This window comes from Pipra filicauda, unplaced genomic scaffold, assembly GCF_003945595.2.
Source record: "Pipra filicauda isolate LSUMZ 115617 unplaced genomic scaffold, ASM394559v2 scaffold58_size5111680_pilon, whole genome shotgun sequence".
In the NCBI taxonomy this organism is placed as follows: Eukaryota; Metazoa; Chordata; class Aves; order Passeriformes; family Pipridae; genus Pipra; species Pipra filicauda.
Genome location: NW_024104742.1, coordinates 1,853,319 through 1,920,268, shown reverse-complemented (window position 1 = coordinate 1,920,268; position 66,950 = coordinate 1,853,319). Strand labels below are relative to the sequence as shown.

General features: G+C 40.5%; 3 protein-coding genes and 1 long non-coding RNA gene across 4 annotated transcripts; 2 read left to right on the top strand and 2 right to left on the bottom strand.

Annotated features, from left to right (window-relative positions):
- Positions 1-19,220: 19,220 nt before the first annotated feature.
- LONRF3 (LON peptidase N-terminal domain and ring finger 3) lies at positions 19,221-34,911 on the bottom strand. The gene is given in 13 exon segments (XM_027716408.2): positions 19,221-20,695; positions 21,407-21,556; positions 22,340-22,502; positions 23,530-23,688; positions 24,329-24,450; positions 24,866-24,980; positions 27,493-27,583; positions 28,225-28,468; positions 29,832-29,987; positions 32,142-32,264; positions 32,838-32,956; positions 34,196-34,844; positions 34,846-34,911. Coding segments are annotated over 13 exon segments (2,301 nt in total). The 5' UTR covers positions 34,897-34,911; the 3' UTR covers positions 19,221-20,536.
- Positions 34,912-35,113: 202 nt separating this feature from the next.
- LOC113985581 lies at positions 35,114-48,800 on the top strand. The gene is made up of 3 exons (XR_005565950.1): positions 35,114-35,395; positions 45,010-45,082; positions 47,990-48,800. It is a non-coding gene; the product is annotated as an uncharacterized LOC113985581 (long non-coding RNA).
- Positions 41,059-56,810, bottom strand: LOC113985580 (COMM domain-containing protein 5-like). Its single transcript, XM_027716443.2, has 7 exons — positions 56,648-56,810; positions 54,920-55,080; positions 53,775-53,803; positions 49,959-50,009; positions 45,848-45,943; positions 44,068-44,143; positions 41,059-41,577 (listed from the first exon to the last, which is right to left on the bottom strand). Exons 1-7 carry the CDS (start codon positions 56,793-56,795, stop codon positions 41,476-41,478), a joined length of 663 nt encoding a protein of 220 aa, XP_027572244.2. The 5' UTR covers positions 56,796-56,810; the 3' UTR covers positions 41,059-41,475.
- An 89-nt stretch (positions 56,811-56,899) lies between these two features.
- FAM199X (family with sequence similarity 199, X-linked) lies at positions 56,900-65,533 on the top strand. Its single transcript, XM_027716442.2, has 6 exons — positions 56,900-57,175; positions 59,938-60,157; positions 61,786-61,935; positions 62,254-62,415; positions 63,445-63,705; positions 64,615-65,533. Exons 1-6 carry the CDS (start codon positions 56,988-56,990, stop codon positions 64,783-64,785), a joined length of 1,152 nt encoding a protein of 383 aa, XP_027572243.1. The 5' UTR covers positions 56,900-56,987; the 3' UTR covers positions 64,786-65,533.
- The last annotated feature ends 1,417 nt before the right edge of the window (positions 65,534-66,950 follow it).

The window sequence follows — 66,950 nt, the reverse complement described above, 5'->3', positions numbered from 1 at the left end:
CACTCATGGTTGTAGGAAGCCCTGAAAATACTTTTTCAAATGTGTTCAAACAAGCTGCTCTAAAATATTTTGGAGGTGCTTTACAAAAGAAGGAAAACACAAGAGAATTATGAGATGTTACATTTGAAATTCACTTGCATTCTGGATTTCTGAAGTTAATGTTTTCAAGTTTCTCTCTTCAACTGAGGGAACAAAAAGCACGTAGAGAAAACATCAGAACTGAGTCTCTGGAGTATCAGGGATTTATTGATGCATTTATGAAAGTTGGTAACTCCATTAGCAGGGTCTCGATTTCCTGTTTTCCAAGTGTAGTTTTCAGGTGTTCGATCAGTAAAAATAACTAACATAACAAGTGCCCTTTGGGTGGTTATTTATAGACACAATCACTGTCTTAGAAAATGAGCTGTGTTGAAGTGGGGAGTTCTTTGCAGAACGTCACTGTGAGGTTTTGTGCCTCGGGATCTGTAGCGGAGGATGTAGAAATGTGTCCCTGGAATTCCCTGTGCACAGTCCAGCGACTGGGGCTTGGCTTTGGTGCTGCTGTGTGACAGCAGAGGGTGCTGGAGCCTTCCCCGAGCGGCGCAGAGGCTGCTCAGTGTTGGAGAAGGCGGATTTCAGCGAGGCTGTAGCACTAAACACTGACCCTTCTCATGTTAAAGTTTGGATAGAGGGGGCCCCCCCTGACATATTACGTTATGTCTTTTTAAGGGCTGCAGTCTAAAATAGTGAATGTAATTTGTTTTGAAGCATTACAGCAGAAATTCTAAGCTTAGGAAAGCTGTGACTCCTGAGTTCGTGCCACCTGCTCTGCTAAGTGCTTTTGAGATCAATACAGGAAGGATATTAGCCTGTGGAGATACTCTATCCTTTAGAACTGCTCCTGGAAGATGATACATCTGAAGGATACAGGTAATGAGAGATGTGATTAGCAGCCTACTGAAGAAAGCAAACATTTTTCTTTGTCTTTTCCTCCAGGGTGTGTTAACCTACCTACAATCTTGTTCGAGATTTAATCAGGTTATAAGATTTGACAAACTTGTCTCATCAGCCATCACCAGAATATTAATAATGATGTCGAAGCTCTTGTATTTGGGGAATACTTGTTTAGGATTCTGACCTTGACTTCTTGCTTGCTGTAGTTGTTGAATTCTGCCTGTTCTATGTTGTCAGGAAGTATTGAACCCAAAGTATCAATATTTGTCACAGGCTACAGCCTCGGTTAGTTGTTGATGCAGAGGTTCACTGAAACCTCTGTTTTTCATTGAAAATGAATTTTATGTCTTTTGTGGAAGTATGCAGGTGAAATAAACTGTAAATTCTGGACTTGGAACACAAACCCATTCCTCTGCCCAGAACAAAATGCCTGTTCAGGTATTTCCAGCTGGATGGTAGAAGGGGCATGGCTGGGTTGCAGTGAATGACAGTTCAAGCTGAGAAACAACAGGCTTAGAGTGGGAAGCTGCAATTCCAATTATTCTTCCATAGTGGGATGGATCTAAGCCCAAGGAAAGGTAATGAACGGGGCCTTTAAGTAGGGGTTCTTCATGCATCTCTTCTCACTGCACATGAGGCAACAGAATGTGATATGTTCTTGTGAAGAGTGGAAATACATCAGAGGTGCCCACTGCCATACACAGCTTTTTTTTTTTTTTCTTCTTTCATTTGATGAAGCCCATATACTTCCACTACATTTGGCCCAGGAGGTAACACTTCTTTACCAGACCTTGTTCCTTGCTCTGAACCACATTAAGCAGGTGAGCACCATGACTGCACTGCAAATCAAAACTGGTTTTGACCTGCTGGTCAAGTCCACAGCAGCACAACAGTTTAAATGGAATTTCTGTGTAATCCATGTGTTAAAAATGCAGCTTCTCAGGAGTGAGCTAAGCCAAAGTTTAGCAGCTTCCTCTGTCTTGAGGGGCAGATTATTGACTGGAAAATGTGAGATGCTATTTTTATTCTTATTGTGCTAGGAGTGATTTAAAAAGAAGCTATTTTAATAGCTGTTTATTTTTTAGAGGCAGTTCAAAGAAGAAAAATCTAAAGGCAGATTATCTAAACAGGATTATTAACTGTCAATTCTTAGACTAGTCTAAACCAAGTTAGTCGCTAAACAAGAAACAGGTATGGAAATGGCTGAAGTGTGGAGTATTTTATTTATATAATTTTGTATATTGTAGAAATGAAAAGGCAGCAGGAAGGGATTGATTGACATAAATAACCTACATGGAAAAGGTTGTTTGGTATCTGAAACTCTTGTTCCAGCCTTTCTTCTCTCTGCCTCACAATATTTCACTTCTCTCTCTAAGCATTCGTACTTTTCATTTGTGGGATCAAAACCGATTTTTACTTAACCTGTTTTGTAGTCAGCCATATTTTACAGAATTTGGATGAAAAGCTGACAAGCCCATGATCACATACCTGTCAATACTGGCAACAGTGTCTTGTTCAAAGTTCATCCTAACCTCCATGGTTAAGCTTCAATTTCCCTATTATACCATTCAGACCTCAAATTAGTTTTGATTTGCAGGTATTTTTCCAGCACAGAAGGGTGAGGTTGGCTGCTTTAAAATTAGAACCTCTACGCAGTGCTTAGGAATATGTTTCTGTGGCATTGAGGTAACTTTTTCCAAGTTACACAATAAGTTCACTGTAGCAACGGCAGCAATGTATGGGAAAGGGTTGAAGTCCTGGGACTGTGTTGTGTTTCCATAGAGTTTGAATTCCATGCAGCAGCCTTCCCTAATGGTGTCATTGGCACTGCTGAGAGCTGACAAAGCAGGAGGAGATGTTGCTGGCTGGCTCTGTGTGTCGTTCAGGCTGTGCTAAATGCCAGCATCACTGCTGACGTGGGCAGAGGGGTGAAGTGACAGTCATGGAGAAGAGGTGGAAGGGTGACGTGCACCCCCAAGGTGCAGCATTTTACCGGTTGTGCCTGTGGGATGAAATAACTTCACTGGACTTTGTGAGCTGTGGAGGTATGTTTTATTCATACAGGAGTAAATAAAGTGACATTTCTGTCACAGCTAGATGTACAAATTAGGATATATCTACATTAAACTGGAGCTGTGTTTTAAACACAAGAGGCATTTACTCAGTTTGGATCCTGAGTCATACATATTTCAAAGAGGAGGAATAAATATCTGTTTCAGTAGAACATTTAATTTGTAAAAGTAGTTCTACCCAAAGATGAGTGACCTGATCTGTAGTTGCATGAAAAGAAATCAGAACAGTGTCTCATTTTATGTTTTAATTTCCGTTTTGACAGAACAATTTATTACATAAGCATCCTTAGTGTTATGATCCCTTTTAAAAAATAATTGTCTCCTTACTTTGCACTGTTTATAAAATAAGAGCTTTAGCTGTTAGAAGTACTACATATGGTGGTAGAATAATTGTGGGGAATAGGCACATTGCATGTAAAATCCTAGGAGAATCAACATCACTTCATATTTGCTATTTTTTTAATAGTTTCAGAGTATGACTTGCTACTAAAGCACAAATTCTGCAAAGTCCTCTAGCATGGATCAGTATGGGGTGGGGCTTGGACTGACCCTGTGGGGCCTGTAGAAAGTTAGACTGCAGGTCTAGTCCTACTCTTGAGTGGACACACTGGAAATCGGATTTGGCTCCTTCTAAGAGATGTTTAAGCAAAGTGAAACAAAAACTTTAAGAAAAGTATGTTATTTTTTTAAATAATCAACCATGTCATGCAAATTCAAACAATATAACTTGGGGGTTGAAATGGCATGGATTGATGTGACAAAGTGTAATGTTGCAATCTCATGTCCAACTACCCTTGAATGGGGGGAAAGTCGGGTCTTACCCCTTACTCCTGGGAATCCAGGTCTGGTAACCAGGTCCGTGTGACTCTGGGGCTGTGATTGGTCTGGCACCTCTAAGAGGTGTGTTTGGCTCAGACTTGCTGAGTGTGAAGGTCTTCACTTATTCCTAGGTAACGCACCCCAAAATGGTGTTATCTGAAGGATCTGATGACATCAGTCAGAAGTTCCAAGCAAATGCATCTTCTCTAAAGCCAAGTTTGATAAGTCACTTCTGAGAGTCCTTTAAATCCAAATGAGGAGTAGCTGCTCCACGCAGTGTGTTTGCATCCATGCCAGCAGGCATCCTGCTCCACAGTACATTTGGCTTTATGTTGGGACAGAGGCTCCCTCCTGCTATTCAGAGAAAGAAATGTTTGTGCAGCTTGAGTTTAGGGGCTCTGGAGAGTGAGCTGAAGCCAGTCATTGTCCAGATGGGACCTCTGGTGTGTTCCATGGAATGTTTAATTAATCTAATTCAGTGGGTTTCCTACAGCACAGGTGTCCTTATGACTGCAAGACACTAATTTAGCCCAATGTAGCAAAGGTCTCATTTGCAATTTCACCAAAGTCACTGGAATTGGCAGGAATTGGGTGGGAATGTAATTTGTTTATGCTAGTTTGTATCTTACTTCATCCTTTTTCTTGTGGATTTCTCCTCTGAAGGCAGTAACTCAAAAGTCAGAGCATATAGAGACACTGCCATGACTAATTCTTTTTTAGAGCACTCCATTCCTTTAGAAAGACAGTTTGAATCTCTGTAAAGCTAATGGCATAACACAGGGGGCTGGGATGGAGGGATGAGATACCTGGACCTCTCTATGGGGACTTCAGGTGTGCCAGAGCCTGTTCCCCTTCCTGCTTCACCTTCTCTGCCCTGGCCAGGAATCTGAAACCTGGCTTGGGTGCAATGGGGTGAACCAGGAGGCTGGTGTGTCCAGCCCCAGCCCTGCACTGGGGCTGCTCTGAGTACCGGAGTCCCACGGCCTGAGCCAGCCTCGAGCTCCTCCTGCAGCATCGCGGCAGTGCCTGTGCCGACCGGGAGCCACCCGTGCCCTTCCCAGCCAGGATCAGTGTCTCGGCTTCCTGCAGAAACTCTGCAGGCGGCTGCGTCTTGCAGGCTCAGAGCCTTGACATTTATTTACTCTCCCCTAGTGTTTCCCTTGCTGTGCTGACGTAACCAAGGCCATTGCATAATAACCCAGTCTTCAAAATTACTTTCTCAGAGCTTTTACCATGTGAAAGAAGTTGAGCCAGCAATGCTGGCGGTGTCCGGAGCCAGAGCTGCTGGAACATCTGATTCCTTTGCCTCAAAGAGGCAGCTTGTCAGTCTTCTCCCTCTGTTTAATTATGGGAATTTCAGAAGTGTGTGCACACGCTTTTGTACTGACTGAACAGATAAAACCAACTATTTTCCAGACAGAACTCATACTTTTACTAGACTTTTGCGTTTGTTTTTATTAACAGTATGGGTCTGTAACCACAGTACTGCAGTAAAGATTTTTTATTTCAGGGAGTGACTTAGACAACAACAGACTTCATGCAATTTTCCAAAGAAATGTAAAATAATAGGAAGGATTTCAGTGCTAAGTGGCACTTTAGGCTTTCTTTCAGATCTTAGGAACATCTCTGTCAGAAAAGAACAAATCTGCTACAGCCAATGGAATTAGTTTGTTCTAAATAAGATTATAATTCGGCCATTCTGTTTCTGCATTGCTCAAAAATAAATTTCAGTAAACAGCTTAAAGTCAAATCTCCTCCTAGCTATGCCAGAACTATGCTGAAGTGGGAGGAAATTTCCCCAAATTCACACTGTCTGATACTAGTCCACAGTGAAAAAATTGTTGAATAAATATCTGTGTTTCCTAGGTAGCCCTTTCAGAACTTGACTTGCAATTAAAAGCTGTCTCTTACTAAAAATACTATTTTATTGGCTTGCTTGACTCCCTTGATGTCACTGCAGACATTTCTTCCCTGAACTTTCCCCAAGTGGGAGATTTCACAGGCCAACCACAACTGAATTGGTGAGGTGGCACCAGGCTGGGTACCACCATGTCACCTGTCCTGCAGCTTTACTGATGTGATGTGGTGCCTCTGGTGTAGTGGCTTTTTGGTCAGAACTGACCAACATCCACCTGACTCCGAGGGAAAGGAGAGCAAGCTCACATCCCCCTGCAAAACAGAGTGTTGGCATTTCCATGGGCATCCACAGCCCCCTCTTCAGTTATGTTTGCATTGATGGTGGACCCCAAGTTGAAAGGGACATTTTGAGTTAGATAGAAAGTTCTCCAGAGTTCAGTAAGAACTGAGGTTGTGGTTCTGTGTGTTGTGGAACTCTAATTCAGATGCGCTGCTCTGATCCAAATCTGGATCTGAATTCCCCCAAAGCTTGGGGATATTTGAAGGACTGGTTTTGCTTTTAAACCCATGCAATCTTCTCATTCTTATAAGCAGTATTCATTTTGGACTCACTCTGTTAATATACAGCCTAATAGGAGCAGCTATCAACACATAATCATAAATATTTCTACTAATAGCCCAAGCCTGACATTCTGACTTAATTAATCTGATTATGTTTAATCATAAATTGTAGTAATGCTTTGGACATATTTTTTAACTGGTGAGGCTGCTAATCAGTTTTGCAAAATTGGCATTCACCAGGCTAGGGATTTACCTTGCTTGAAGGCAATATTAATCCCTGGCTAAAAAGATGACTGTCTTTACTCTCTTTGTATTTCTAGAATCATCAAACTGACCTTTTTTTTTTTTTTTTGGTAGCGCAGTGAAGTATATTATTATTCATTTGAAAGAAATCAGTTTATGGGGAATGGTTCATCTACTATATGAAAAATAGTTTAGAGATATGTCTTGATTTATTTTGGCTTTGATCAGTTAACAGCTGAGTGCTTAAAGCACACAAATAATAGCTAAACCGATGGACTTGTGACCTTTTATTGCCACAGAAGCAGCAAAGTGCCTGTGTTTCTAAAGCTGACAGACCAACTTTGTCTAGCTGGGAAGGGCTGAAAATAGGAAGTTGGTTTCCATTTTGGTTTCCCAGAGGAGCGTGTGTTATGGCTCCAAGGAAGGCAGGGAGTAGACATAGAGCTTTTGCCTTGTTTTTTACATGACATCCCACTTTGCTCTTACCTGTTACTTTGTCTAAAGATGTTTCCTGGAATGTAAAATTTCTGCAAGTTTGCCTTTGAGCACTGGTTTTCTGTAGAAGTTTGTGCAGCATCTTTCATGCTCTGGTGAGACAAGGCTTTGTGAGACATGCAGGACTTGTGGATGGTTAGCTTTGACCAGTGTGAAATGATGGTTCAGTGCTTTTGCTGAACTATCACTGATGCAAACTGCCTCCACAGAATAAACCTGATTCTTAAAACTTCTCTTAAAGGATTGAAGAAAAAAGTTGGTCTCTAGCAATGAAATGCCGTTTTTATTTTAGGCATCTCAGTGTACGAGTGAGGAAGTAATCTGATTAGCACATTTGCTAGAGAAATGAACCAATGGGAAGGTGAAAATATTAATAAAAGATAGTTGATTTATACTCAAACTGGCCTTTAAATTTGCAATATATGCTGTAAGAACATGCTTATATAACCTCTATTTCTATTCATAAAGGTTTATGTGGGTCTATATTGAATTATGCATTTAAAATTAATCCACTGAGGCAGCCCACTGAGATGCCACTTCTCATTTAGTAACTGCATTAAGGACTTTGTGCTTCATTTAGAAACTGTGAGAAGCTTGCTTTGTGATGTGGAGAGGCACTGACCTGCCAGATTCAGACTGGCTATTATAGGGGGTTTAAAACAATCATCTCTCCGTCTCTCTCTTTCTGATTTACCAGTAAAACTCCATTCTTGACTCGTGTGACCTGACTCATGCAACTTGGCTGAACCTGACAGACCCAAAAGATTTGTGTCAGATTCTTAGAAAAGATTATTGAAGATTTTCTTCAGAAGTTGGGAACAGCCAATTCTGCCTTTCCAAGGCCATGGGGACCCCGAATGAACAGACACACACATTGGGGTTTTATACCAGCAGCTGTAATTCAAATTTATTAAGTGTCTTGTTTGTGTAGCTTTCCAGTTGCTCAGACATTGCAAAAGGGTCAAGAGCTCTCCTAGATGTTTATGTGGATTTTTTTCCAAGAATCTTAGACTCTTAGTTCTTCCGATTGGCATTCTCCAAAGTGCAATTTTGCTTCTAAAATGGCTGCAGAATGGTATTGTGAGGCTCTGTGTCTGAATTAAACTTTTTAACCTTAAAAATAAAAGCATACCATTTCTGCATATCCACACTGTGGCATAAAATGCAAATTGACAAATCTAAGTGGCCTATCTCATTGATCACAAAAAATGACTTGTGGGAATGATTGCCTTTATTGACTCTGGGCAAACCTGTTGTCTTCCTATCTTGTTTTTGCTTGTTATTGTTTTTATTATTAAGATAATACTTTGTGGCCTTAGTTTAAACAAATTATGAAATAGCTAGCAAGACTTGGTTTGTATTTCTCATTCTCTGAACTGGGCTCATACTGCCAAAGTATTCAAGCGTCTCCTGAATATTTAAGAAGTTAATTCTGTGACTACTGAAACGGAAGGACTTTGCTCTCATACAGAGTTGTGCACCTTCTCTTCCATATTTTCCACCATATTGGTGCCCGATTCCTTGTGTTATCTACTCCACGTTAAAGATTGTCCAGAGCCACCTGGAAGCTCACCACCTTCTCTGTGTGTGCACCTGCATGTTGGGTGACTGGCTGGCAGTCTCAAATTTGAAAGGAGGTGGTAGAAATGGCAAATAAATTGGTTAAAAATCAGCCACCTGGTTCAAAACTTCTCAGAGGGGATGGACAGGCAGGATCATACTGTAAGTGAAGATTCTGTAGAAAACCAGGCTAGAAGGATAAACAGTTGTAAGAAGAACATTCCCTCGCTTTTCATTCTGTCTCCCTTTACAGTCAGCAAACAGAACAACTTGTTTGGTTTGCTGCTTTATTTTTGTGTGAGAGAATTAATATGTGTGATTTACTAGAGGGAAGCTAAGTTGAAGAAAAGGATTTTTATGTAAGTACAGAAAGTGCTTATTCCCCCGATCATTTTTATCTGCTATGGGATTAAATTCCATAGTCTAGATTCAGCTGCTATAAAAATCTTATCTCTTGCATGTATGACTGTGCTCTACTAGATGAGAGTTTCAGTGCTGCAGGGTGACGTGCAGCCAAGCCCAGAGAGGACTTCGACTATCAGGGTAAACACTTTAAATAAGATGCAGTAGGTAAGGTAAATAACATTTATATATAATGACTTTATTTTAAAATAGTCTAGCCTTTGCCAGATCTGTGACAAAATTAAGACTGATATCCTCAAAGTTATTTAGGTGTCTCATTAATGCAATTGAGAACTGAGTATTTGGGGATCTGAAGTTAAGTTAGAAAACAATGAACATCTTGAGGAAAGTATTTAAGATTACAATAGATCTTTCTTCAAGTCTCACCATTTTCAGAATCTCTTGCAGGTTTATTTGTGTTTAGATTAATGGTAAATAAGATCATAAAATTAAATGTTCATTTTAATTTGTGAAAAGCAACTGGTTGCATAACTGTCGAGTTATGAAACCTATATTTTTGTCCTCTGCATCCTGAACATCTGTGGCCTATATTTAATTGTAGTTTTTATCTTCAATTTGAAGAAACAATGTTTAGCCTGAAGACAAAAGTGATCTGTGTAGTGAAATCAGCTAAATAACGTGGCTGAGTTTCACTTACTAAGAGAAAATGCATTTTTATACATGTTCTAACTTAGAAATTGTATTCATTTGATAGTTTAAGTACAGTTAGAATACTCTGCTGTTCTGAGCCATGTGAACAGTGGAGTATTAAGATATAGAGGGATTGTAACTCAAGAGGAACAGGTACATAAGAATAGAAATGTGGGGCCATATTGCAGCATCAATTTTTAAGCAGAAATCTGTACTGATTCCAGTAGGAAGTAATTCTGATGAAATATTAATGAAATTATGTGATATGGCCCATGGGCAGGAAATAACGAAATGTGTGAAGTAAAGCAAGCTGGTACATGTAGGGAGAATAACATGAAATGCAGAACCAAAGGGAATGAGTAACCTCAGAAGCAAAACTCCTGAAAAATCTGGAGCATGATGTAGAAATAAGGTTTTACGTAGACTGGGAATGTGAAAATGTCATCACCTTTCAGTCCAGATTGGCAGCTGCAATCTGTATTTTGCAGTTGGTCCGTATAACGGACCAGATGAGATTTCTGTTTCAGTCAACCTCCTTTTTTTTTGACTTGTAATTCAAATCCAAATGCTAATCTGCATTTGTGACTCAGAAATCTCTAAGTGACATCCTTACTAAAGAAAAAAAAAGATGTAACCTTCATGTAGAAATAGAAAGGTGAGGTTTGAAGGATGTTTCTTAATCTTTTAAAATAAGGTAGTCAAGAGCTTCTGAGATGTTTGCATTCAGTCTGCTTCTACATTATTGTTGCTGTTAAATTCAAGGTCTCCATAGGCTTCTTAGCCCGTGTCTGAGTTGCAAATCAAGATATCTGCAAGTGTACACAGCTGAAAACAGAACAAGGTACGAAGTTCTAATTTTAAAACAAATTCTGTTGTTTGATGTAAACCTTAGGGTTCCCAGGTACAATCTCAATGAGATATCTTGAAGTAAAACTACAGTTTGCTCCAAACACAATATGATTTATTTCCACAAAGGTAAGGAATTCTAAACCTCCAGTTTCTCCCTGCACATCTCATGAAGGAGATTGTTGGTTGGTCTGTCTGGCTTGGGATGTGCTGGTCAATGAGGCCTCATTCATGGCATTAAAGAGCCTCAGCAATGAGGTGTCCCAGTTAAGTGAATTGAAGGTGGAAATATTTCCATCTGTTACTAAAAAGTAAATCAACTTGTATTCTGCTGGAGACATACCAAGTATTTTGAAAGTTTTCTAACACACTGCCATTCATTTCCCCACATTGGATTGTGTAGATTAAAAAGCACACAAAAAAAGGAACCCTCAAAACATACTCCAGTAACACATGCATATTTATGCAGCCAGCAGTTCCCTTGTTTAAAGAGAATGCTCTAAGAATTAAATCTCACAATTTTCTGAAATAGCAAGGACATTTAAAGTGCATCTGTGGATTAGTCTGAGTAAGATTGTTCTGTGAATTGCTTGAAAAGAAAATAGACTCTTCCTAGGTATTGCAACAAATTGTTCCCAGCACTTCAGCTTAATACAATAAATGAAAATTCAGAGGAAGCAACACAATATTGGATGAACCTGCTTCAGAACATTGGCTCAGGCCACAAAGCAAGTAATTAACAAGCTGAATGAAGCATTTAAACCCACGCCTTATCATTTATGTAACTAACCTTTGAGTTTTGGACGCACTGGTATGCTGCAGAGAAGCCTACACAGTGTTTCTTTTATGTGTGTGTATTGAGCAAATGGGAAATGCATACCCTGCCATTTGTTTTTCACATTTTCAGCACTTATCAGAGTTCTCTGGCTGAGTGATCTTATATTGCAAAAATGTACGCCTCTTGGTCCTTTTTTCTGTAGTGCAGTATAAATCTAGATGAGCCTCAGCCTTGTTATGTGTGTGTGGGGGGGTGTATTCTACTTTTAAGGGTGCTTTTGAGCTTGTTTAAAGCACCATTAGTAGCACTATAAAAGAATTAATTGAATGCCACTTTTCACCAAAGAAGTGAGCAACAAAAAGAGTGACAGGAATTCTGCAAACTCCTTGTTTATGGAAGCAGCGTTCACAAACAGCTTTGAAAATAAACCAAGAATGCTGTGAACCAATGAGATCTGAAAAGATGTACTTTCCATCTTTGTCACACATCTGTTTTTCCCATCCTGAGAAATACTGGGCACGTTAGGAATGCTGAGACTGCTGGTGACAACATTAGTTTCCTATAGAGCCCCTGAGATAGAAGCAGAGTGTAACGTCACCTCTGCACTTGGGGAATGAGTCATTTTGCTTATTAGTGCTCTCACTTTCGTCTCTCCCTCCTGTTCTTTTCCCCATCACTTTAAAACCAGACTTATTTGGAACTCTTGTAAGACAAACACCATTTCTCCTTGGTGAGAGGAAAATAAAATAGCATACTTAACATGGTTACATAACACACTGCTACGCATGCCTAAAATGAGGTCATTTTGATTAATATATTTATCTGGTGTGCAGCTGTAACAGGAGATGTAATTGTGATTAAAAGAACACCATTTTATTTAGTCTCTTTGCCATAGCCTTCAGTTTTTGTAACTAATATCCCCAAAACTGATGGGAGTTAGTTGTTAGTTATGTCATACTTTGTGCCCTCGGGCTATGTCCAAGCCCTCCAAACCTTGGAAAATCATTATAGTGATTCCTTTCTCTCTTCTTTCCTCTGTCAGAAGTTAGGTAAGAATTCTGCAATAATTATGGTTATTATAAGTAATCCAGCAACATATGAATAGAAGGAGGAAAGAGAACAGAGGCAAACTGGAATTCCTTAAAGTTTAAGATGTTGCTGGATGATGGGGAAAGTAAAAAGATGAGATGAGTGATAAAGCCAGTTGCAGTGAGCCAGGAGAAAAAGCGGAGCAGCACGCTGCAAATGTCTCTAGTATCATCTGTGGGAATGAGAGAACCGGTAGGATCTGCTTTTGGAATACGAGCAGATGTATTTTTCTTTTGGGATGTTGAACTGCCATTCTTCAAAGTTCTGACGCATCCGGTTCTATTTCGGTTTGATGACTCCCAACTAGACACGTTAGGCGGCTGCTGCTCAGAAGCCAGCATTTAAAAACACTGTGTTTTTCTGTTCGACTCTTTCTGGCAAAAAGCTCGTTATTCAAGTGCTTGCTCTAACCTTTAGTTACCCTGGTTGCATAACTGGAAAGCAGCATCCCACCATGCACTTCTGTGACCCAGTTGTGCCTTTCCAGTAGTGACTTTATGAGTTATGAAAGGTGTGTCTGCCACATTGCTACAGAAACATTTACTCTACTGACCCTGATTTCCTAAATATTATATAGTCATCGTTCACTAGGAAGTAAAAAACAATGTAAAAGCACGTGAAAAAAAACCAACCCTACTTCTGTAATGTTGAAAATCCTCGTGTATACTCTTTAGCCTTGATAGTGTTTGGGATTCTCATTGATAAAAAAAAATACTTGTAGAACCCATTTTAAAATCATTAATGCTTCAGTAATCTTTCAAAATGAATTTTAGATGGTACATTCAGTACTAATAGTCACAGTACAAATCATTGACTCATACAAGGAAGAACCTGAATAACAATTGCTTTGTTGAACTGATTTGCAGTCTAAATTGTGATGTGCAGCATTCACATTTTCTGGAGTGTCTGCAGACTTGCTAAAATCCTTCCACATTATTGTGTCATCTGTTACCCTGTATTCTACTCATGATAAACAACCATGTGGATGAGAATGAATTTCTAATATGTCAAATAGAGAAAACTATCACTAGCACTACTTTTACAAAGTCTTTCTGTAGCTCATAGAAAACACAAAAAAGACATGTGCTTGGTTTTCTTTTCCATCACATAATACAGCATAAGTCAGTTATATAAAGTCACTTACATAAATAGCTTAATTCTCCTTTCACTTATATGGAATTATAAATCAAGAGCAGATCTACTGAAACAAAAGATGTTACACTGGCATAAAACTGGTATTGACAGCATGTGCAGACTTTCATTATATGGATTTGTCCAGCCAGTGATTTTTGGGCTTTAACAACTTGAAAGCCATCCTATCCTAAGATGTAAACTATTCAGTACGTGGCTGGCCTTCATAGCAAAGCCTGCTCTTTACATCAGTGCTGCGTTTTTCAGGTAGTCTCTGTATATTAATTTTTGGTATCAATATACAATTTATCTGGGTAATTAAAAACATAACATTACAGGTAAAGGCAGCCCAATGACTTTGCTGTTCACTGGTAGGCATGACTTAACCAGCTCTTCTACTGTGTATGTTTTAGAGAACTTAGTATTAGTGACTGCTGATGAAAACCTGTTTGAAAATCAGAAAGACTTCTAAAAAAACCAGTCCCAGCCCTGCAATAGTTTAGTAATGCAGTTTCTAGTCTTCCTTCATCTATATGTGTGGCCAAGAGGCTGATTGATGGCATTCCTTACCTTGGGTTTGGTTGTGAGTAGTATGGAGCAAAGACCAGGCAAGCCATAACTCCTACAGCAGAGCTGAAGAACTGTTGAAACTGAGAAGTCAGCACACCTTTTGAAGCTAAAAACTGTTGCCACACCTTTCACCCAGTCATACAGAGAACCACAGCATGCTAAGAGATGTTCCGGGATTTTTGTGGCATCTCATTCACAGAATAAAAAACATATTACAGCTGACTGACATTTTAAAAGCTGTGGCAGGTCACAGCCAGGAGTTATCCTGTGGCACACCCTTCCCTCAGCCTCACACCCACAGTGAAGTCAGCACAGGGTCTTGTGTCAGGGAACTGGGAGGCAAAGGCTGACTGGAAGTGGAAGTTCTTCTTGAAGTGCTTCATATGATAGAGATCATCCAAAATTGCTAATGATAATTTTAATATGAAGCATTATGTAAGTGTAGATGACTTTAGCATATTTCAAATATCATTTGAATCAATCTGTGTAGGTACACTTATAAAACAAGAACACAGTGAGCAAATAATTGGGAAATATTTTGCTATCCTATATTTGGTTTAAATTCTGTTTTATACTGCATCTAAACCCCACATTTTTATAACTGATCTTAAAGGTTTCAAAACTAAAGTTATGACTTAAAAACAATAGTTTAAATCAACATTTTCCCTAGCAAAGCTTCAGTTTTAACTATTTACTATTTCCCAGTGAAAAAGCACTTTAACCAAAGCACTTCCTCTACTCAGAAGCAAATGTATTTTGTTGTAGAAAATAGCAGCCTTGACATAATGAGCTGTTGGCCCACCATATACAGCCTTAGCTTGTGCCCTGGATTCTAAAATAAATGCAGGGCCTGAATAAGCTTACATCGAGAGACCAGCAAGCCAACCTCTGACCCCAGCAGCAGTTGGGGCTTAGGCAGCAAGTCACAAGCAGGCTACATCTTCCTTAAATAACAAGGCAAAAGAAGCAGCCCATACATATGTGACTTGCAAAGCACTTTGCAGATTTCATTTTTTTAGTAGAATAAACTCTTAAGTTTATGAATAAAACTATTCTCGAGCTTTCTCTGTGAAGTTAATGGCTTTGATTAGCCTATGGAATTTCTTCACTAAAAACAATCTTCTCATCACCACATAGATACAGGTTAAGTGTGGCCAGGATGCATTCTTGCCTGAGAGTGTAAATGAGAAGGTATCCCGGTCATAGTTTTAAATCACAGCAGACTGTAAAGCAAATGTAAAGTAGGGAATAAGAGGAAGCAAAGTCCAGAGAAGTGCAGGGTATTACTGTAAGCCAGGCCCTCTTCAGCTCCCATTATTCTTACTTTACTACAGCAACAAGGGAAGGAAAAAAAGAAAAGCACTTGCTGTACTTTTTTTTACAAATTCTGAGGTTTGAACAACTTAATTTCTATGGTTTGGCTTCTTTGCTTCAAGTGTTGTTGTGTGACTGCAGATCCAGCTGTTCTTTTTTCCTTTGTCTAAAATACCTACAAAAAGTAGCTCCCGTGTAATATTTGTTCATCTCTGTAGTTCTTTGTTATGGAAGCCAAAGAGTAAAGAACACAAAAATTTTAATTAGGAAACAACTCTCCACACAGACTTCATTGGTACAACATAGTTATAAGTACATCTACAAACACATACAGGTTCTTTGGACTATGATTTTTTTAAAATATATTTTATATGACAATGCAAACAAATCTGGAAAAAACAAATTACTTCAATCTTATGTAGAGGTAGCTGAACAGTACTCTGTCCAGTGATATGAGAGTATAACTTAAGTTACATTTCAAGTTCATTACAGTGCACAAAAGGATGTTTTACAAACAAATGGATTATACAAGTCCACAAAACTTTTTATTTAAAATGGCTTGATAGATATATTTCTGGCACTCTTGTAACCACATAGCTTGATGGAATTAAATTGGACAAGTATATGGTTCCAAATTAAGACATCTTACACAGATAGTCTTTTGCTCCACATTTTTGTACTTCTCCTGTTCCTCGTCAGGGAATTATAGAAGCTACTACATTGTTTTTGCTACACTTCTGCTCTGTAAACCTTTGTTCTGCAAATTGAATGTAAAGATTAAAAGGTGCATATGTTTTATATTTATAAAATATATGGCTATGACTATTAAAAAGCTCAAGAATGGCAATAACAGAATACAGGCACTTCTATGTGAGGGTTACTTTAGACCTTATGAAACTCCAACATTAGTAAGCACTTCACATGATACCTGGATGAGTAAGTCAATGTAATAGTTCAGGTTTTTATTATCCACCATTTTAATCCTGTCTAAGAAGATTAGTTTCTTTCTTCTTTCAGACAATATTTATTTAGCAAAGTGTTTCAAGAGAGTGACTTTGCTCAAACTACCATTTTTCTGTAGCTGTAAGACTTTCAGTGATTTACTGAGCTTTGGAATAAACCCCAGATCCTAAACTATGTGCTGCACTAGTTACAATTTCTGTTGTGAAGCCAACAAATTAAATGAGAACTAAGCAGGGGTTGAAAAGAGAGATTGAGTTCATCTGATGTAGGACTTGGAGGAAATGGGAAGCACTACCCTAAGTGCATATAGGTCCATGGGATTTTTATGCACAAAAACCCTGTAGTTAATTTACACTTTGTTTTTTAAATAAGAGTTTGTGAACAAGTTCTCCATTCCTAAGCATTGCATTTAAATACAACTCCTGTCTGTCATTGATTTAAACATCAGTAGAAGTTCAGCACCAAGTAGAAATCATTAAAAGGAAAATTTTTTCACAATGAGAACAATCAGTCATTGGAATAATCTCCCCAGGGAAGTGTTGGATTCCCCAACACTGGACACTTGTAAGATTTGGTTGGACAGGGTGCTGGGCCATCTTGTCTAGACTATGCTTTTGCCAAGAAAATTTGGATCAGCTGATCCTTGAGGTCCCTTCCAACCTGGGATTCCACAATTCTGTGAAAAGACCATCTAAAACAGAACTCAATTCTATGAAGCTCTTTCTCTACAGCACAGATTAAGACAGACCAAATCCACATTTTTTTTTTTTTAGACTAAAACAATCTTTGGATTAAGAAATCCATGGTTGAGGTGTTCTGTCAGTAAGCAGTCATACAGGACAGAAGGACAGGCCGAGCAGTAGACCAGCCATTCAGTATCTCTTATTGCTATAAGGTAATGGAAGATATCAGCACTTAAAGAACAAAAAATAAGAGAAACTTTTACATCTAACACCAGAACATCACTTAAGACTTAGCATAATGGCCTATCACACCATTTTATCATTTCATTATTAAAACTACTGAACTACTTTCTAAGCAGCCTATGCATTACTTATGCCCCCACAAGAACAATTAATCAATACTTCTGATCACACAGGAAATACAAGTTTGAGTCATGATTTTTTTTTTGTTTTTAACAGATGAGCAAGACTGGTTATGGAACTGGGTTTGGTGTCTAGAAAAAATGCAAAGAGCTTAAATAAAATACTCCCCCAATTAATATTTTATCTGATCAATGCTGTTTCTATAATTAAAGCGAAGGTATTTTTAGATCTGCTCAGCTGTTTATTCATGCCTGTGATAAATGTTGCATTTACATCCTTGTACTCATTAACACAACTGAAAAATAGTCAGCAATGATGTGGCATAACTAGAAGATTTTTTAGTTTTTAAATGTCATTACTGAAACTTTACCATCTCAACTTATTGCAGGCTAGGGCCATCCCTTGTCCAGCTTTTTCTGGACAGGTTTGTGTTCTCTAACAAATTTCTTTCTCAATATTGTTTTTTTCTTCTGATGGAATTTGTAGACTACAGCCATTAATCTAGGATGTGTGGCCATAGAGCAGCCCCAGAATGCTACTGTACGTGTACAGATGAACTTTTTGATGTGTTTGATTTGTTGTGCACGTGCAGATCACCTGTTTGCATTACATGCAGTAGGTCCAGTGTTTCCAGGTGGCAGCAAATGCACTGGGTGTTCATGATGCAGGGCATGTACGAGAGTCTCTGCTTAGGAAATTCTGGCAGCTTCAGTCAAGGCTAACAGAAAAGATAATATTCACTTTTAAAAATCAAGGATTCTTTCCATGACAGTTTCTAAAACAACAAAATTGGCAGAATGACTATGTAGAATACATAGCATGCAGGGAAAAAGAATAATGACATCAGTGAGAAAACAGTTTAAATTAAATATTTAAGGTCCTTTTCTCACAGATAAGAGTAACAAAGTGACAGCTTTTTTTTCCTATGGGAGCACTATGAGGCCCTTACGTTATGCAATAATACATAATGGTTTGTGGAAGAATTGCACTGAATGCAGCTTCACTTCCAAACAAGTGGAAATCACTTCATTATTGATTTATGAAGACAAATGCCATAGCAGGTGTCAGCCACTGTATACTTGATACTGTTCAGAACATGAAGGTATTTTTATACATTGTTTACAGCATGTCAAGTACCCTAATGGAAGAAATGCAGGAATCTAGCAGTGAGGAAGGAAGCTGTAGTATTTCTAGAGTAGCTCAATGCAAACAGGATACACATTCCATGTTTATCACAAAGGTGAAACATGTTTGTCTTCCATTTGTTGCTTTGGTACCCTTATGGAAATGTTCTATGGAATTTAACAAAAAGGGGAACAAAGGTAGTTTTATGAAAACATAACAGTATGGAAACTACTTTTAACTAATAAATATTTCTGATGAGATGGAAAAACACCCAGAAAAATGACATTAAATTCTACTGCATTTTTTCATAAAGGAGGCATGAAATGGCAGAGTACTATCCTGGGTAAAAAAAAAAAAAAAATCAAAGAAATGTGTAGCATTCCATAACATTCTCACTTCATTCTAGCTTTTGCCACTGAAAAGGAAAACAGTAACTTAGAATAAAAGGCCCAGTTTTGCTCGCATTGAAATCAGTGAAAGCCCAAGTCAGATGGAGGTACAAGCAGTCCCAGAAAGTGGTACACTGTAAGCAATAAAAGCAGCAAAACAAGTATAGGAACCGTTGATTTAAAAAAAAAAAAATCAAAACCAAGATACTTCCTGTTCTCATTTCTGCCCTATTTTTACCTGCTTTATAGCTAGCAGTAATCACGCTAAAATTCACTTGTTTTCCTTGGCAGTTAACTATTATTAGCAACACTACCCAGTCTCTTAAGAGAAATGCAATGGCTGGGTAGAGATTTGAAGCTAACAGAAACCTGAAGATTGGGGTGAAATAAATAGCATTTATTACAACATATTCCTTCTTATGTGACACAAACTGCCCTCTGAGTCCTACAGGTCAAAATAACTCCCCCCTCCCCGTCCCATACACACACTCCAAAGCCAAATCCCACCAAACAATTAAAAGAAATAAAACTCATCTTAACAGCAACAAGAGTTGATTAAAAAAAAAAAAAGTCTGTGTATTAACCTACAATGAAATGACACCAGTACTTCCAGTTTTCTCTAGGATAAGCCACTTTTCATATATTGTGGCTCTTTCTTCGCACTTTGTAGCCATTGTCCATTTTTGCAAGAAAGAGTTCAGATACAAATTCAACTTCAAGTTATCCTCCGTTCTGTGAAAAATTAGGGAATAGATCCTTCTGTCACCACTATGGTCAATTCCCACTGACATCACCTGATCAACACAAACTTATCCAAGCATTTAAACACTCATGCTCAAGGTTAAGCACGTGCTTGACTGTTTGGTTGCATCACAAACCTAGTCACAAGCATAGGATCAACCGCCAACAGCTGTGCTTGAATTATCTCAAACAGAATCTGTGTATTCAAAGACTTCAAGGCAGGATGTTTCGGGGGAAAAAATCCTTCTTAAGCTACAGTAGAACTGGGGATGAGTAGAAAAACATTCAAAGTATTTGAACAGAAATAACTGAAAAATTATCAAAGCAGTTGCTTGTGCACTGCAAGAATCATCATTTTTGCCCCCAGTCATAAATACAGGGTAAAAACACTATAAATAAATAGAGCAGCTCACTTTCCTTTAGCGAATGAACACATAAATAATATACATTTTGAAACAAAAAATCATAGTGCAAAAATAAATTATCAAACAGAAGTTGTGAACGTTATTTTACACAATGCTATATAAAACCTGAACCATTTGAATAAAAGACTTTGCAGTTCACTGAAATAATGCATTAACATTATTATTTCTGCTTCACATTAAACTGCACAGTTCATCCTTTATCCACTAAAAAATAAAAATAAAATAAATTAAAAAAAAATCCTTAAGATTTTTAAAAGGTTTATGGCAAACAAGATCACTTTTTGTTCTATCACATTTGTTATTAGTTTAGCAGTGCAGTGATTGAATAATTGTCTCAGACTTCCAAATGGAAACTATTGAAGTATCCATAAACATTCCCTGCTCTTTATAACTCATTCTCTTTGAAATTCAGGCTTGAAACATCCTGACACTCAAATCTGTAAGACATTATTGCAGTTATATGAAGTTACAAGAGACAGTCTACAGTCAAGGACTGTGGGAGACTTCACAGCTCTCCTCCTCACCATCACCGTGATCTTGTACGAGACATGAACGTAAGGACACGTCTGATGCCATTCAAGCGGTCTTTGAGGGATTTCATGGCAAGGAACGGGAGCTGAGCTCTGTTCTCAAGTGGAAGGACAGCCAGGACCCACCAGCACCAGGCTGGCCCATTAGGGTTAGCCTACAGCCAGGGGAAAAAGAAAAATAGAAGTCAGGATTCATACAGATGGCAAGGTCCTGGTTTTGAAGATCTAACTTCGAAAACACAGTTTTTGATAGCAATCTAGCAACTAGGTCATTTCATCACCAACCTAATGGCTGTGCTTACAGGTTCCCCTGAAACAGATTACAAACAAATTTCACCTTTCCTAAAGATAGAATGCTGACGGCATTTCTACTTCTAGCAACGATTTATAGGCTGGACTTTCTAGATTTTTTTAAATGTATTTTTTTTCCCATGTTATCATTGACCCAGCTCTTTGGGATTCCTGCCTCCCTTCTCCATACTTTATAACAGTTCTTCATATTTAGCTTTTGTTGTTCCTTTCTGTTATTTTAAGACCCCACCATTTGCAGACCTTTAAGAAGAGAACCAGGTTTTCTCTTGCCTATTTACACTTCATCGTTTAATTGAGGAGGTAGAATAGGTATTTCCATTTCCTGGGATTAATATAGTCAGATAAGTAGCCTTAGAAAGTTATCAACATTAAATACGAGCTTTTGTTCACAACTGTGCTACTGCTGGTGTATGGCAATAGAACTCAGACTCAGCTTATGTGGGGTAAATGCAGAGTATTCATATTTTCATCTTAAAAGGCAATGCCTGCCAGCTTATCGGATATCCCTGCTATTTCTGTCTCTAAAAGTTACATAAGCCACTGATTCTGGATACCTGTGGGTCAGGATCCTTAGCTGGCATTGGACCAAAATGACTGAGAATTCGACTTTTGAGTGCTTGCTTGAGGGAGTTAAACCACATATATGCCTGATCATAGACAGAATCATGGAGAACAAGTAATGCAGCATATTCTTGTCCTTGCACCTGAAACGAGTAACAAAAGGGGGAAGGTTACTGTTTGTTCAGTCTCTATGTTGGGGAAGGCACAGCATTTTTAGGATTTTCCGAGGTGAGTGAGGGAAAGAAAAAGGAAAAAAAACACACCAAGAGAGTTCTGGGATAAACGCTGAAAGCTCATTTGGTGTTCCCCCTTCTGCTCTCCCTCCCCAGTCCAAGTTCTTCACTTTCTTTCCCTGTATTCTATACCAAAGATATCTATTTGCAGAACATGCACTTTCTGGATTGCTATATAAAAAAGCCTTTACACAAACATCATATACAACAACAGAAGAAAAGACCATGCAAAGCTTTTTAAAAAAAAAAAATTAGTAGAGCCTCAGAGTAGACATTTTCTCATACGAAAGCTCTTAAGAACTAATGTAATTTTGAAGATTATTGTGGGCTCAAACCTGCTCCTTCTTACCTGAATGGGAGTTTTCTAACTGGATTCCATGCAAATGGAGGCAGGTTCCCTCTCTACCCTCTTATAAATAGCAGTTACTCTGTCTAGAAGAGCAGTAAGATTTCATTCCTGGATTCACTTAGTTTTGTCCTCTGCTAAATGCCTCTAGGAAACACAGTCTTCAGTACATGGGCAGTATGTGTGCATGCTTGTGGTAACTATTATGTTTCCCACCTTAACCATGAGCACTTAATAAATACCACAAATTTGTTTTACTATAAACTTCTACAAAGAAGAACTCACTGAAAACAAGCACTTAGAATTTCACAAGTAATACAGTTTAAATGAAATATTTCTAAATTTACCTTTTGATCCTCAATGTACTCAATATCTGCTGTGTTATATCCATCACGCTGGCTGTGCTGGATCACCTTAAATCTCCTCTTGCCAATGCTGTCTACAACAGAGCGACCATCAGCAAAGAATTCAACATTTCTTATCTCCAGAATGCAGCCATAATCTGCAAACCTATTGAAATCAGAACAAAAGCAAGTAAACAAGTCTTATTCTCTCCACCCTTAGTTCCACAGAGCTGCCATACAGCCAGTCCCTACCACAAAGGTATTTACCAATGTCAGCTCATTTCTATTGTTCATAATACTGACCTGCTGTAGTTCAAATTATTCCACAATTGTTTGCAAAACTATCAGGAAGATTCAGGCTGTCTAATCTGATTAATGCTAACTGGATGTTTTGGAATACAGGGAACATCTTATGAAATTGAAAGTTATATAGGTCAGAAGAGCACTTTCTCCATAACCCTAATATGTTCAGTCAATTTGTACAGAAGGGCAAGTGCAATTCAGAATATTAGAATTATGGAAGGACTATGAAATCTATAAAGAAAAAAGTGTTTCCACAGTTTCAGCAGATTTAACTCTGTAGGTGTGTACTTTGTGTATGTTATACTTCTTACAGTGTATACGTACCCAGTAGGTAGATACCATAAAAAGAAGGGAGAAAATCTAAATACAGAGACAGACACTGAGGTCAAATTAGCCAAGACTGACTGTAAATTCTCAATGTAAATGGTCAGTCAGTCTTTATGATGGTTCTGTTATACCTCTGCAGCCTCCACTATATTCAGAACACTGAGGACATAAACATATCCCATAATATAAAAAAGTAAACCCCTCAATGCGCTGTACTGCCATTTCAACTTGATTTCTTGTGCCAAAGCATTCAACAGATTTGAAAATAGTAGAAAATACACTTCCTTTTCATGTATTACAAGAGGTCTGCAGCTCAATTTCATATGCTACACACTAGTCATGTGTGTTTTGAGAGAACAATCAGCCATATTAGTCAGAATCCAAGTGATCAAGAGAGAAACTTCGGTCTTCTCAATGACTTCAAGCAGTATGATTATGAAGAAACTTTGTCTACTGGAAAACTACTGCAGATATATAGCCATGGACCCTTCTGCAGCTTTCCAAAGACACTGGCTCCAGACTAAGTGGGTACATCACACGGTCCAAGCACACTGTTCACTCACCCCTTTACAGGGTCGCTGATGCACATCCCAAATTGTTTGGTGCCAGTCTCCATGCACCTCCGAATCATCAGGCGATAACATGGTTCAAAGATGTGCAAAGGACATGGGACTGTAGGATAAGCCATTGTGCAGACAAATATGGGAACATTCTTATTTAGGCTGTAAGAGAGAAAGGACAAATCAGATGTGACATTTTACCAAACCACTGACAAGGTATAAAATATGTAGTAACATAGTCTTTCAAATTATGATGTCTTTAAATAGAAATTACAACATCTTTGGAAAAAAATTCTTAATGGATTAAGTAAATGTTTTCCCTCAATTGACTAGATATTATATTTATATACCACTTAATAGTAGAAGAATTTTTCATTATGCTTTCTGGTTTTGCTAGTGAGAGCATTATTGTATCTTCATTATTGCTTTTATTTACTTAATTTTCCTTAATCCCAATTCTTCCCTACCCAGTACATTCCAACCCCCATCCTGTCAGACTACTTCCACCTATTGTCTCACTCTGTGCCTTTCACAGAGGTCCACTGAAAGCAACCACATTGCTTTATACTTCCTTTATAAAACAACCTTCTGGATTTCTTCTACTTCTGTTTATTGTTTAGCCCAGTGTGCAGATTTTATGCTCACTCAAGCACAGTTTCACCTGGACCCTGTTCTCTAAAATGACACAGAGAAAGAAGCTCCTTTGTCAGCATCTCAGCCTGCTGTTGCACAGCAGCCGGAGCCATTCACAGCTAACGGCAGTGGAATTAGAGATTGGATTTTACATAAATGGATTACATACTTGGAAAGCTCTGCTATTTCCTCTTCATAAATCTTTCTTCTTTCAGTGAGTTCCTCTGGAAGATATCTGGCTATTAACTCCTCCATTAGCACTGTTTTACAATATTTCCTCATAGCCAAGCACTGCAGGAAAAACACACACCAGCAGTTACAGATAATGTCCAGCATTTCACAGCGTATGGTGCCTGTGCACATGGGATCCACCTGTTACCCCCATGTCCTGATATCTGTGGTTCTATGATCTCTTAAGCTTGCTTTGCCATTGAAGATTTGTTTCTTCAACTATTCTCTATGTTACAGACAGTTTCTTCAGAAATCTGGAAAGTAAGTAAAGTCACCTTTTTCTAAGTACAGACCTGGTCCTAAGGTTTGAACAGAGACTATCCATGCTTGATAACTCACAAGAGCATTTAAAAAGTCACATTCTTCCTAAGTTATGTAATATTTCTGTGGAGTTGGGAAATATCAAGGGTTTCTGAAGGTGAAGGTGTTCCTATGCCTTGCACTTGAACTTATGCTGAGAAAATCCAACCATTACCTCTGAGAGCCCTTCCTTGCACAGGGGACATTTTGGGTTGTGATCCAGACATCTCTCCAGACATTTGAGACAGAAGGTGTGTCCACAAGGTGTAGTGACAGGTTCATAGAAGAGCCTGGATTGAAAAATCCAAAAGCAAAAAGACAACAATATCGTGTACCAAAGTAAAAGAGAAAGGCTGCTACTCAAAAAAGATGAATTCATTCACTAACTTAACTACTGACTACTACAGGGAAAAAGTTGATTCTTGCTTTTCATTTCTTCAACCAACGTTGGTACTTATTCAGCTTACAGACTTTCTTATTGTCACCCAACGTGAACTCTGACTCTGATGAATGTGAGTGACAATATTGTCATGAACTTCCAACAAGCCAGGATTTAATTTTCCTCTATGTGAGCAATAAATAGAACCAGAATTGGGACCATCTGACTTTGTTAATGAAATGGAGCAATACTTGCACAACTATTACTGTGGAAATCACGTGATTACTTGTATGAGTAGAGCTAAGCACAAAATAGCTATTTGCATATGTTTCCTTTAAAATATTAGTTTATCAAAACAGTACACTATGTTCTATTAAACCTGTGGAAATCACAAATACGTAAACCCACATTTAACAGCATCTTTAACAAGATGAGTATTTAAGAATGTAATCAGCTCTTAACAGGACTGCCATGGACAGTTTATTAAATGTCATTAGTTAATATAAATATTGACATTTAAGCAATGGAACATATGAAGAAGTATCTAGAATACCACACCTATCTTACTGCTGCTTGACTGTATAACTGAAAACACTTGTTAATTGTTTCATAAACAGAAACCTCACTGCACCGAGGCTTCCCTAGTGCTTTAACTGTGTAAAACACTGAATTGTACAATGTGTTTCAGTAGGTACTGGACTGCATATGTAATTACTTAGTAATGACTGACTTCATCTGAAACATTAGCAAAAAGACAAAAAATTCCTATTAGGATGCCTGAGTCTCTTTCACACCAGCATGTTGCTTTGACTATTACTTTGTGTTTTCTGCTTGCTGTGGGAGCAAATGTAGATCGGTAACATTTTGGCCACTCCACCAGACAAACAGGTTAATAACAGCTCCTGAAGTTAATTGTGAACAGGTCAGTAGGTTACTAGGTAATTAGTCCAAAGTACCTCAGGAACCAAATCCCTGAAATACTTCTGAAGAACATGGCAGGAAATAATTATAATCAATCAATAACAAAGATCTTACGACAGCTTTCCTTAGCACAAGCCTCCCTTGTGCAGTGATGTTACAAAGCTAACATCCTTCTAGATGCAAGGCCTGGATTCGTGACTGCAATTACAAGCTCAGCACCCCCATCCCCTATACTGTAAGGGAATCAGTAATCCTTGGGTTAATTCCTTTACAAAAGTATTGTAGTCTGGCTCTTTCTGACTTAACACACAGCACGAGAAAGTAGGACTAATTAACTTCATTAAAAACATCTGAAAAATGCTGTGTGGACATGATAAACATGTAGAATCACTAAACAACCTAAGACTAATTGCGTGGCTTTCTGTTAGAGGAAAGTTTTGCTCTTTGCAGTATTGAGTGTTTTGACAGCTGTATAAACTTTTGGAACACATTTCAGTTGTAGACAGGCAGAGGGAGAGGGGGTAGATCTGATTTATTTCAAGCAGAAGCAAATGAGACAACAGCAGTTGTTCCCTCAAAGGTTTCAGTTTGTCTGGAATAAATTGAAGCCCCCTTCTCCACAAATAAACAATAAAACAAAGCAAATCCAGATTTCTCAAAACACAGGCCTTCAGAAGTAAATACATAAAGAGGCTGCTATTTAAGAATTTAAAATGTAGTGCAAACCCCACCGTGTGTTATTCATAGATCTGGGTACTTAAAAAAAACCCAAACCTAAGCAACACTCACTGCAGTGAGTGAAACATCTTCCCAATATTTCTAAGTCAGTAACAAAACCCCGCATGTGTCTTTGCCAAAGTTAAAATGTTTTTTACAAAACAAGTAGTAAAATACTTATTTTATCAAGTCATTGCTGTCCCCAAGAATACCTGCTGTTTAACTGGAAGAGATCTTTAAGCAAATGGAGTGACACCCTCAGTGAAGTGAGGAACATGTCTCTTAAGCAATAGAGGAGAAGCATGCTCTTGTTTACTTGCAAGATCCTCCTATTGCAATAGCAGCAACACAGTACTTCACATGCAAACTCAGAATATTCACTGGATGTGGTCGCTTCAGCTATTTTGTGCTTTTTGTAACATTATAAACAGCTCTACAAATTCCAGAGGACAAACCATGGTTTTGTGCCCCATATGTGTCAGTGGGTAGGTGTGTATCAGTGGTGAGAGGAAATCTTCCAGACACCTTCACTAACACACTTAATCCCCGTGTGACCTTACATGCCCTTCCCAAAACAATCAGTTGCCTAGAGCAGATCAAAGAGTCCCTATTCATGAACAGTGCTCAGAACCAAAGGTCTAGAAATGCATCATTGGATTATAGTGAAAACTTATTTCAAGTTGGGGCAAAAATAAGTACCAAGTAAGATAGAAAATCTGTAGATCATAAAACGGAAAAAGATACAGCTTGAAAGCTAAAGACATCCATGAGAAAACAACGCGTACCTCATACACAGGGAGCAGTCCAAATCTGATGGATCCACAACTTCAAATGGAATATGTTGTCCAGTACTATTTTCCTTAGTATCAACTGTATCTATCAATAAGACAAAAAAATAATTGAACAGAACTATGCAAACACAATGCTATTCCACGTATCTCCATCAACATCTGATATTTAAATGGGTGTTGTATATACTTGCAATTTACTGAACCATTAAGCATCATTACAATAATTTCTATGCAAAGCAAATCCTCATACTTCCTCTTAATTTTGGTCACATTTTACCCAGTTACAGAGTAACTTGGCCTTGCTTTAACAATCAATGTCAAAACACTGTTAGTGCTGAAAGTATAAAGTGAGACAAATTCTTCTGTCATACCATTGTAAATACATCCCACAGCATGAAAACAAGGCTAGTTATAATGAACAAATAGAATTTTTGCTTTTAAACTTTTAAAACTGATACAGAAAGCATTAAGACCACATGCAACATTGATGTTCCTTAAAGATTAAAGCTCTGCTGAGAAACAAGCACTTGGCCCAAACTTCTTCGACCCTTTTTTGACTTTTTTCTCCCCACGTACAGGAAAGATTCCACATCATGCCTTCATTAGGCAAAACAGAAAGTTTAAAAACCAAAGTGTAATTTGGACTCTCTTCCTTTGAGTTTTATAAAAGCAAAGTTTCCAAGGATTCCATGTCATGGAACCCATCCTGTGTGTAATTAAACATACCTTTCTTCATCAGTTTGCAGGGTACCTCAGCGTTTCGCAACTCTTCCGAGCAGCACTTCCTTTTCAGGAGGCTGCATTTCTCAGAAATGAGTAAAGTAGACTCTGGCATGGAGGTGAATTTGTTCTCCTCCTCCGAGCAGTCCTTTTTGCTCTCTGTAATTTGTGTCGATTTCCTCAAACTACCAGAAGTAGTTACGTTTGGTTCCTCTTGAATGGAAAAACCCTTTTTCTGTTCCACATTTACCTGTGTAAAGAGAGGACTGACATTTGACCGATCATCCAACAACCTGGTAAGGAAAGACCCCAAACCTGTCACAAATCTTTAATATTACGGATCACCAGGAAAAAGCTAGTAGGTCAAGAAGCAAGAGTCTGAGAATTGCTAATTCTAATACAAAACAAAAAACAACCAACAAACAAACTCAAATTATTTCCCCTCTCTGCCACCCCCACCACTGAATATTTTCAGCCCTTTTATGTGGCTTTATAGCTTGAAGGTCATGAAACTGGATTCAGGCAGAAATGCAGCTAGATCTCAGGTTAAATGTGTTGTTATCACTTAACCTATGGAAAAACTGCATATTGTTTTTATCATAATGATGGCATCAACTATCAGAACAACCAAAACAACGTGAGTTTATTTCAAGGAAGCAGTATAAATACAAAAAATTTATAAGAGAAAGTGCACAGAGCTTCCTTCTGAGAGACAGATTTCTTTCACAAAGGATAAACCACTCGGTGTTTATCCCCTTACGGCTACAGGACATCACCTGTCAGCTTGTAACATCAACTCCCCAGATGAACCCCAAAACAGATAGTGTGGATTGTGAGCAGGAGCTGTGGTGATGTGTAACATGCAGAAAGATGGGTGAACTGCTCCTCAAATGACTTTGTGAAAGGGTCATACAGAAGGATTTCTTGTCAGAATATCCTGACAGCCTTTCCAGAAGGCAAGGTCATTGATTGTTTCTTATTGGTCTCAACAAGGCTGCTCAAGACCTACCATTTTGTTTGTAAGGACCACTGAAGTTTCCTCCTACATATACAGTATATGCAAACCCCACCCCAAAGTTCAGTGAAGCAGAAGTGGTCCTCACACACCCATGAATGTAAACCTCCACAGCCATTTACAAAACTGTGGCTATGAAAGCAAACTTATAAAGTTGCTGATGTATCTGACACAGCTCTACAATAACCTCTAAGTAGTATACAGACTCTGAATGCAGATTGGTTTTGCCACTGACATCACCAGTTACAGGTTTAAGCTGAAACTCTAGATTTTTACATTTCACAGCTTTTGAGGGTATCTCAATCCAATCTTCAGAGGCCCTTTCCCACTACCAACTACTTGGAAGACCTAATGACAGTTAGAGGAATTGAACCCAATCAATTCTGAAACAAAATTTATCAGAACAACAGAGGACTTGTATTAAAGTCAATTAAGGAGACTTCAGTAAGTCAACACTGTTTTGTATGTTCTGAAACTCAGTAAAAATTTGAGAAAATGTATCCTCCTATCTCCCAGAGGCAAAAAGGAGAGAAGGCTTCCCAATGTGAACACAAAACACACAACAAATTAAGAACCACACATCAGACTTGATCTTTACCTTGAGCAACCTTTGTAGGTTATGGCTGGTGCCTCCAGATCCCACTGAATTTAGGAGATTCCCCTTTAATCTAGAGTGATGTGACAACAGCTGCAGGATATCGGGTAAGTGTTCCTGAGCATTTCCCGGGATGAGTGAAAACAAACTAAGTAGAAGCTGTGATATAAAACAGAACACTTCACTGCTTAGTTCCTTCCTTATAACCTCTAAATGAAAAAGCAAGTAAGGGAATAGCTGAAAGAAGCATCCTTGATTTTGTTAAAACCATTTAAAGAGCCCTTTAGACTAGGGTAGGAACAAAAAGATCAAGAGCTATGGCAATACAGGCCAAACAGACAGCAAGAAACATTTTCAGAGTTAAATAAGCCCATAAAGTTATTAATCATTCTCTGATGTGACACACAACATGCCTTTGTCGTTTTTGTCCTGCAGTTCAAAGTTCACCAGAAATTACTACCATCTTTCTTAAGTACGTTTTTTTGCTGCACATCAGAAGCTTTCACTGGAGTTTACTAGTAAAGAAAGCACTCATCTCTCACAGGCTTAATCCAAGATCAGTTGAGTAAATGTCTCTGATATTGTAAACTGTAGCTATTTTTAATTCACTTATGTGGGAATACAAAAAAGGTAGGCAGTAGAAAAATGCTATTTCTTTATTTGCTATAAGAAAATAAGTGGATCTGTTTCAAGTAGCAGCTTGAAGCCCCTTGTATAGCATAGCTTATCAGATGATTATTTAAGGAAAGAAACAGAGCTGAATAGAAGATTCACACTTCAAAAACTAATTTCAACATACTACTGAGGTGATCCTGCTGATGTCTGAGGAAGCCACATGACAGCCAAGATTTCTATTTAAAGCCAAAAAGGATTCCACAGGATCACACCGTGTTCAAAGTAACATGTGCAGACAGTTAATACAAGCAGAACATCACAGCTGCACCCAAAGAATTTGGTAAAACGTAGTATGTCATTGTTATGCAAACAGCCTTGGAAATGACCCAGTAAAACATTGCATCATGGATGAACTCTGTGTCTGATGAGTGCACGAGTAATTCTTTCGGTCATAAGAAGCCTAGTTTTTCTCAGAACCCCACTGCTCAGAAATCAAGTGTCGTGGTTAGGGCTATTCGGAGCCAGAATTTAGAAACATATCTGTTTGTTTCTTGTCTTTTTGCTCTAGTGCACAGAGTCTCCCAGCATGACTATGAGCACAAAGCATGACACAATGACAATGAAAGACTGCATGGAACCCACTGGGGAAAACAGCAAACAAAACCCTCAAACATCAGTGACAAAAAACTCCCAGGAGAATGAAATCTCAACCATATTTAAAATGAGATAGAAATTTGATTGTGCTACAGCCATACAGGTTATACTGTTACCTTCATGAACAGTGCTTTACTGTAAGAATTCTACTTTTAGAAAGCCTTATGTGTTACAGCACACAGAAACCCTAAACCTCCTGTCCCCACCAGTGATGGAGAACGGGGTGAATACACTGCCATAAAAGAAAATTCAATAGAAGGAAGATAGAACTATTATGGTTTTATTGCCATAAGCTATCACTGCCACACTGAGCCTTTTAGCTATGACAACAACAAAAAAAACGGTCAAATGTCAAAATACTGATTCACAGGAAATCAGAGTTTTGAGGGGTGTGCAACACAGAGCAGTATTCACAAAAGCCATTTAAGAATTCACGCACATCTTAGGCTGCTGCTGAAAAAAGTCACACTGCAGATCCATTTCATTGCTTACTTAGCATTAATTATTAGCAACCTTAGAAAACTATTTTAAAAACAGCTCTTCCTCTGTTGGCTGCTTCCTCTTTCACGCCTCCTTCACACACCGATACTCGGCACAGCACGACTGGCAGTGGGAAGAAAGCTGCTGCTCCCAAGTGGAGTTTGATGAGTGCTGCGTGTTGCATTCTGCCAGTCAGTGGCCTGATACAACATTCAATAGCAACTCCCCCTCTTCTGCACTCCATCATTGGTAATAGATTGCCAGGCTAGGAATCAGATTAGAAATTTGACTACAGAGAATCACAGTAGTCTGCGGGTGGCAATTATTAACAACTCAGTTTTAGTTCAGATTTGCTGATGCTAATGTCCTGAGTGCTTCCACCTCATACCTGCTGAGTATGTTTTCTTGCTACCTCCCTATCTTCAAGAGCAATATACAACTCAAATGACTGGATTTGTGCAGCTCTTTGCAGTAATGAGAGAGGGGAAAAGAAATAATCCCATCCTCCTTAATGAAAGGCCACTGAAAACAATAATGCAGTTCCAGATGATTTAGGGAACTCACCTTTTGTGCCTCAGACTTGGCTGTCTTGTTCCCAGTATCTAGAGCAAGGCAGAATAGAAACTCTCTTAAAGCTTCTTCTGTTTTCCCCAGATTAGCTAATGCCTGTCCTTTCCTCAGGTGACCCTGCAAGGAAACACATCCATAGCTGAAGTATTTTTTCTTTTATCATGAAAATAGGCAATAAAATCATGATGAAATTACAAGAGATCTTTCTGAAGAAGAAAAAGTTAAGTAGGAAAAGTCACTATAAGCATCTCTTACACCTAGACACCACCACTCTATGTTTCTAACCACAATGGTCCTAAAAACTCCTTCTTCAACTCAAGCAAATATGACTTTCACAGCACCTGAGCCCAAATGATCTTGGAAACATCTACTTCCCCTGCATTAATCTCCTAAAATCGTAATTTTGTCCTTATAGAATGATACAAGCACAGCATTCATTTTTAGAGAGAGTTCATGAACTTGATATTCATCCAGGTGAAAGACAATAGCCTTAGCTCATGCTCCATGATTCTCACTCTCTACCTCAGGAAGCTTGAGAATACCATGGTTAAATGTCTGTAAACAACAAGGGTCCAAGAAGTTATAGGATTTAAAGCTTCCCTCAAATTCAGCTGTCTGACCATTCTAACCATTTCCTACCAGGGTAGTATCAAGATTTTAAACCAAAGTAAGACTGGAGTCAGAACTTACTTTCAACCAGTATGGCTGGAGCCTGCACGCTGTTTCTGCATCGTGCAATGCATCTTCACAAGCTTTCAAAGTGGAGTTAATCTGGGACCGGTTGCTATATAGTAAGTGGTCATTTGGAGCTGTAAGAAATAGAAAAAGTGGTTAAGTAAAATAAAAATTAGTTACATAAGCTTTACTCCTTAATTTTTTTTTTTGTTAAACACATGTTGGTGCTTCTGAGTTGCACAAACCCACAAAATATCCAGTTTTTAAATAACTATGTACTAAATGAAATCTGGAAACCTCTTTGGGCAACTCCAGACAAAATGTCAGCTATGTATTATATAACTGCAGGGAACATTGCATAAATAAATGCTGAGACGCTCACACAATAAATTACCAGTGCTGACTGAGGATCAGATGGTTGGTAGAAACATACAGGAGACATTTAAGGCGGCAGGAGGAATGCTGGCATACTGTAGGGAGGAGTTTCAAAATCCGTGGCATCAAAGTTTTTAAGTGATACATAGCGATCTCTTCGTGCCATCGCTCAACACAGGAAAAGAAGTGACAGTGTGAAGAATCAGATAACACTACACTGATCACCGAGTTACACACACGGCGCGTTGTAGCATCGAGACAAAACGTGTGCTGAGGGAAGGCTGGGCACTTTTCTGAGAATACTTTCTCGTTTAAGTGAAACTCATAATACCTTGCCTCTAATTCCCCCTTACTGCGTGCAGTGTGTGAGTTGCTTTTCCTCAAACTGCATTAAAAGGACCTCGTCAAAAAGTTCTCCCTGCACAGCCCCGCAGGCGCTTCCCGGCGATGGGGCGGGAGAGCCGAGCCGGGTCAGCCGGGGTTGCGGGATCCCGGACACGCATCCCCCGCCACTCCCTTTGCGCCCGGCTACGAGCGGCTCCTTCGCACCTGGCGGTGGTCCGCGGGGACCGGCCCCCGGCCCCTGTGGAGCTCCTCCCGGGGCGCGGCGCTCCGCTCCCTCCCGGCCCCGCCGGTTACACAACGGCGCCGGCCGGGGGGAGCCCGGCCGGACCGCAGGCTCCGGCTTACGCAACCGCTGCTCTCCTGACCCAGTTTCACCGCGGGCCGAAGAGCCACGACCCCTCCCCGGGGCTCCCCCTCCGGGGCACCCCCGACACTCCCCCAGGGCCCGGCGCGGGGGGCCGGCGGCGGCGGGAGCGCGGCCCCGGCACACCCCCCGGACGCGGGGGCTGCCCCCGGCAGAGCCCGGGGCTCTGCGGGGCGAGAGGCACCGGAGTGGCCGCGGGCGAGCCCCGGCCGGTGCAAAGTTGCCTTCCCCGGGGGCTGCGGGAGCGCGTCCCCCGCGGGGCAGCGCCGGGGAGGGGGAGAGCCCTTACCTAGGCTGACCGCTTCGTTGTACTTCTGCAGGGCGGCTTGGAGCTTCTTCTCCTTGTAGAGGAGGTTCCCTTCGTGCCGGAGCTGCGAAGCCTTCACTTGGCAGGGGAACCACTTGGCCAGCAGGTTGCTGAGGATGACATTGACCCGCAGGAGCTGCCCGGCCGCCGCGCCGCCCGCCTCCTTGCACAGGACGCAGCGGGACTGGGGCGCCCGGTCCCTCTCCAGGCACTTTTTGCAGAACGTGTGTCCGCAAGGCAAGGAAACGGGCTCGAAGAGGAAGCCCTGGCACTTGCGGCACCTGAAAACGTCCCACTCGCGGGGTGCCGCGGGGTGTCCGGCGGCGGGCAGCCCCTCTTTGATCCGGACGCTCTGCGCCAGGCACTCCACCAGCTTCTCCAGCTGCTCGGCGCGCAGCTGCTGGTGGCGGGACGCCAGCTGGTACAGCGGCAGCGCCTCGTGCAGCCGCCCGCCGAAGGCCAGCGCGTCCGCCCGCCCGAGCAGCACCTGCCACTCGGGCCCCAGGCCGCCGCCCGGCGCCTCCAAGTTCTGCGCCTGTAGAGCCCCCGCCGCCAGCTGCAGCACCAGCTGGGGCTCGGGGCGCGGCGGCGGCAGGTGCGAGCCCATGCCGTCGGCTCTAGCGGGGCGGGCGGCGCGAGGCGCCGGGGCGCGCAGGGGGCGCGGCGCGGCCCCGCCGGCCCATGGCGGTGCTGCTGCCGCCCCGCGCCGGGAGCGCCCCGCGCCGCCGCCAACGCTTATATAAAGGCGGGCACGTGACGGCGGCGCCGCCGCTCATTGGGCAGCGCCCGCAGGTTGTTACAAAACCAGGCGGTTTTGTAACGCGCCGGCCCCGGCCCGGCCCGGCCCAGCCCGCTCCCCCCGCCCCGTGAGGGGTCACCCGGTCCCTCAGACCCCCCCCGGTCCCTCAGACCCCCCGGCCCGGCCGCGTCCGCCCCTCGGCGGGTGGGTTGGAGCCGCGCGGCCAAGGGAGCGCCCCGTGCTCGGAGTTCGGTCAGACCCGCTGGTGGGACGCGGGGCTCGCTCCCGGGCTCGGCGTTTTGGTGACACGGAGAAAACAGCGGTTCAAAGAGGTTTTGAGATGCCGTTCCCTGCTAGAACTGGAGTTGTAGAGCCTTGTACTTGCACGGTTAATCGGTCCCTTTCAGGGAATCTACGTAGTGGTGAAGCTATTTTGATGTCAGGTAATCGTGCTTTTAGGGCAACTAAGGAAAACATTAGAAGGAAAATGCTGTGTTTATTTAGTTTTATTGGGTTTATTTATTTACGGCATGGCATGTTGCACAGCTCTACCTGTCCATGCCGGATTCTAGAAAAAAGCACGTGATGTATTTTGTTTTATTCAAGACCAGCCGTGTTGACCGTTTGAATCTGCACATTCCCACCAATTCTTGTTAGATGAGAGGATCGCACTAGTTGTGTAACTGTCTGTGCTAAATGTAGCCTAGGGAGAAAATCACCTGTGCTACTATCGAAAAGAAGCAGTTGTTCTAAAAGAAGTTGTCAAATGCTTTTTTTTTTTGCAGTTTCATGCATATCTATAGTTACCAGAAATGTCCATGTTACGTTATATATACATACCCTTTCAAATGTTCTAAAAATGTGGGGCACTTTTCATGCTGTCTTGAAATCCACTGCAGAATTTGAAATTTCTGAGGATGTCCTGTCACTGATACTACTTGCCTCCTCATGGAGCTCAAGGGACGGGATGAAGGAATAAATTTCCATTTTCCTACTTACAGAAGTGTCTGGACTCCCCAGCTTAGACTGTGTGAGCTAAGCAGGTATTAAGGGACAAGCCCTGCCTATGGAGCTTGAATGGACAGGAGAAAAGATGGAAGAAAGGAGAGGCAACATGAGTTTTGTAAAACCTTGTTTAGACAGGATACTTGACAAAGTTCAGATGAACTTCAAGATAAAAAACAACTTAAAGCCGCTTAAATTCTGGATCTTAACTTTTAATAATATACACTTCGAATTAATGAGTTCAATATCTACCTGTTGTTCTTAGGCAAATCCTTTAATTGGAAAAAGAATTTAAGAACTACTGGTTTCCTTACTTCTTTCTGCCATTGCTTAAATCATATTTGAATCTAAAGTATAGCACAGCCTGACAGCAAGCAGTTCAAAGAAAGGTAGGACAGCTGAAGCACTTAAAATTTCAGTTAAGCAATGCTTCAGAACAGCTAGAAAGAATTAGCTTGGGAGTGTGGGGTTTTCCCACCAGACTCCAGCTTGCTAACATAGACTTCTTGTTTTCCAAACTTCCATGCAAGAAAATCTCATGCTATAAAAGAATAAAACCCTTAAGAAAAAAAAAAAAAAAAGGAAAAATGCTTTCTTGCAGCCTTGAGGTCAGCAGTTGTCTCTATTGCAAAACTATAGTCTCGGCAACCCCTCGGTGTGTTATTTTATAACCATTGTCCTGAAAACCACTATGAGTCAAAGCCTATTCAAGCGAGGGAAAGTGACATAACCACTGGTTACCAGTAGCAATGCAGTGACAATCTCTCTATCAGGGATACGCCACCAGTATTTACATAGTTACATAGCAGACACTTAAAGAGATAAATCGTGGTATAAAGAGAGGGTTTCTAGCAGCACACGAATTCTAGATAGGGAAGGGGAATAGATTATCATAGAAAATGTAATCAGCATTTGCACTCTGAAAGGAACTTCCACGGTTCCTATTTGCAATGTATGAAAGCATCTGCAGGGCTGGCTGATGCTCTGGACTGAAACGAGTCTCAAAAAAGCACTGTGAAATGCACTTCTGGGAATTCTCTTCCACCAGCAGGGAGGTGGCTGGAACGTTTCAAGGGAAAAGGGAAGCTGTGCTTATGAACTACTCCTGTGATGGAAGCTGTGTGCTTAGAAGGGTTCAGAACACAGACCCTTATCCCAGGCTAGAAAACAGTTAAGACCTTGTCACAGATGGCCTACAGGCAACAACTCTGTGACTTCTTAGGGGAGAAACCAGCTGGCTCTGCCTCTGCTAGTTCCTGGTATGTGTGTGGTGTTTGGTAAATGTTAGTACTTGGTGGGGTGTGACAGGTACAGAGTGACCTGTACAGTCACTAACAGCAAAACACTTTAAAGCCAAGATACTAATTTACTGTTCACTAGAAGTCAAACAACTACAAAATATTTGATTCTGACATCAGGCCTGGCTCTGCAAAGACTTTTTTTTAGCAAAAACAGCTGTGTGAATTGAACATACATAATCTAGATATGCTGGGGTGTTTTTATATAACACATCCTGAAAGCACAGAGTTTTCATACATTCATACATATATTCATGGATTTGGAGCAGCAGTAGGTCATGAGGTATACTTGATTAGAAAGCAAAAAAAAAAAAGGAAAAAGGAAAAAAGCACCCTCCTGCCTACCTGCATTGTTCATGAGATCAAGAACAGATTTATCCTTCACTTAAACAGAAGAAGTTAAAGCGAGGAGGTGACTCACTCTGCAAAAGCACATCTCCCTTGTATGATTTTTCTACAAAGGGAGGTTTAATTTCTTCCTTTTAATGACAATGAGCACAATACTGATCTCCTTCCAGCAGTTAATGGCTGGCATAACAGGCAGCGTGAGAGCATGACTACATTCTTCAGCCTTCTTCTGGATCTATAAACTGCATCAGGCTTTGAGACCACAAAAGCCATCAATAAACCTGCATCTTTCCTCTCTCAAACACAACGAACCCAAGTGTGAAATTCCACCCCACCAGTCACGCTGACAAAGCTCCTTCTCTAGTGGAAGTAGGGATGTGAAAAGTCACATCACAAATACAGCCACAGATGGCTTTTTATTCTCAAGTGCTCTGCCCACACTGTAGTAGTCCATAAGCAAGAACAGATTTGGACTGATGGCCCATGCAGCTGAGATAATTAAAAAAACCACCAAGTGTGAGGCCTGACCAGTATGTCAGGAAGCTGCACTAACTTACAGATAGGGAACGGGAAGGGAAGACATATCAGTTCTTCTGGGTTATTTTGCCACTGAATCTCTGGATGACTTTTGGCAACTATCTTTACCTCTCCTTTTGCATTCTGCCTGCTGTGACTACTCCTTCGTGTACTGGGTGTCTTTGCTATCATACACACATAATGTACATTGAAAAGCAATCAAGTCCAAGTTCTATTTTAAATCTATTTTGACACATTAATCTTAAAAAAAAAGTCATAATGTTCCATAAAATATAAAGGAAATTAAAGAAGAAGTGTAATGGAGAAGTTTATGTTCATATGCCATGGTTAGAAAATAGCTAGAATTCAGATGCAAACACATTATCCAGTTTAAATAAATGCAAGCACCAATAGAGAGAGCAACGTGATCATGGAGGGTTGTTTTTCAGGGAAAAACACCAACAGAGCCTGAGAAAGGTTCTTGTTACCTACTGGTCCATGAACTGTGTAATAAGAAAAAACCCCAGTGCCCTTCCCACGCAAACCTCTGCCTGCCTAATTGATGACTGACTAGTGATCAGCTTGACAAGACCTCAGGACTGACAAAGCGAGCATCCCACTGAGGTTGTACCTTTCACTGCATGATCCTGAAGGGGGAATCACAGCGTGTCCTTGAAGCGTAACCAAACCTAGAGCGGGCTGGGTAAAATAATTTCTGTTCAGCCATATCTAGATTCTTAGAAGGTTACTTCTGTTCTGTACTAGAATGAAAGGGCTACTGTCATAAACTCAATGGAATTCAAATTCCAGAGTATTTTGATCATGAAGGAGTAAGATATTTCAGCGTTGAACAAATATTTAACATGTAGTTTGCCATGAAGTTCTGAGATACCTAACTGTTCTTTGAAGACTCACATTTTATCAAAACTGAGGAATTATCCACTATGCACTCCCACTAGCCATTAGGGTGACAACTTCTGTTTTACTGGAAAGCTAATCTGTCAGAAGGAAAGCCCAAATTAACTCTTAAGTACAGAGGAATGAACATCCCAAGTGTTCAAGTACCCTCAGCATACACGGTAAACCTCCAATTACAACAAGCTCCTGCTTAAAGTGTGGCAAGACAAATTTGAGACCAAGCAGTCCAGGGTTCCTCATGTTCATGCAGTCAGGAAGCCTCTCCATTTCTGGAGAACATGGGCAATTGCTGTTACAGGAGAACAACTGAATTAATATATTCTGTCTAGAAGGTAAAGGTATTCATGGATTTTTCTACTCTGACCAGTAAAAAACTACTTTGCAAATGCCTTGAGCAACAGGTCATTTTATGCAGCATTCTGTTTGTCTGAAGACTTCACTTAGGCTCAGTTTGAGCTATCTTTGCAGTTTGAAACCTTATAAATCTAAACATCCAGAAGGGAAAGGTTGTAGCAAGGAACATCATGATCTATGTTTTGTTTCACAGTTCGTGATAATGTAATTCCAGAAAGAAGATGAACAAGCTCCACAGAGTAATTAACGCAATCCACAGTCCACTTGAAGGTATAGGAGCTAATTCTTTATGTGCTTTGGTGTTTGGTGTTCCCTGAATACAATAGCTAAGATGCATCATGCATCAAAGCTGGAAGTTATTGATGAATCCCCTACAAAGCAAATGGAACATGCAGCTTTTGAACAGTTTGAAATCGTGACTGATGGTTTATTTGAAACTACAGGACACGTTCTTGCTTGGGTTTTAAAAGCTTTCTGGACCAGAGCTATTCAGCTATCTTTAGATTGGTGTGGACTGCTGTTAAAAAAGTCTCCTCTTAAAAAGTGTGACAAATAAGCCTTATTATGCTTGTTGTGATTTTTAAAATCCAAAAGCCAAGTCATCCTTTCCTACACAAACATCTGTGGGAGTGTAAAAGGCCTCCCAAATCCACAATTTTAATTTCAGTAGTTTTCTGCAGGGGGTGAGGAAGATAAAGGCAAGTTCTATAGTCACAAAACATGAAAGAGTATGGGTGGTACTACTGAGACAAAACCCCTACAATTAGCTAGAATAAGTGAAGGCTTAACAGTGGCAGTAGCATGTGCTTTCTAAAGTACACCTGACAGCCAGATAAAGCCTCCAGTTCTAGGATGCTGTCTTTGAGCCATTGCTCACAGCCTCCATATCTTTGCTGCTGGGGAAAACTCACTCAGCCAAGGACTGAGGAATGCATCCCTTCTTGGCAAAACTCTTAGGGACATACTTGTGGTCCCACAGCATTTAAATGAGACTTAAAACATATGCTTCGAGTTAAGGGGGTCCTTCTGAGGTTAACTCTTGGGGCAAAGGAATAACTTAGAATAGACTATTTCTGTTGAAAGGGAGGGGCCTACAATGACCATCCAGTCCAACTGCTGGAGCAGCTCAGGGAACTTCAGCCTGTGCTTAACTCCTTTCTCGACTTGGGGGCTTGGATATCCTCACACCTGCGACTTTCACCCCAGAGGCTGTAGGCAGCCCCTCCATCCTGGGCTCTGACCTGCACAGGTAATGAGTCTATGGTGTCGTGGGCTACAAGATCACTGCCTGCCACTGTTCGCCATCACTGCAGGCCCAGGGGTTTCTGTCCAGCCATGTCAGCTGATTTCATTCAATCAAACATACAGGCAATACATGAAACAAGAGACAGGCATTTCCACTTAGAAACCTATGACATGACTGCTATTTAGCCCATTATGATCAACCAGATAAAGACTTAAGACTACCCCTTCCCACTTCTGTAATTCCATGGAATTAGTCCTGGAAGCTCAGCTGATACTTTGTTCTTGATCCACAGGTTTCCAATTTTCTTTCAAATTAGCCTTTAAATGTCTGTAGCTATACCTTAGTCACTTAGTGAGAAGCCAGACAACAATTTTACTTATGCAAAACTCAAGATTGCATTTGTCATACTAGAAGGCAGGAGTGGGTTTGTTATTTTATTTTTTATTTGAAGTATTGCAGAGCTTTCTTGTGATACATACACATTGCTGGGGCTTCCGGTAGCAGACTTTCAAAAATAATTAAAGTGATGAATCATAATCAGAAATAAATGACTCTTACATCTATTAAGACAGTTATTTAAAAAAATGTTTTGATGAATCATGCAAAATGCTCGCAAACAGCATTATACTTTTTCAGAGATACATTTTTTGGTTTTCCTAAGTCTTACAAAAAGAGCTTGTGCTTTTAAACACTTGAATTGAAAAAAATATTTACAGCAGACATCATAAATGTCACATTGAAGTTCATACAGGCAAAGTGGTGATGGTCCCCTGCTCTACCATTCACAAAACACGCTGAGGGTTCCAGGTCTCTTCCACAAACTCCCAATTAAAAGTGTTCAGTCTTGGATCTTCAGTATGCTCCTCTTCTCCAAATCATTCATTTCCTTCAGTATAAGGGCAACATTGTATCTCAATTCTTGAAACTTTGCAACTGGCACCTGAAACAAAATATTCAGGTTAGAAGACATCTTAGGAACTTTCACTAGGGCATGCCTATGATAGGGAGCATTGCAGTGTCAGTGCAATCTCTCTTAAAATACGATTTTTTTCAGATTTAAGACAAAGGATTTGAGGTTAATAACATTCAGTTAATTCAACTAAATCCATGTGGAAAAGGAGAGTGGAAAAAAACAGAAATAACAGCTACATAGTACATTTTCTGTACTGCTTGATGGAAGAAAGGAAATACTACAGGATGTAAACTGAGGACTGCTGTGGTGAAGTAAGAGTCCTGGATTGGAAGGAAAAACAAAGACATCTGGAATGCTGTGAAGCCTACAAAATTCTCAAACACAAATTCCAGATATTTCTTGTCCAAACTTGCAAGAGAAAGGAACTGAGACTTGGGGCAAGAGACTTGGCAGCAACCTCAAGAGCAAAGGGCACTGGGCAGTGTCTATATGTGGAAGGCACAAGACTTTGCTTGAACACACAAAGCATTTTCAGCTGTGCAGGAGACTTATGGACTCTACCATTTCAAGCCTGAGAAACCAAGTGGATGGAAATCTGTTATGTGTTAAGACAGAGATCCACACCTGAGCACAGGCACAGATGGCGTGGCACAGACTAACAACAGGGCAGTGCACAAACACACGTGCTCACAAGAGTGCCCATCCCAGTCTAGCTGGTCCCATGCTGCTCTGCAGAGCTCTGCCTAATTGACTCCACTGCTTTGGCTACACCGAAGACAGCAGTTCTTTTGACAGAGACCCTTGTCATCCTTCTGCCTAGTGTAGCACAGATATCAATTATGTGAGAGGAATCCAACACCTGATTTGCATTTTCCCCATACATCCAAAATGCATAAAAAGGCATCATGTCCTTTTCACTTTTGACATACATACAACAAGACTCAAAATGCTGCAATTCCCCCTGCTTTTGAAAAAAATCTTCAGTTAGAAGTCACACTGTGATTAAAAAACCAAACAGAGACCAGAGTGTAACTTCTTCCTGTGCCAGACATATTTTAAAACTGTTCACAACAGAATTCTGGACTTACCATCTTACATAAGCCTTGATAGTTAGCAGGACATTCTGAACATGTCCAAATGAAAGGAAACCAGAGAGCTGAGGACTATATTTGCTTGCACATGGCACCTTGAACCAAAACACAGGTTTATCCCCACTAACTGTGGGAAGACCACTCATCAGATACAGAAATCATGTTTACAGCCAAATCCTTGGCATTCAGAACTAAGCAGCAGCAGCAAAGAGTCAATTCTAAGAGAAGCACATTGCTTGCTATCAGATATCTGCACTGCTGTGTGTTCTGGACAAACACACCTCCACTACCAAATAGCAAAGGGTCTTCCACAGACTTACAAGAAAAGAAAAACAACTAAAATCAAACCAAAACAACCAGAAACAATAGCACCAAGATGAAGACTTGACATTATATGCCAGGAAATGAAGCCCCAGATATAAACAGTAAAGAATATATACTAGCTTTTATTCCCAAAAATGAAACTTACCCTGTTGTAAAGAGTTAACCTGACATCCATGGCATCATTTAAGTTCCATGGAAGATGTCAAACAGAGCTTATGGGATGCTCTGACCTGGACTGTCCAGAGTGGTAAATTTGATCTCCTGTGAAGTGACACCCTCAACATTTTGCAGTGTAGCACAGATTTATGCCTTCCTCAACAGCTGCTTTCTTGCACAACATTTTAACAGTAAAATCAGTTCACCTCTTTCAACCCACAGGGCTTTGGTGCTCCTTCCAGACTACTACTAACCCGGGAACTGAAGCCAAAATCTGTACAGAGTTCAAATGTAACAATGCCTGCTGTGCACTGAATTCCTGTATGCACCACCATGTTATTTATAGAACAAATAGCATTTCTTTTCAAAGGTTAAAATTACGGAAGAGTTTATGGCATCTTCTGGCAAGCCTTTAGGTACAGTGTCATAAATACTGCCACTGACTAATTCTGAGGTCAAAGAGGTTTTTTTTTTACTTTCTAGCAGCAAGAATGGTACTGAAGAAAAAGAATAAAACTACCTCTGCCACAGAAGAGAATGTTATAATTCTCTGCAAAATGCAGGTTCAGAAGTGTATCATACCTTATATAAACTACCCCAGTAATTTTCTTGCCCTCGAAAGCCACCTTCAGGTCTGAAGGTTACAGTTGGTAACAACCCCATAATTTTTAATCAAACCACATATTGTGCAACAGTGTTTTTCAGTCATTTTCTTCTAAAAGATTAGATTTCAGCAGAATGTGCATAGGAACAAGGTATGAAATGATTTTTGTTGGTGTTTCATTATATATTGTATGCAGCTACACTGAACATGATGGATTCCAAAGCAAACCAAGCAATGGTAATGCATTGTTTAAAAGAGCTTTAGTATTTTAAATAATAATTCAACTTTCTAAATAAAACTTCAATTGGTTTCTTTTTTATTTATTATGGCAATCAGACTTACTTCAAAGCGATGAGCTGTCCCATCTGAAAGCTTCATCATCATCAGAATGGACGGTTGAAGTGCACGGGCCAGTGAGCTGAAATTATTTACATTATTAGTATTACAGCAGCAGACATCAGCAGTGTGATGACTACAGCATTGCACATTAACCATTTTAGATGTTCATGTAGGCTTTACACAGAACATGAGTAATTTCAGTCTCAGAGTCCTTTACCTGTCTGGCTGGAAACTCATGAACATAAGAGTACTGTCCAACTTATCTCAGTATTGAGACTAAACGTTTCTTTAATACTTTAGCAACCACAAGTTTAGGAGCATTTTTGTTTTTACGTAATCAATTTAGTGGAACTATGATAGGGATGAGAGCTGACCAAGTACTGCTAATAATAATGCACAGTTTTCTTATGCAGTTTACCATCTTGTCCATCCCTTCATATTTTCAACTGCCACCTCATCTGGAGAATCAAGCTCTTCCAGTCTTTATGCTAAATTCGTGTGTTGTTATTTTATTTGATGACCCAAAGAAGGGAAATGAGTCATTCTTGTGCAGCTTCCATCAACTGACGTTGCCAAGGCCTGCTCAGGTACTGACAGGCACTACAGCCAGAAGCCACCATACCTCTCTGCAGAGGCTGTTGCTGCATGATAAACAAGAAATCCCAGGGGGAAGGTTAACTGGAAAGGAAAATAAGAGGAAGGAAAACAAAAAAGGATAATGTATTGCTCCTGTGCTGTTTGGAAAACAAATAATAGGATTTGCTTGCAGCTTGCAAGCACTGTGCCTGAGGATGTTTATCTGGACGTTTTGCTTTCTTATAGGTATAGATTTTTTTCTGCAGTGATACCTGTGTGGTGCTTACAGCACTGCTTGGCAGAGTCACCTGAACTAGTAGCTTCTGGCCATTACAGTTTTTACTTAGGAGCCTTTTTTCTTGATTTCAGGAAGACAATCCCTGATCACCCATGGGACTCTCAACTATGGCAGCAAAGAAGCTGCACTCTCTCCTTGATGCAGGTATCCATGAATGCAATATGAAGTCACTCATGCTAATAATTTACTGTACTAACAAATACTGGATCATGTTCTAATTTATTTCATCTTGGTCTGTCTTGGTTAGAACTAGACAGAGATCAAAACAGCACAGACAACAGGTTTCTGTGCCAAAGATACATCCCCCAGCTGCCTCTCCTCTGGCAGATGGCAAGAAGCCACTCACTGCAGGCACAGGCAGGATGATAACAAAGGCCTTTGATCCTGTTTTGTGAAAGAAACCAGGAGGTAGTACAATGACCAACTACATAACTATGGCAGTGTAAAGGTGCTGTTCTGAAACCTCTCTTTGTAGAATCTGTAGCACACTGTACAGGGGATGTAAAGTCATCTTAACATGTGCAACATAAAGTGATAGTACACTTGAGAAGTTGCATAGGGGATTTCCTTCCCCCATTCCAGTGAAACTGAGAGTTTGCCTGGCTGCTTGAGGCTCAATCCATTTAATTTATTCCATCCATCTCTGAGGGCTTGTGGATTTGTATCAGCTCCTTTAAGTTTTAAAATGAGACTCAAACTTTGAGTGAAATGTTAACAAAAATAAAATGTATATACACTGACTTCTATCCTGTTCAGAAAATTCCATCTGTATCTTACTGTTTAACGCTACATGCCAATCCCTAACAGCAAGATACATTTTAACCCTGTTAACATTTTTAAGAAGCCCAAGAAATCAGTTTAACCTGAGGTAAAACAACTTCCAGGGACATGCACGATTCTCTTTTATACCTTGTGGATATTGCTACGTCCACTCTCCACTTGAAGTCCTGGATACCTGGTAGCCTACTTCTTTGTAGCAGAGCTGTGCCTTCGGAAGCGGGACGCCTAAGGAGTAAACCAGTAATGGGAGACTGAAATGCAAATTCATAAAAGAAAAAAACAATCTAAAGAGAAAATATGATTCCTCAGAACAAACCTGTCTGGAACTTGTTTCTCTCCTGCATCTGTCCTCATTTAGAGAGGTCTGAATGAGTAGAGGTATTGTGGATTAAAGACAGCTATGCTCAGATTATCCCCTTTTCCTATGCTTAACTACGGTCCACGTTGAAAAAAGAGACCAAGTGACTGTGTAATTCCAGTAAACTGATGTCACTATAAAGTTTAGTAATAGTCACTGTGGTGGCTGGCATACCTATTATTTCAATTATATGCAACTGTGAGGCATAGAAAGGGACCTGCAAATATATCTTTAAATACATGCAGATCCAACAGGAACAAGCAAGCAGGAACAAGACAGATGACTTACGCAAAACAGTTGGATAAGGTCACCGTATTTCTTCAGCAAAAAGCATCTAGTATTGTCAAGCAGAAATGTTTTAAAATATAATACTGAGTGTCTTTTGAGCGTATTTTGAAGCATACTTAAAAAAAAATAGTGGCTCTTGTTAATCCAACATAATTTACAAACTTTAAATTCCTTACATAATGTGCACTGCCAAGCCCAGCACAACCTTCAAGATTTTTGTCTAGTCTACCATGTAAAAAGCCAAGCACTTCATTTATTACTCATATTGCAGTAAGAATTAGGTCGATCAAGCCCTAGTTTATTTCTGTAAGGAAATACAGTTGACAGTGATTAAACTTCAGATGATTGACAATCTTCAAAGTTTGAACAGCATCTTAAGCTCTGGGTAACCAAAGAAGCCAAATCTGACACAAACACATAACAACCGTTCATTTTTAGATATATATGCAGAAATAATTTCAGAATGAGGTCATTGAGCTGGTCCATTCAGGACTATGTGTTACTTACCATATTTACTTTTTTTCCTAAGCATCCCATGTCCCTGGAAGTTATTTACGGTACATTTCAAAGCTACTCCACTAGTCCCACTAAGGGTGGGATAAGAAACGTTACATCCTTTATCCATGGTGCTAGACATAATCTAATTACAGACTTTACATCAGAAGGGAATCCTCTCTGAACAAATCAAGGACTGTAGGAATGGCACTCTAACATCCCTACTCAGATGCTTGTGTGCAAGTTAGCTGGTGCCTTTAGAAACTGCCTGGAAAGATTAATGATCCAATAAGGCACACAGGACCGACAGGCTGAGATCCTCCAATGCTCCTGCTTTTCACAAAGATGATATAAGGAAGGATTTATCCTTCTGGTGGGGGCATCGGGTGGTGTCAGAAATGACACACATTCCTAATAGTATGGTAAAGGAATGAGCAAAAAAAAAAGTAGATCAGCTGGTTCTTACTGTCAGCTCCTGGATAGGAAGTAGGTCACCACAGCTGGGTACAACCATGAGGAGCTGGAGTCTAGAACAGTCATTAGCAGGATTAAACAGTAAGAACAGACCGTTCCCTCAGTGGAGAGCTGCAATAGCTTAATTTGGAGAATCCCTAAAAATAGCCACACTGCTACCGTTTCCTTAAGACATGCTAACTCCCATCAATGGAGGATGGTCCATTCAGTGCAGCACCAGCACTCCTGGGGAAGAAAGGAGTAGAAAAAACATGAAGATGTTCTAATTAGCAATGGTTGGAAAGGCCAGCAATGGTGACCTCCCAAACAGAGGTGAAGCTTCTGAATATTGTTGGGTGACAGCATTTCTGTAACCAAATACAAAATTTTATTTCTGGTCAGGACTGCACTTCAGTGCCATTCCCTCAGGAAGAGTCACAACTTTTATGGCTTAGTTTAAACTTCTGTCAGGACCTTCCCAGTTTGGACAAGACTAAATTAGAACTGCAAGAATCCTGTAAGGATGACAGAATGTGCATAGTGGCCAACATACAAACAGAAATTATATAGGCTTTTAATAAAGCCATTGATTTATAAGAGGAATAGCAAAATGGAGCAGAAAAGACTCCAAAACCTATAGCCTGTAATTACATTTCATAAACACTCTCTACCAACAGCTGCAATATACTGTCAGCACACCCTGCAAAGGCAGAAGTCAGAACAAGTAAAGGACCACGGATCAGCCAGAGACCATCTCAACTATATGTGGAAAGGATGATACCCCTGGTGACAAGAACATCATCTGCTAAAGGATGCAACGCAAGAGCACTCAAAAATGAAAGATTAGAGAACTTGGAGCAGCAGCTGACCTAACAAAACTAAAGACAAGTTCTGGATGGTTCCCTATGCACATAACAAGAAATGCCTAGCAGGTCACTGAAAAGGAAGGATGAATAAACTGGTATGTGTGAAATGCTGACAAATGGCACACAGAATGCACCCTCCTGGCAGAAACTAAAGCTACACTATTAAAAAAAAAAGCAGTGCATTTATTATAACCATTCAGAGAGGGGGAAGTTAGAGCTATCCTTTCCCTTAATAAAGTTTTAATTTCATGCGGCTATTTGATGGTGTCAGTGTGGCAAGCTTTTCTTTCCTTTCAGTCTATGTAGCTTGATGGAATTGTGGGGACACAGAAATACAAATGTCAAATTCTTCAGAGCTGTTGTTCAGTGAACAGAAGTCCAAAAATAGGATAAGATGCCAGGAAAAGTATTAAAAATGGATTTTTCTGGGTTATCTAGCTCATATTGAATTTTTGATCAGATGCTAATATATCTCTTACCATCACAATCATATATATTTACAACTCGGTAAGCAAATGTATGATTCAGTGTTACATTTAAGATTATAAAAGCAGATCTGTCTAGAAATCTAATCTGAGGTGCTCTTCTCTGGTCTCAAAACACAGAGCAAGATTACACTGGATAATCACAGCTTTCAAAATGAGAAAAAGCTAAATTTTCCAGCATCGTGATTTCACAGTAGAAAACAGACAATCATGCATGTTTCAAATTACATCTAAATTTATCTTCTTTTTCCACTGCAAACAATATTTCCACTTTGCAACCATGAATTTTGCATTCTTAACACCTATAATTCGAAAAGAAGAGCAAAGAAAAGATGAGAAGACTGAATTTATTTTTACTCCAAGAACCTTTAGCTGTAAGCCAAGATCTTAATCAAGGAAATGAAAAGTATTTTTAACTTTGGTAGCAGCATTCAGACCCTTGTAAGGGTAACTGAAATACCACAATTATGATTACCAAGATTCTATGCAAAGAATCTGGAGCAGCATTGGGTTAGTGATGCTATGTGCTGAGTGACCTCAAGTTTCAAGGAAGAAAGTTGTAATCATAGAATATTCTGAGTTGGAAGGGACCCACAAGGATCATTGAAGTCCAGCTCCTGGCTCTGCACAAGTTTTCCATATGCAAAATGTCCAAGAAATTTCTAGATGCAGAATAAGCTAAATATGATGGAGCAGAGAACCATTCTTGGGATTCCCTTTTTCTGCATGTTCAAAAAGCTCTTGATTTAGTACTTCCTCTGGAGCTACTGAGGGATACTGCTTAAAAAATGAACTTCACCTAGCAGAGCACTTGATATCTCACATGTGTCAAGTCACTCAGTGTGAACTCCCAATTCAACTGTACATTAAGAGACTTGATGAAATTCTATCTGAAAAAGCTGCCACGAACCACAGCAAATAGAAGGCACACGTAGCTTGCCTCTCAACACAGCAAGTCTTTCACTGTTGCTCTAACTTGCAATGATAATGATGGCAAAAATGCTTAATTCTGCACTGCATTTTTCATCTGTAGGTATTGATGTATCTCACAGTTTATAGAACATTATAAAAAATGATGATCAGAGAAAAAACTCAAAATTGGCATGAAAGCCATTTAATGCATATATAGCCATGCATGATGGACATCATACTGTACTGAATCAAAATAATGGGACAAATCTTGTCTCAATAATTTAGAAAATTTTGCTGTTCCTTCAAGATGCGAGGGATTTGTGTCAGCAGAGCTCTGTGCAACCCTGCTGCCTGCACAATGTATGACACATGAAGACACCAACCTGTTACCAAAGACTACACTGGAAAAGTCCACAATGAAATCTTCTGGTATCCTGAAAGAGAAGAGCAATACAAAACAGTTACGTTTTTTGTACCTATAATTATGTGGCCGTATCTAAAAAAAATGAAATCTATTATAGAACACAAAAGACATGACAACATTTTCTCTCTTCCATTGCTTAAAACTGCAATCAGCTCTTATGTAAGCATTTCAGTATTGATTCAGTTGGAGCTCTCAAAAGGACAGCCTGTGTTTTTATATCAAGAACCCTAAAAACTGTATTACATCTTCCTGTCCTACCTAATATGGAAATGGTGAGTTTCAAAAGAAACCAGTATTTGCTTAACTTCTCCTGGTAAAGTCAAGAAAAATTTTACTGATGGCTCTAACAAGTGTAGAAGGCAGGCCAGCAATGCATGCTTTCAAAAATCCCAAACCTACACATTTCACTTCACTTTCACCTGAAGCATGATGAAAAGAAGACAGAAAGAATTGCTCCCTCAAAAGTAAAATAGAGGCCCTTGTAGCTAAGACTGCTTAGAAAAGGAGCATATCTAACATGAGGACTGGTGTAACAAATTCACACTTCATCCACCCTGTGCCTCTCCACTCCTTTACTATTCTTTCGACACTGGTGTTGCCTCACAAACAAGCTGCTGTCGATTTTCAGTTCAATAGATCAGGCTGTGAATTGCAAAGACTACAGAGCAAACACTCTCCATTCAGCCACACGGACAGTAACCTCCTACAGAGAGGCAAGTTGGACAACTGGGAGAACTAACTACTGCTGCTGCCACAGTTAAATCCTCACCATGAATCAGTGCCCAGAGACATTACTCATCAGTGGCTTGAGATACACAGCAGTGTATCAAAGGAAAATCAAAGGAAGTTACCTGTCCTAAAGAGCTTACAGTGTCTAATGACAGGAGAAAAAACAACTCATCAACTCACACAGTGGGAAGATGAAACAGCAGTTACTACGGCTCGAATTCCTAATGGAAGAAGGGAGGTTACACCACATTTTTAAATGGTGCTTGGATAAAAAGGAATTCTTTTTAGCAAGCACTAGAACGGTGCTTTTTTGGCTGCATGAGTCTGTCTTTCAGAAGAAACAAGACTTCTTCTGCAAACATTACTTATACTGTCCATGCAAGTGTATCATTTAACACAGTCTGACCATGGCTGGATATCCTCTCTATGTAGTGGAATAGCTGGAGACAGGGGGTTGTAATATGATTATTATGGTATCTATCACAATACTTCCTCAACTGTAAGAGCAAGTGTTACTAAAACAGAAGCTTTAACACTACCCTTGAGTTTGCATTATTTTTGCTGTGCAGTCAATGATTTTGCTGAAAATTCTGTTCCAGGCTCAGGCAGCTTACACGAGGCCAGTCACACACTAAGCAGATCAGACAGAACATGGCACAGCTCAGCCTGAGGTACAGATGGCAATCAGTTTTCAAAGGAACAGTCTGAGGAAGGGACTCCAAGAGCAAGAAATGTGTGAGTATGTCTCAATCCCATGTTATTGGCCTGAGCCATGAAGTTATTAAATAACTTGGGAGGGGAAAAAAATAGCACCCACAATTTAGAGTGAATTTGTTCTTGCTGTCTCAGCCACTCAGGCTAGGAAATAAGGAATATAAAATGGCAACCCTTTGAAACCAGTAGAACTGATCTAATTAATCAGAAGTGTGCATGTCTCATAGCCTCGCCCTCCACCAAAACTAAGAGCCAAGACCAGGTACTTTGAGAATTACAAGACTTTACATGGGTGGAATTAGTTCAAGATTCAGCTTCACTGAAGGGAAACAAAACAGAATGCAGGAAGTTAAAAAAAAAGGTAGCCTGGTGCCGAGCTCAAACCTTTTAAAAGAAGACACAACACAAAAATGGAAATAAGCCATTTTTCTGCCTTAAATTGCAAAATACCTGCCCAAACACTGGGTGCCACTAATGCCAAGACACTGCTGTTCAATGAAGCATGTGTTCTTCATGCCCTTGTTCACAGGTTGACTCACAGGAGCCACTGCAGGAAGGTAAGTGTGTGAATGTAATTAGTAAGTGCCTTGAAAACATGCAGGCATTTCATCTCCAAACCCAAGTGCATTGGGAAATGTAGGAAATAACATTTCCCATAGGAACCAAAGATGCCAAAGGTGCTACTAAGTATCATAGCTTGAAGTAGAATAAGCTATTTAGTCTTCTAAAAGTTTAGCCACAAGGTGAACAAAGCTACTCACAGGAGATAAGAGTGTCAGAGATGGAAGTTAGGAAGAGCCCCAGTACTGTGAGAATCACGGGAGCATAGCAGCAACAAGCAGCACATAAAACATACAAGTCTGCAAGCAACTCAAATGCAGTTACCAGAACTATTGCTGCTAGATCAGTCATGTTAACCAGGACAATAAGATAAAAAGACTTGTCAACATATAAAAGACATAAAAAAGATCCTCTGGACTGAAAAGTGCCTGAATAAAGCGCATGAATAAACCATAAAGTGAGGAAAAAAAACCCCAAACAACTACAAGCGTGTAAGGCATTAAAGTGTGGTCAAATGACAAGGACAGGGACCTGAGGGTCTGTATTTCTAGACACACCCAGCCTGGCCAGTGACTTCTGGCACTCCTATACCACCTTTCTCCACTGCTTGGAAGAGGAATATTCACTCGCCCCCAGAGAACTTGTCATGGAGCTTTTAGTGCTCTTCATTTTTCCATAATCAAACTGAATGCATTTTGTGGGCACCTCAAAAAAACACCAGCTCCCACTGGGTCAAAAGCAATTCATCAGTTTCTTACTGACCTACTTTAACCTGTGTGTGAACTCCATGATGTGGTAGAGGCAGCAGCTTGCATTTTAGCTCACCAGACAAAAGGCAGGCCAAACTCCAGTACTGAGCTGCAGACAAAACTGTATCAACTAGCAAGGCACCTTTCATCATGGCCCCAATTACACCTCATGCTGATTACACCCCGACTACGTCTGCAGCTTTGATTTGCCCAAAGCTGCTCATGAAGTAAATTATGCTTATGACTCCGCAGAGCCTAGGGATAAAGCCAATGTGCAGGTTAACAGACAAATAAGGATAAAAAAAGACAGAATTAGAAACTTATCTATTTCTCCTAGGCAGCAATCAGAATGCTAAGAATTGTGGGGAAAGAGCATTTTAAAATAATTGAGCCTTGGTGCGGAGGTTCCTCTACAGATGAAAACATCAACTACTATTATTCTGTCACTGTTACTGAATACAGAAATAAGGGAAAACCTATAAATATTACTAGCATCTGATATCTAGCTTTTAGGATATGATCTTCTATTCAGACATACTCTGGAGAGACTGACACAGATTTTGGCAAAGCCTGTAACAAAGGTTATGATTTCTTGGGAAATGGGCAGGAGAGATTGTAGCTGAACAAGGTGGTAGGGTTGGCCTTTCAAAGAAGTGAAAAAGTAGGGCACTTCCTTAGCTTCTCAAATGTTACCACTGTCTTACTAAACATGTTAAAAAATATTGCAGGGCAAGTTGGGGATGGCAGAGAGAAGGTCACTCACATTTGCATAACCTACATTACAGACTAAATTAGACCATTCTCCCCAGCATGTGAAATTCACTGCTCATGCTCGCTGCTAAATCAAGTCTTACACAACACCTGGTTTTTGACTCTGGCTTTATGTGATGCTTGGCAACAGATGTATTATGTGTTATTTACAGGTAATTTTTATACCAACTTCATTGTGTTGATTCGGGGAAGCAATTACGTAAAAGTTATGAAAAAATAAACATTAAAAAAACAGGCAAAAACGGGCATACCTGAGCTCCTTCAGGTCTTCCTTAAAAGCCTAGAAAGACAAGGAAGGTTAAATTTTACACAATGTAGCCTTAAAAAATCATTTCTTACCTAGTGAATCAATAGTAGTTACTCTTTCCCCAAAAGTTTTAGTCTCGAGTGCCAGTAGTTTTGAAATGACAGGTGACATATTGAGAATTTTCAGAAGTGTTCCATCAAGTTGTGATTTAATTTTAAAGACCTAAATATCTTGGAAGCCTTTATTTTTCAAAATAACCTCTCTGCCACTTGTCTTACTTAGCTACCCAGAACATATTCTTCTTTTAGAGTAACTGTGTGCCCTTATTCTCAAATATGTTTTGCAGTAGCTTGTTTAAACTATGACAACAGAAAGGAAGTGCAAAAGGTAAGGTCTGAATACTAAAACCATATTTCCACTATGTTTCCTGCAATATGGGAGCATTTCCAGTATGCCTAAGCAAATATGAAACAGTATCTCAAACAAGATAGAGGTGCTGGAAGCCCAGAAGTGATTCACTCACATAAAAATAAAATGAGAGAGGGAAAATATAAGGTAAAGGAACATGAAAAATGAGAGAAAATAGCACAAAAAAGGGATGGGGTTGGGAACACAGCAGGTGTCTACATATTCACACCAAACATCCTCAGCATAAGTGGAAATTGCACTTTATTCCAATTTCCACTATAGTGTTGTGGCCATAAGACTTTCCTTCCTCTATGGCAGAAATATAAACAAATGCAGGCAAGGAAATATGAGAAATGATAAGTGTGGACAAAATGAGCAGTATATGAACACCCAGTGAGGGTAAGAGAGAGTGGTGACGTCTGTGAAATAACACTTTGCTATGGTTTCTTTGGGGGTTTTGATTTCAGAGTGAGAACAAACACGTACAGTAAACAAGATGATGAAGCAGAAATAGATACAGGAATCTTTTTCCCAAAGCTTAAATAGCTTTCAGAAAGCTCACTGTAAATCTACCCAAGTGAAAGAATAAGCTCTAGATTTTTAACAGTTTTTCACAACAACTTTGACTAGGAGTAACATTTTTATGTGCAGCTCCCCACCCTTGCAAATAGGATCTAGATAGTAATTCGTGTTTGATGCAGCTTTTAACTTATCAGGGCTCCAAGTACTCCCAGAACTTACTTCTTGTTTGAAGGTTGATATGGGGAGTCTCAACGCCTCTCGGAGAAGGGTATACATGCCAGAAATGAGGAAAGCAAGTTGCTCTTCTGAGAGATTAGCACTTTCTGCAATCAGCTTGACAGATTCCTTGCAGTCTTTTCCTTCCAGTGCATTAACGGTGACTGTGAATAAGAAAGCAAAGCAAGGCCTCTTTAAAAAGAGGAAGACCTGGAGACTGTGAACATTCACATAAACACCTCTATGATTTTGCCTGACTTAATGTACTTTTACACCAAAATTAAGCCCAGACAGTCAGGCTGCCTGGCACTGATAGAGCTTTTCAGTCTCTGTGGCCCCTGCACTAGACAGCAAATATGGTTCAACATCTGTATTTACTTCTGTCCCAAATGACTCTGCCTATATGTAGCTTTATTACTTTCAGTTATTATTATAAGGAAACCCTGGATACATTGCTCAATTTCTGACACTTTGCAGCAACACTTTGAGACTAACCAGACACTTTGAGTCCTTCTTGACTCAAATCAAAAAGGAAAACCCTGACAGGATGTTAGCTGAGAGAACATATCAGGGTCGCAGCACAACCCCATGCTGGGCAGCAGCTGCCCTCCTCTCAGCTGGCCACAAACAAGCTTTGCTTTTGCTTTGCTAAACAACTCTTCCATTAATCCATGATTATTTTACATACCTTATTTACTTAACTGAGCAACTCCTCATTTTGAGGGTCAAAGGTGCCTTGAGAAAATTCTCACCACAGGGAGAAGCCTCGTAGACAAAAATGAAATCAATCATTGTCAATCTTACTGCCCCAATCTCAGCAAGAAACCTGCACCTTGAGATTCCTGTATTGTCTCCTGCACATTGTGAAGATGCCCACGGGGTCTCTGACTGTCACACACAGCCTGACAGTGATTGGACCACTGGCTCTGGAGTACAGGGACGAGAGAGGAATAACTCTAACAGGACTCAGCGTGAGTTCAGAGGCCATCCATAGCTGCAGAAGTCTGTTCCTCATTCTCACGGTTGTTACAGAACTGTAGAGAACAACCAAGCAAGCCTGGCGTTGTATTTAACCCTCAGCTCTAGCTTCCTGACGGGAAAGGCGATGGGAAGTGACACAGGAAGCTGCAGCCTCTCAGTTGTCACAGAATCACAGAATTTCTGAGTTGGAGGGGACCTACAAGGATCATTCAGTCCAACCCTTACCCTGCAGAGGACACCCCAACAATCTCACCATGTGTCCGACAGCGTTGTCCAAACGTTTCTTGGGCTTTGTCAGAGTTGGTGCTGTGATCACAGTCCTGGGGAGGCTGTTCCAGTGCCCAAACACCCTACAGGTGAAGAATCTTTTCCTAATATCCAACCTAAGCCTCCCCTGACACAATTTCAGGCCATTCCCTCGGATCCTGTCACTGGCCACCAAAGAGATCAGTGCCTGTCCCTCCTCTTACCCTCACGAGGAAGTTTAACCGCAATGAGGTCTCCCCTCAGTCTCCCTTTCCCCAGGTTGAACAAACCAAGTGCCCTCAGCCGCTCCTCACACGGCTTCCCCTCCAGGCCCTTCACCATCTTCACAGCCCTCCTTTGGACGCTCTCTAAGAGCCGTCCTTGCCTTACCGAGAGGATCCACGGCCTCCTCGGGGACCGCGGCCCCCGCCCATCTGCCCTGGCTGCGAACCCTTCCCGTCCCTGCCTGGGGGGCAGCGGGGACCCCTCCGCGCCGGGCCCTACCTTTGAGGAGCCTCCGGAACGTGTCCTTGCCCAGGTCCTGCAGGGTCCGGGCCATGGCCTCCACCTCGGCGGGCACCCGCGGGCCCAGGAACCCGCGGCCGCCGCCGCCGCCGCCCTCGGCGAGCCCGTGTCCCATCACGGCCGCCATGGCCCCGCCGTGCGCCCTCCCCGCCGCGGGGGGCGCTGCGCCGCCGCCGGGGCCGGAAGGAGCCGCCGCGACAGCGCGGCGCGTCCCGGGACCGGCCGCTGATGGCGCCGCCGCCGCCGGGTGCCTGAGGCGCTCCCGCCGCCTGCCCCAGGCGTCCCCGCCGCCTCCCGAGCCGCCCCCGCGCCCGCCGCCATGACCGAGGAGCCGTACGAGAAGTTCCTGGCCCCCGAGGAGCCGTGCCCGCTGCTCTCGCACCAGCACCCGCCGCGCGGCGGCAGCTTGAGCCTGAGCGAGGAGGGCTGCCTGGACGTCAGCGATTTCGGCTGCCAGCTCTCGTCCTGCCACCGCACCGACCCGCTGCACCGCTTCCACTCCAACAGGTGCGCCCGGGGGGTGCTGAGGGGCCCCAGGGCGGCTGCTACGCCCGGGCAGGGCCGAGCATCATTGCCCCGCTCGCCTGCCCGGTGCGAGCCGGGTGTGACCGGGCTGAGGGTGCTCCGCACGCCCTGCTGGGGTACCCTGCGCTCGGCTTAGTCGGGGTTCGGCTCGTCACGTTACACCTGTCGATGTGAGCTGGGTCATTCTTTAAAGATGTGTTTGTTCGTAGGATGACAGACTGGTTTGGGTTGGAAGGGACCCTAAAGATCATGTAGTTCCAACCCCCCTGCCTTGGGCAGGGATACTTTCCACTGAGCCAGGTTGCTCCAAGCCTCGTTCCCTTCCAAATGTCTTATTTTTTGAGATTTTTGGTAATTTTTGAGCGCTGCAGGATGGTCAGCTGCAGAGTGGTGTGTTTATAAGAGTTAAAAGCAGGCCTTGCATGGACACCAGGCAAACCTGTAGAGGTTCAGAATGAGTCAGGCACCTTGGTGACTGCACCGACTCCTGCAGAAACATTTCAATCCCATGCTACTAATGATCGTCAAATTATTCAGCCTGTAGTTTGTAGAAATGATCTATTCAAAAAGTGCATATACAGCTCTACAAAGAAATTCCAAAAGTGAAAATCACAGCTTTCCTAAGAACGTAATTCTGCTAATGCGTATAATTAAACCTGAATATGGCAATAGCTTTTTTTTTGAGAACAGTCTGTGAGATTTCAGTCACGAACATATGTGTGGGATAGTTCTAGTTCCTGTTCCAGACTTGCAAGATACTTTTACTGATTATTAGTGTTTCTACTACACCATTATGAAGAGTGAATAATAAGGTAGTCTTTCAGTTGAATTTGTATGAAATCATGGAAATTGCACTTTAAAAGTATTGTTCACAAGGGCAAATTCTTAATTATAGATTCTTAAACGATTCAGCACAAACAACCTTAATCAAATATGATACATTTTTCATGATAGGGTTCTTAAATCATAAAACACAATTGTGACATGAGCAGTAAGAAATATTCTTAGCATATCTGTAAGATAAATGTTTGATAGCTGTTTTGTGAGTTTCTCTTTGTGTTGCTTTTCACTTCCCAAGTGTGTTACTTAGGTTTACTCATTTTACAAATGCAGGTTTGTAACTCAGGCATCTTGAGGGGCTATCTCACTTCTTTGGGCAAGGGCACACACTCATTAAGCCATTGCAGATGCACAGCTCAATCTGTGCTGTTTGCATAAGGCTTTCTATTTTTTAATATTACGAGTAATTGTAATGTAGTTCCCGCTTGTTGTTAGTCCAGTTCAGCCCAGCAGACCCCCCTGGGTATGAGAAGGTGAGGGCTGTCTGCCTGTACCTGGAGTATCTGCACAGTGGGGTGGTGGTAGAGCCCCTGCACCTCACCCTTTGTTTTGATAGGTCTGGAAACTTTGTCCACTCTGTCTTTCCTTTCGTCAATATTTCATGAATTCTGTAACTGTAGTCATGTTGAGAAGTGTGCTGTGTCACCACACCCGTGCTCTGCTCCGTACCAGTGGACTGCCCTGCCCACAAAAGTCTGAACCAGTGAAACACTGCACGTCTGTAAGGGATCCAGAAAGGGAGGGAGAGCAGGATCTCCTGAACCTGCTAAAAGAGGAATTTTGGAAATGTCTTTAACATTGGATAAATTCAGTGCTGGCCAAGTAGATGTGGGAGTGAATCCATCACAAACATATTTAGCCAACCTGGTATGCAGCTTAAATAATGACAGTGAGGACCAGCCCTTCAGGGTGATGAGATTGCTTGGCTTTTGCAGTTGGATGGAAGAAGAGTGTTTTTCTAGTTAGCCAGGCTGAAGTGGACAGGCTGATGGAAAGGAGTTGATTGTGTGGGTTTGTGTGGTGCATTTTAGAAGCCCTTTTCAAGTTGTTTTGGCCATATTGCAGTGCTGTGCTGACTCATATTTGTCTCGACCTACTTTTCACCAATATGTAAAATAAATCCAGATTTGGAGACTGATTTCATGAGCTTGTTAAATTCTGACTTACTCTCATTAGAGCAAAAAACCTGTTCTGTGAAAATTGAGTCCTCAATAACTTTCCTTTAGCAACAGCATTAACTAGCTTTATAAATGAAATAATGAGGTGGAAAAAGTGTCTAGTTTTGGCGTGGTAGCATTTTCACACAGGTCATTTTCCCATCTTGCACTGTTTTATTCCAATAGCATGTCCAATGTTTTTGACATTCGGAGTTATGAATAATGAATCCATAATGTGTTTCCTTATTAAGCCTCAGTTTTGTGGGGGATTATCAGCCTAGAATTTCTTTTTGACTTCTATTTATCCTGATGTCTGATTGATTAACTTCTTAGTTCTGCTTATTTCAATTTACGTGACAGTTTAAATATCCAAACATATGGAAAATTTTATTTTTAGATCAATGTTTTTAGAAATTCAACCAACAGGAAAAAGAAGCAATTCACATACTACAGGAGTCGTGGCTCTGGGGTGGAAAGTGATAATATATTAAAATAAAGATGTAATTATACTAACTGTGTGTGGATTTTTGCCTGGCCATTTTTGGCCTTGGATTCCCTTTGGTGTTGTTTATGGACTTTAAAAAATATTTTAAACTAGAATACTTCAATTTCCATAATTATAACTTCAGTAAAATCCACGTATAATGCGAGCGAAGTGAAGATAGTTTTAAAAGGCTTAAAAGAATTTTTCAGGGCCACTTGATGCCAACGTTTGCTGCTTTCTAATTGTTTTGTCGTGTCTTGCAGGTGGAACTTGACATCCTGTGGAACCAGCGTCGCCAGCTCAGAGTGCAGTGAGGAGCTGTTCTCATCGGTTTCTGTTGGTGATCAGGATGACTGTTACTCTCTGTTGGATGACCAGGAGTTCACCTCTTTTGATTTGTTCCCCGAGGGCAGTGTCTGCAGTGATGTCTCTTCTTCTATCAGCACATACTGGGATTGGTCAGACAGTGAGTTTGAATGGCAGGTAAACTAGTTCCACTGTAAATGTAAAATTTTGTGTAGACTGTTATGTGCTGGGTTTAGTTGTAGTTGAAAAGCTGTTGGATAGAACAGAATATCCTGAGTTGGAAGGGACCCACAAGGATCATTGAAATCCACTCCTGGCCCTGCACAGGACAGCCCCAGGAATCCCACCATGTGCCTGAGAGCGTTGCCCAAACGCTCCTTGAGCTCTGTCAGAGTTGATGCTGTGACCGCTGCCCTGGGGAGCCTGTTCCAGTGCCCAACCACCCTCTAGATGAAGAACCTTTTCCTGATACCCAACCTAAATCTCCCCTGACACAACTTCAGACCATTCCCTTGGATCTTGTCACTGGTCACCATGGAGAAGAGATCAGTGCCTGCCCCTCCTCTTCCCCTTGTGAGGAAGCTGCAGACAGCTGTGATATCTCCCCCCAGTCTCTTCTTCTCCAGGCTGAACAGACCAAATGACCTTCTCGGCATTTGTTTCTTTGTAACTAGTGAGCATGGGAGCACATACCTGAATCTTGAGTGATAAAGAAATGTTTTGTTTAGTTTTATTCCAGCCTTTTTAATCTGGAGGAGTGAGTGAAGGTCATACTTTTAAATTTTGTTGTGAAGTTCAGTCAAAGCATGTAGAGTCCTAAGGGCACTATAAGAACTGAAAACTAAGGCGGCTCAGATCCTGTTCCAGAAGATGCAAATAAACTCAAGACGTGCTCTGAGATTAGCTCCGAATTTCTGACTGGTTTAGTCTAACTGCTGGTCTCTATTTATTGCAGAAGTTACAAGTGCATGTGTATAATGTGTATAATGCAGCCTGTAGGAATGACTCAGGTTGGATCCCAAAGATTTAGAGCTTCACTGAGCTGTGAAGTTTTAATTGCCTGATAAACTTGGCCAGTTGTTTTGAAAAGAAGTAATTTCTGAAGCCTTAGTTAGCTGACAGCATGTTTGACTGGTAACTAGCTTTTTTATCACTCTTTGCTTTTTAAAACAAACTTTTCTTAAGAGACATACTTGATTGGACTTGTAAAATTTTGGAAAGACTTTTTTGCAGCTCTTTATGGTGTTATCTGGCAGAATCTGAGCATGAGTAATCCAACTGTCCCACTTCAGCTGGAAGTGCATTCAGAAATCATGTGTCAGTTGTATAAATGAAGCTAGCTGAAGTTCTGCAGTTGCTTCCAGGCAAATGACAGTAATTTTAATTGAATATTCTTGTGTAATTATGGGGTGTGGCATGAATTACAGACCGACTTTGAAATTATATTCCTTAAACTAGACTTATGCTTTGAAATGGGGGGTTTAGATTTAAGTTTGGATTGTAATGGACAATTTCCACTGATGGAAAAGGGAAGTAATTGAAATGCCACACCATTCTGCTGTTTTCTTATATGCAAATTTTTAAAAAGAATTGATAAGTAGAGAATAGTATGAATTGAGTTTGCTGCACTTGTTGTTTGTAGGAAGATTCGAGGGAGTTATGAGTAATTACAAAGAAGTTAGAGTGCAGAGATAATTGATGCTTTGCTAATTGACAGTATGTTTTGAATGGTTAATAGTGTTAGAGTGATTTACAATCTGCCTACTGTACTCTAAAGCTTTGTTCCTTCTCTTGCATGTTACAAGTTGCCTGGCAGCGACATTACTAGTGGGAGTGATGTGCTTTCTGATGTTATACCTAGTATTCCGAGCTCTCCCTGTCTGCTTCCGAAAAAGAAAAACAAGCATAGGAATCTTGATGAACTTCCATGGAGCGCAATGACAAATGATGAACAGGTGACGTTTTTTCCTGTGTGAGAACTGCAATGTACAGAAGAACTTTGCATTAAAAAATACATTTTAAATGCCATCCTGATTGCTGTAGGTATAAATGCAGACCTATGCAGGACTGCTTGATTCTCAAAACTAAATCTTCTTGTCCTTTGGATCTGTAAGAGGCAGTTTAACGCCTACTCAGGTTTTCACCCTGAGTTTTTAAGGATACTCAAGGCTAGAATATTTGAGCATGCTTTATCCTGTTGGCCCTTCCTTTTTTCTGTCTCTCATTTAGAATCAATGATACTTTAAAATGACCTGCCTCTCTTTGGATCCTAGGTTGAATATATTGAATATTTGAGTCGCAAAGTCAGTACAGAAATGGGCCTTCGAGAGCAACTTGATATTATTAAAATTATTGATCCTACTGCTCAGATCTCACCTACAGATAGTGAATTCATTATTGAATTGAACTGTCTCACAGATGAAAAACTGAAACAGGTGAGTTAAAGTTTGTACATTTGACTTTGGGGTTTCAGCATCTAATATGTCTTGGAAAATCGTATAGACTTGTGATCAATTTTTATACTTAATCATTAGATATAGAGATATACACTAGAGCACAATATTGTCAGTGAGTGACAATATGAGACTGTGATTGTACATTCTCAGTATGTATTAAGCCTAAGCTGGTGAGTGTGTACTATAGACCTGGTGCTGCTTATGGCAGTGTACCTCACCTCATGGCCATCAGCTAGCTAAGGATCTTCATTTGCTCACTGAATATGAACTAGCATTTAAAACTCTAAAAGACTGGGATTGGTTGGGGAAGACCATAAATTTCATGTAGAAAGGGAGATAAAAACACATTTTAAAGATGTAACGGAATAGGAATTATAACAAAGAAGGGTACTTGACTGGTAGGGTAGATACATCCCACTTCTTAGTCTTTGTACTATTGTGATGTGTTGTTGGGAAGAGATGTGGTGTCCAAACAAGCTGAATTCCGCAGTGTTACTCTGTGATGAAAGTGAAGATTGAAACTGGAAAACATTCACTGCTTTTATGGGCTTGGCCTATTTAATGTTTCAAGCATTTTTTAAGTATCATCTTACAGTAGAAAAGTACTGCTTTATTTACACCCATTTTTGTTTGAGTATACCTAGCAAAATAAAGGGGTCTGATACATTAAGTAAACAGCTTAGTTCAGTTGAACTTGACTGATGTTCCTTTTTGGTGTTGAAATAATAACTAATGTAGTAGCAAACTCAAGGAGCAGGAGAGGAGAAAAAACCCCAAACCTTGCTACTTATTTTCGTTCCTTCTGTAGTGAAGCTAATTTTAACTTAGTTCTCTGGGTGACTGCCAGATGGCTTGGGATTTAAGCAGGCGCAGCAAAATATTTTAAAAGTCTAACTGAATTGATCTAATAACTTGATCATTAATAGGCAAATTGTTTTTTCCATGGAAAGGAGCATCTCAGTGCAGTGTTTATCAAGCCTTAGTAATTTTGCTGCCTCTGTTCTACAGGTGAGGAACTACATCAAGGAACACGGGCCTCGTCAGCGGTCAGCAAGGGAGAGCTGGAAGAGGAGCAGCCACAGCTGTGCAAGTACCAGTGGTGTGAGCGGTGCCAGTGCCAGCAGCAGCAGTGCCAGCATGGTCAGCTCAGCCAGCAGCAGCGGCTCCAGCGTCGCCAACTCCGCCTCAAACTCGAGTGCCAACATGAGTCGAGCGCACAGCGATAGTAACCTGTCCTCAAGTGCTGCAGAGAGAATCCGGGATTCAAAAGTAAAGTTTCTAATTATGTAAATCTGCACTAAGCTGTCTTAACTCTTTAAGCTTGCTTATGTGATCTTACCTGGGATGTTTGTCCTGAAGGAACACAGTTAGTAACTGAGTTATCTAGATAGACCAGTGTTGACTGCTTGGTGTGACATGATCACGAGGAGTTAAAACTCGTGCTCTTGCCATAATTTCTGTTCTAAGAGAAAGCCTGATGTTTGTAGCAGATTTTTAGTTCCTTTTGTTTAGAGTAATGTGAGCGGGCTTGAGTAAGGGCTTATGCATCTAACTTAAAAACACACACAGTTTAAAAAAAATAATTATTTAAGATTGATCACCCTAATCTAGGCATAATTTCTGGATAGTAAAGACCATCTTGGTTGTGTTTTGTTTTTCTTTTGTGTTTTTTTTTTTTTTTTCCAACTAAAAGTTTCATCAGGCTTTTTGAATCTTCTTCACTTTATTCTTCTATATCTCATGAGATTACGTGGTGAGGAGAGACCCACTGAAGCGTGTTCCATTTAAAGTAGTACTGTGGCACTTGTCTTGTCTCCATAATTTCAGTTTCAGGGGTGGAGGAGAGGAGCAGTTCTTGCTTGCTCTTCAACATCTTGGGTTTGTTAATGTAAGACTGTAACATTTCCCCAGCAGCAAAGATTCCTTCAATCAAAAATTCGACTGTGCAACATCACAGGGTAATGTTGTGCCTCATAACTCAGATATGGTAAATGGGTCTTGATATTTTAATATCAGATACAATTTTGGATGACTGTTTGCACCACCTCTAAGAATTCATATTAGTTATTTTTCAGAGCAGATGTTATTTTAGAGGTTAATTTATATTTTCCAGCTTTAGAAGTGTTTTCAAATCTACAGAACAAAATCTTACATTTTGTCTCTTCTTTATTTTGACAGAAACGTTCCAAGCAACGGAAACTACAGCAAAAGGCCTTACGGAAGAGACAGCTGAAAGAGCAGAGACAAGCTCGTAAAGAAAGACTGAGTGGATTATTTCTTAATGAAGAAGTGCTCTCTTTAAAAGTGACTGAGGAGGACCATGAAGGAGATGTGGATGTTTTAATGTGACAGGGGTGAATTTATCAGTGTTCTTTCTAAGCCTTAAATGTATTATCCTTATTGTTTACATATATTTCCTGACCAAATTTTGATTAGTGTTAACAATATAAACCAGATCTTTTCTCAAGTGTAATTTTGCTAAGAAGGTCTAAGTATTGAGTAACTTCAGCTTTTTGAGAGTAATTTTGCAACAAAGAATTCAGAAACTTAACTGTCTTCTGAAAAGCTGCTCAGTAAATACAATTTTAAGGAAACTGAACTTGTCTAATATGCTAACTTAACTTACAAGATTTAAGTCTAGGGGTGCTCTTGGATGACACAAAGCATGCATTACTATGCTTCAGCTTCTTTGTTTTTTTACAACTTAGAGTTAGTGTCCCACTTGACTTGTTCTGTCTTCCTTTCCCATTATTAGCATGAGGAAAAATCTTTCTATTCTGTGGGGCTTTCTTCAGTCTTGCTCTTGAATTGTACGAAATCAAAGTGCTGTCATAAATTCTTTTCTAAAAGTTGTGATTTAACTCAAACTACACAGAAAACAAGAAGCAGGACTTCTAATGCAGGGAATCTGTAACAAATACTGCCTAATAATGTAGTTCCTAGGAAGCAACTAGAATTAAAAAAAAAAAACAAGAAGTACAGGCTTAGTCTTCAGAAGCTGCTCAATATCTTAGGATGATCACTAATGGTTGACCAGTACATCCCTTCTATTTCTATGAAAAGATTACAATAAAAATGTCTTTATGCATTGAAAGTATACTAATCTGCAATTAAGTTGTCTAGGACACTACTTAACAGTAGTTAAGAACTCTACTGGAAACAGAAGTGCAAACAAGTGGCACACAACTTCGGTGGTTTTCTTCCCCAGAAGCACATCTAAATAGATTCATGTTGTTTACAGGAGAATTTAAATTAATGCAGCTGTGCTTTTTAATGGTATGTTTAGCTGAGGGTGTCTTCTGTGTGAGTCGTTACACCATGACATGTATCAGAATCTCCTTTTGTTGTCTATTGGCTTTTGAAATTTCTGTTGGTAAGAAAATGAGGTAAAACTGTGGCTTTCAGGTGGGGAAGTAAAAGTAGTTTTAACCTGTTTCCTAATTCTGGCCATCTTTAAGATGTCTCTATTTTGGAACTACTTTTTACAGAACTCCTTCCCCCCTGCTGAGATAAAAATAATACTTCTAAATTTTAATGTGAAACTTAAAAGATTATGAAAGTATTTTTGAATTCAGTAATTTTTTATTATCTTGATGCTCCATTGCTTTAATTTTGCTCTTGAATTAAGGAGTTTGGCAGTTTAGTGTGGCCACAGGTGTCTGTAGTTGCACGATGTAGCCCAGTCCTGCAGAATCGCATGGTCAGCTTTAGGACTACTGACATTAATTTTGCATGTCCTGCACAGACTTATTAGCCCTGACAGGAGAAGTATTTTTCTTTCAGAAGTGGCATTCCTTGTAGACTCAAAATAAACTGACCAGTAAAATATCTGAACACTGCCCTCTGAAAGAGTCCATAGTCAAACTAGTATGTGTGATTTCATTCACTCTTACTGCTGCTGTACAACAGGTACCCAGACTTGTCCACTCACTGATTAAAAGCCATGTAATGTCATTTTAAGCTCAAGTATTAGCTATCCCATATGGCCAGTTATTTGGCCACTAACCACAAGTGTCTGTTACCTCTCAGTATTTCCTTGAAAGACAAAATTCAATTGCTGTCAATTCAGCTAATTTCAGGGTGCAGTTTTAAACTCTTGCGTGGTAATGGATGAATTCATCATGAAATATTTCACCGTGTGTACACTGTCGCAGTTCAGTACTACTTTTATTTTCTGCAGTGACTTTGTAATGTGATTGCATTTTTTTTTCTGAAGAAAAATGCACACGATACTGTAGAGGATGAAAACTCTGAAGTGAATTGTAAGAAAGGTGCAATATCTCAGTGTGGTGGAGCATGAAAGTGTGTAACTTTTTTCTGTTTCAGCAGTTCTTCAGAGTTTAAAATGCCTCAGGTTTTGTTGAGAGAAGATGCCCTCATTTTGATGAGGTACAGTTCGTTTTGGTCACCTGTCTACTAGTTTCCAGGGATCATGAAATGAGGAGGGTAGTATTTCCACCTTGATCTTAAGTTGAGCATGTAAGTGTAAATTAATCCAAGTGATTAAATGGGTC

Bases quoted from the DNA above. Each gene is read 5' to 3' on its own strand.
- LOC113985580 (XM_027716443.2), bottom strand. From the start codon at position 56,795: ATGGCGGCCGTGATGGGACACGGGCTCGCCGAGGGCGGCGGCGGCGGC. The intron at 55,081-56,647 runs GTAGGGCCCGGC...TCTTATTCACAG, and splicing joins GTTCCGGAGGCTCCTCAAAG to TCACCGTTAATGCACTGGAA. The intron at 45,944-49,958 runs GTTGGTGTCTTC...TTTACTCCTTAG, and splicing joins AGTGTAGTCTTTGGTAACAG to GCGTCCCGCTTCCGAAGGCA.
- FAM199X (XM_027716442.2), top strand. From the start codon at position 56,988: ATGACCGAGGAGCCGTACGAGAAGTTCCTGGCCCCCGAGGAGCCGTGC. The intron at 57,176-59,937 runs GTGCGCCCGGGG...CGTGTCTTGCAG, and splicing joins CACCGCTTCCACTCCAACAG to GTGGAACTTGACATCCTGTG. The intron at 63,706-64,614 runs GTAAAGTTTCTA...TTATTTTGACAG, and splicing joins AGAGAATCCGGGATTCAAAA to AAACGTTCCAAGCAACGGAA.